Genomic DNA, 72,089 nt, shown 5'->3' on the forward strand with positions numbered 1-72,089 from the left:
ATGAACCACCACACCCAGTCTCTAGTTTTCTTCTTAATTCAATGACTTTGATGTTCCTGAAAATCAATATATCATTGTTTCAAATGTCCAGTATAGTCCTTTAGAAGCTAAAGGACTCTTGTTAGTTTAAACCTTTATTCTAAAAGTCTGTAAAGATGTGTTACTCTTGGAAAGAAAATACAGTGTACTCTCTTATGAAAATGATGATATAGCAATAGGTGAAAATTTGATTTCAGTGTGGGAGAGAGAGAAAACTCTTCTCAACTTTACCTGCTTGACTGTAATTGACTTAATTAGCATAAGGTATTTATCAGAGTTATGCCATTTCAAGGAATATCAAATCACTGCTAGACATAATGGCTAGTTTCTAGTAACAGGGTCTGGCAATTACAGTTTCATTCACAGATATTTTATTTGATTTGCTGTAGTTGTAGGGGTATCCTAGCTATAACACATACCCCAATCTAAATCACTTTTTAAAGACTGTACCATTAGCAGCTATGAGATGTTTCTTAGAAAGAAAAATAAATCCCAAATACTTAGAAGGCCACTGCCTTAAAAGGAGAGAGTTTACCATCCATTGTGGTCTATAGTTCAACAAATTATTTGAAAAGCTTTTACAAATTTAACACTTTAAAAGTATTACATGAAGTAAAGTGAAATGAGTGTCATACTTGTCATACTTGAAATCTTACAACATTTTCATTCAGAATTGAAGTGGCTGACCAGCAAGTACATAATTGTTTAGGCAAATTTCAATTATATTGTGATTAATAATAAGAAAAAATATTTGCTAAGTCCTTAGGAACTTCACAGACAAGGAAATAAACTCATAGAGAAGCTAAATAAGTAACCCATAGTTACCCATCTAATAAATGGCATAGATGATCTAAAGTCATCTCACATTTTAAAATTATATTTGGTCTGGAAAATTTTAAGATAATTCAGATGTCACCATTTTGTATTGCTAGTTCATGAAACAAACAGTAAAAATTATCTCCAATCAATTAGTATTTATGGAGTACTTCCTCTTAGTCTTCTATGTTCTAAGGTCAAGGCATCACCATACAGTCAAGGACATGAGACCTAACATGGAACAAGAAATAATACTACTAAATAATGAATCTGATTGAAATGGTATCTTAGAACTCTAGAATCGAATGATACCATAGATCAAATGGACCTGACAGATGTCTACAGAGCATTCCATTCTGCAACAACACATTATACATTCTTCTCAGAAGCTCATGGAACCTTCTACAAAACAGACTATATTATAGATCACAAAGGAAATCTTAATAAATATAAGAAAATTGAAATAACCCCCTGCATACTGTCTGACCACAATGCAATAAACTAGAATTCAACAACAAAAGAAACAGCAGAAAATACTCAAACACCTGGAGACTAAACAACACATGGCTCCATGATCAGTGTGTCATCAAAGAAATAAGGGAGGAAACAAAAAAAACTCCTGGAATTTACCAAGAATTTATCAGAACCTGTGGGACAGCAAAGGCAGTCCTTAAGGCAAAGTTTATAGCCATGAGTGCACATATTAAAAACACGGAAAGATCTCAAATAAACTAATGTTGCATCTCAAAGTCCTAAAAAAACAAGATCAAATTAAACCCCAAATTAGCAAAAGGAGAGAAATAATAAAAATTAGGGTTGAAATCAATGAAATAGAGACTAAAAACAAACAAAAAATACAAGGAATCAATGAAAGAAAAAGCTGGTTCTTTGAAAAGATAAATAAGATCGACAACCCCCTGGCAAATCTGACTAAAATGAGGAGGGAAAAGACCCAAATTAAAAAAATCTGAAATGAAAAAGGAGAGATAACAACAAACTCCAAGGAAATCCAGGGAATCAAGAAGGACTACTATGAAAACCTATATTCAGATAAATTGGAAAATCTAGAAGAAATGGACAAATTCCTAGACACATGTGACCATCTAAAATTGAACCAAGAGAATATTAGTCACCAAAACAGATCTATAACAAGCAATGAAATTAAAGCAGCAATAAAGTCTCCCAAAAAGAAAGGTCCAAGATCTGATGGATTCTCTGCTGAATTCTACCAGACCCTTAAAGATGAACTGACACCAACACTCCTCAAACCTCCGTGAAATAGAAAAGGAAGGAACACTGCCAAACTCATTCTATAAAGCCAGTATTACACTCATCCCAAAACTGGACAAGGACACAACAAAAAAAGAGAATCACAGGCCAATCTCTTTCATGAATATAGACATAAAATTCTCAATAAAATATTAACAAACCGAATTCAACAGCATATCAAAAAGATCATACACCATGATCAAGTCAGTTTCATACCAGGGATGCAGAAATGGTTCGATAAATGCAAATCATTAAATGTAATACACATATTAACAGAAGCAAAGACAAACAGCACATAATCATCTCAATAGATGTGGAGAAAACTTTCAACAAAATTCAACATCCTTTCTTGAAAAAATGTTCTGATGAAAGTAGGAATAGGAAGACTGTACCTCAACATAATAAAGGCTATGTATGACAAGTCAATAGACAATATCATACAAAAAAAAAAAACTGAAAGCTACCTCCCCTAAAGTCAGGAATGAGACAAGGACATCTACTCTCTCCACTCTTATTCAACATAATTTGTAATTCCTAGCCAGAGCAATAAGGTAGGAAGAAGAAATAAAAAGAATACAAGTTGGAAAGGAAGTAATCGAACTATTCTTATTTGCAGATGACATAATCCGATACCTAAAAGATCTGGAAAAACTAGACCAAAAAACTCCTAGATACCATAAACAGTTTCAGCAAAGTAGCAGGATACAAAATCAATTTACAAAAATCAGTAGCCTTTCTATACACCAACAATGAACAGACTGAGAAAGAATATAGGAAAATAATTTCATTTACAGTAGCTTCCAAAAAATAAAATACTTAGGAATAAACTTAACAAAGGATATAAGGAAAACTATAAACCATTGAAGAAAGAAATTGAATAAGACTACAGAAGATGCAAAGATCTCCCATGCTCATGGATTAGTACGGTCCATACTGTGAAAATGGCTATACTACCAAAAGCAATCTACATGTGCAGTGCAATTTCCATCAAAATTCCAATGACATTCTTCACAGAGATTGAAAAATCAACCCTAAAGTTCATTTGGAAGCACAAAAGACCTTGAATAGCCAGGACAATACTAAGCAAAAAGAGCAACACTGGAAGTATCACAATACCTCACTTCAAACTATACTACAGAGCCATAGCAATAGAAACAGCATGGTACTGGCACAAAAACAGACATGAAGACCAGTGGAACAGAGTAGAAGACCCAGCTACGAATCCATGCAGCTACACCCACCTAATTTTTGACAAAGGAAACAAAAACATATGATGGAGAAAAGACAGTCTCTTCAACAAATATTGCTGGGAAAACTGAATATCTGCATGTAGAAAACTGAAACTAGATCATTGTCTTTCACCCTGTACAAGTATCAACTCAAAGTGGATTAAGGACCTTAATATAAGACCTGAAACTTTGAAGCTAGCGCAGGAAAGAGCAGGAGATACATTGGAATTAATAGGCACAGGCAATGACTTCCTAGATAGAGCTCAAATGGCTCAGCAACTAACAGAAAGGATTGACAAACAAGACTACATGAAATTAAAAAGCTTCTGTACAACAAAAGAAATGGTCTCTTAATGGGAGAAAATCTTTACTAGCTATACATCAGACAAGGGACTGATAATCAGAATATACAGGAAGCTTGAAAAAATAAACTCCCCCCAAATCAATGACCCAATAAAGAAATGGGCAAATGAACTAAACAGAAATTTTTCAAAGGAAGAAGTCCAAATGGCTAAAAATCAAATGAAGAAATGCTCACCATCCCTGGTCATAAAAGAAATGCAAATCAAAACCGTGTTAAGATTCTACCTTACTCCTTTTAGAACGGCTACCATCAAGAACACAAATAACAACAGAAATTGGCAAGGATGTGGGGAAAAAGAAATCCTTGTACACTGCCAGTGGGAATGTAAAATAATACAACTATTATGAAAAACAGTATGGAGGCTTCTCAAAAAACTAAAAATAGACCTGTCATATGACCCAGCAATTCCACTCCTAGGGATTTACCTGAAGGAATGTAAGTCAGGTTACAACAATGGCACCTGCACACCCATGTTTATTCCAGCATTATTCAGACTAACCAAGCTATGGAAACAGCCAAGATGCCTCACTATTAATGAATGGATTAAGAAAATGTGGTATTTCTATACAAAGGAATTTTATTCAGCCACAGAGAAAAATAAAATTTTGTCATTTGCAGGTAAATAGATGGAACTGGAGAACATCATCTCAAGCGAAGCTAGCCAGGTTCAGAAGGTCAAAAGTCATATTTTCTCTCTCGTATGTGGAATATGTATCTAATACAAATACAGAATATTATATAAAAAAACAGCTCATGCTCAGGGAAGATCACATACAAAAAGGGGAGGGTAAAAGAAAAAGTTAAGAAGGTGAATATGGTTGATGTACTCTCTGTACAAGAAGGAACATAGAATTTTTAAACCTTTTAAACCACCACAAGAAGGGGACTAAGGAAGAAAGAAGAAAAATAGACAAGATGAACCAATTCGGGTTATAATACATGGAAATGTCATAAGGAAACTCCCTGTGTGGCTACCTTAAACAAAAAAAAAATCATTTTTTTCTTTTACAAATTGAAGAACAAAAGGGCAGAACAGGTCTTGCCTGTGTGTGGAGGGAGTAATCAGTGGGAAGGAGAAGGAGGTGGGGAAAGGGCATGGGAAGGTGAATATAGTGCAAATACTGTGTATACATGTTTGTAAATGGAAAAATGAGACCTGTTGAAACTATTCCAGGAATTGGGGCAGAAGGGGATAAAGGAAAATGGTAGAGGGCGTGAATTCAAGTATGATATATTTGATATATTTTAAGAACTTTTGTAAATGCCACAATGTACTCCCACTCAGCACAACAATAAAAAAATTGACATGGTATCTTAGATACCCAAGAAACATGCCTGCTTTTATGCAATTTTGTAATTTTTAACAATTGCTACTCACTAAATCTGTAACTGAATAAATTTAATTTTATATGATTATCACATTTTCTATATAATTAAACCCATAAATTAAAAATCAGTCTTTGTCAGATAAGGAATCTTGATATCTGGCAGACATAGCAGATACTAAATTGAAAGTACTGACCATGCTAAGTGTCAGAGGCATTGAATGAATGGAGAGATAATAGACAAGATTGAGTATCTACTTAGAAGTTGCCTCATAGAAGAAGAAAACTTTTGAGATGGACTTGAAGGATAACAAAAATTTGAAGAGAGAGAGAAAAAAGAACAGTATAAAAGAGAAAAAAACCCTGAAGAGATCCCCCAAGAGACATTTATGTTAGGAAAAGGAAGTTTAAATCCATGAGAAAGACCAAAAAGGAATGATTAAAGAGAGAGAAGGAAGAGCCAGGCATAAGCTGAGCACTTGGTAGGCTTTGGTTGGAGAATTTTGAATTTGAAGCCTAGCCTGTGCTACGTAGAGAGAACTTATCTCAAAAAATTAAATAAAAAGAGAGAGAGAGAGGTGGAAGCAGGGACAGAGGTCAAAGGAGAAAATTTCCAGGAGTAGGCAATAACCCTTTTCAAATGATGCAGAAATATAGAGGAAAGTAAGAACAAGAACAGGCCATGACTAGGTAAGTCTTGAAGTTTCTGAATGGTGGACCATAAAGTGGAACAGGTAGTAGCCAGGCTCTAGAAAGTTAATGTGGATGGTTAGGCAGAGATGAGGCAGCTGGTAAACACAGTATGTGTGGAGCTTGGCAGTGAAGAGACAAAGTGAGATGAGAAGGGAAAACCAAGTCATCTGCTTTTGGGGGCTGGGGATGTTGCTCAGTGTTTGAGTACTTGCCTAGCATACACAGGCCCTGGATTTGATTCCCAGGGCCACAGAAAAAGTCTATGTACTTTTTTTTTATGTGTCATAATTCCTTTTTTTTTTTTCTCATTTATTCACATGTGCATACATTGTTTGGGTCATTTCTCCCCCCTGCCCCCCTCCTCTACCCTCTCCCCCTCTACTCCCCTCAGTTTCAAGCAGGTCCTGTTCTGCCCTTATCACTAATTTTGTTGAAGACATAAGCATAACAAGAAAGACAAAGCGGTTTTGCTAGTTGAGTTAAGGAAAGCTATTCAGAAAGATTCCTACTATTGCTCTCATGTACCCATGTGTTACGTCCCAAGTTGATTCAACTCTAACTGATCTTTACACTGGTTCCTGATCCCTTGCTAGTGATAACCTGTCGTTTTAAGGTTTCTGTATTAGTTCCTCTGGAGTGGGGACATCAAACGCTTTCATGTTTTGGGTTTTCTACCTATTCCTATATCTCTCATATGTGCTCTTCCCTTGTCAGGTGATCCAAGTCCAACCTCATTGCTGTATTTGCCCTAGATCTAAAGTCCGCATATGAGGGAGAACATATGATTTTTGGTCTTCTGAGCCTGGTTGACCTCGTTCAGAATGATGCTCTCCAGTTCCATCCATTTACCTATGTACTTTTTTTAAAGACAAGAGGTTCAAGATTGTTTTCAAGGTTGAAAGGGATGGAGCCTGTGGTCTATACCAAAAAATAAAAATAAAATTGGAGAGATAAGAGCTCAGGAAAGGAGGGGTAGAATGTGGCCTAGAACATAGATGTACATTTTGTTCAGAATAGCCATTCCATCATTCAACAGACGTTTGTGAGGTACTGTGTTACACATGGGAGACGCAGTAGAGAAAAACCAACCAACTAAACAAAAAAATAGAAATTTTCCCTCATGAAACTTTATAATGTAGTGGTAGTAAAAGACTTAAACACAAAAATAAAAATAGAGTTACAAATGGTGGTTAGTGTCATAAAAGAATTAAGTAGTAGCATGAAACAGAGAATCATGGGAGAAGTTGCAGAAAGAAAGCCTTCCTGAAGAAGTGAGAATTTCTCCTAAGATTTGAAGAAGGAGAAGGGCCAGTGATGCAAAGACCTGGGGTTTGGGGATGGAGCTTTCCTGGCAAGGGAGGCAGCAAGTACAAGAGGTCTAAAGAAAAAAAGGTATGTTCCAGAAACTAGGAGAAGGCCAAAAATATGGCAATGGTAGCACAGCAAGCTTCCTGGCCCTCCTAACCCCCCCAAAAAAGGTCCAGTTCCATTTTCTTCTGAGCTAAGTGAGAAAGAGGTGGACAGAAACTCTCTACTTCCACACTTCTCGTCTGATTTTGTGCAATAAGGAGCAGGAGTTGCTTCTAGGAGGGGAAAACTCAGCAGAAACAAAGGAAGAAACTAAGTCTTCAGGCAGGCAGCCTAGGGTGGGCCTGGACCCACTGAAAAGATGATTGCAGGGCTTATCTGCAGGCATGTCTCTGACTTGTCCCTGAGCCCTAGGGAAAACTTCTAAGGGTCACAGAATAAGAATCTCCATGCTACCTGATTGATTGATTTACAAATTGATTTTTTTTAACCAACAATTAAAAGTCATCTGGAACCACATGCAACAAATAAAGGTGAGTGGTCAAGCTAGATTAATATCATTAAAATAATTTTTATTGAGGAATAATTTACAAATTATATGTATGTACATATATATATATATATAAAATATACAGTTTTATGAGATTTGACAAATATATACAGCCTTGTCACTACCACCCCAATGAAGCTACACAATATTTTTATCATTCCAGAAAATTCCCTCATGCCCTTTCCTGTAAATAATGCCCTTTTTCAAAGGCAACCATTGTTGTGATTTATCTCACCATAGATAGTCTTGCCTTTTTTGAAGGTCATATAAATTGAAACATGTTGTTTGTACTTTTTTTAATCTGATTTCTTTCATTTATTGCATGTTTTTGAGATTTATCCATTTAATTCCACATACTAGTAGTATATTTCTTTCTATTTCTCTCTAGTGTTACATTGTATAAAATACCATAATTTGTTTATCCACTTTCCTGATCATGGGTATTTAGACTGTGTTTAGTTTTTATCTAGTATGCATATATCTGCTATAAAATTCATCTAAAACTTTTTTTTCTGTGCATGTATTTTCTCTTGAGTAAATACCTAGGAATATAATCTCTGAGTTAGAGAGGAAGGATATGTTTAACTTTAAAAGAAAATGTCAAGCAAGTTTCAAAAATGTCTATAACATTTTACTTCCCAGACACCAATGAATGAGAGTTCCATTTGCTATTGCCAGTCACTTTCATTTTAGTCATTCTAGTGGGCATGAAGTATTATTTCATTATGGCTGAATTTATATTTCCTTAATAGCTTATGATATTGAGCACATTTTAATATGATTATTGGCAATTCCCCTGTCTTATAAATTTTCTGTTCAAGTCTTTTGTCACTTGAAGGGGTAGTTATTAATCTATTTATTACTGATTTTTAAGGAATTATTTATTCTGGTCACAAATGTTTGGCATATCAATGTGTACAACAATATATGATATATCATGTAAACATTTCTCCCTGTCTGTGGCTTGCTATTCATCAACAATGCTATGTGTTTGATAAGCAGATGTTTTTAATTTGATATATTCTATGCAGTTAATTTTCTTATGACTAATCCTTTCTGTGTTCTCTTTAAAGAAAGGTAATAAAAATATTACAAAAGCTTCTGTAAATTTTATGGAGTTAGCTTCTAAGTTTAAGTCTTTAAGCAATTTCAAATTAATTTTTGTGTTGTGTGAGTTACGGATTAAGGTGTACTTTTCCATCTGGACATCCAGTTTCTCTATCATGATTTGTTAAAATCAGACAGTGTGAATCTTCCAATATTTTTCTTGTAGTTCAAGCTTGTTTTAGCTGTTCTCAAACTCATATGGAAATGTAAGCAGTGTTCTTTTTCAAATTTGTTTTGTCTATTGTACATCCTTTGAATTTCTACATACTTTTTTAGGAATTTGAGACAGGATTTTGCTAAACTTACCGTGTAACTGCGGCTGGCCTCAAACTCACAATTCTCTTGCCTTGGTTTCCCAAGTGCTGGGATCATAGGTGTACCTCACCACTCCTAGCTTCATGTACATTTTAAAACAGCTTGTCTGCAAGTATAAATCTGACTGTAATTTTGAGTGCAATAATGTTGATCAACTTGGGGTAAAGCACTCTATTAACAATATTAGGTTTTTCAACTCATGTATACAGAATATATCTCCTACTTAAGTCTTCTTAAGATTCTCTCTGTAATGTTTTGCAGTTTTCACTGTAGTGGTCTTGCATATTTTTAAATAAAATTTGTTCTTAAGTATTTTATATTTTTGGATGCTATTGTGACTAGGACTTTTTAAGTTTTCATTTTCCTGTTGCTTATAGTTAGCATACAGAAACATGAGTGATTTTGTTTACTGGCCTTGTGTGGTAGATTGATTGTTAAGATGGCCCCAAAGATTCCCACGACCTGGTGTTCATGCCCTTGTGCGACCTCCTCCCCTTGAATATTGCTGTGATGTTACCTATGTATAACTAACAGACTATGGCAATGGTAGCACAGGACCATTGTTTTATGTACAAGATTATGTTACATAAGATTGTACCATCCATCTTGCAATAATCTCTGTCTCTATCTTGCTGCCATGAGGAAGCAAGCAGCCATGCAGGGGAACCTCATATGGCAAGAAACTGTGTGCAGACTCTACACGGTGAAGACAGTCTCCTGATCAATAGCCAGCAAAGAAACTGAACTTCTCATTCTTTCAGTCAAAAGTAACTAAATGCTACCAATAATCATGAGTGCAATTAAGTGGGTCCTAGCGTAGTTGAGACCTTTGAATGGGAACTTAGCCCTGGTCAATTCCCTGACTGCAGTCCTTTAATACCCTAAGCAGAAGACCCAGACATGCTGTGTCTGGACTTCTGACTTATAGAAAGTGAGATAATAAAGATATGTTATATTTTAGTTGCTAATGTTGAGGTAATATTGTCATATGGTAACAAAACTAATATACTTTGCATGTAGTGGCTGCCCCAAATTCACTTGTCATTTCTAATAGTTTTATTTTACATTCTTTTGGATGTTCTGTGTATGTCAATTTTCAAAATTGAAGAATGATTTCACTTTTTCCTTTCCAAGTGTTTGGCTTTGATAGTTTTTCATATTGTCTGCTTTCTATTTATTAACGTAAAGCCTTATTTTTCTTAGTTTTCTTTTATGTACTCTGGGATTATTTTTCTTTTTTAACATTTTAAGATAGAAATTACACAATTTGCTTTAGGTATTTGTTCTTTTCTGACATAGGCATTTGAAGCTACCAATTTCCCTATAAGTCCTTCTTTAGCAGCATCCCATAAATTTTGAAATATTAATTACCATTCAGCTCAAATTATTTTCTAATTTCCCTTGAATTTTTAGTTATTGGAGTGTGTCAATTTCCAACTCTTTTGGAAGACAGTATCTTTTTGTGACTGATTTCTAATTTTATTCCATGGTGTTCAGAAAACTTGCAGGGGTAGCAGGAGCAAGAAGCAATGTTGACACAATGATATAATTTGTGCTCCTAGCCTGAACTATGCTTCCACTGATGAGCAGGAATTCTGGGATTACCAGAGACTGAGCAGGAGAGGTAGTAGCAGAAGTGATGCTGTCACCTGGTTTGATGGAGCACTGTTAACTACAATATTAGTAAGGTTGTTGGTATCTAGTCCCAAAGCCCTTGAAATCACCTGGGTTTTGTAGCAGTACGATTTATTCCTAAGGAAAATCCAGTTTTTCCTGGGGCAGAGGAAAATGCAACTCGTGTTCTGAAGCTGAATCCTGTAGCCTGTGTGACTGGAGCTGTGTTATTGAAAACAGAACAGCAGAAGATGTACTTATGATTGGTTGGGAGGGAGTCCCAAAATTAAGTCCTCCTGTACCACATGTAGGGAAAATAAAGCCTAGCTGTAGCGGGAGGCATGATTGCTGTCTCCTGCTCAGTCTCCATAAAGTGGCAGGTCTTTGAGATGCCATAGCCACCCAACATGGCCAGGGCCTCCCTGGAAAGAAATGGGGTGGTAAGTAGGCAGCTTCTGGCATGTGTCTTTATAGAGGAGCAATGTAAGGCTCAAAGGGGTAAGTGACTTGCCCACAGTCAGATAGCTGGTAAGCAGCAGAGCTGGAGCACGAAACCAGATCTTCCAGGTGTAAATCCATTTTCATGAATGATGATTTTTGTATGGATTTATAATTTAGACCTGGAGACAGTTCCCAGAAGAGTTATCAAGATAGTCAGCCAGCATGTTTGAGACAAGTGTATAACTACATAGGATGGCTGTTTAGAAGGACAGCATTTATTTAGACAAGATTAAACATGTTACCCTTGTCTAAAATTAGCTTTTCGACTTTGTGTTCATATTTTACATTCTGTAGCACATCTTCCTGAGCAGGCCTGGGGATTTGTATCTTTAGACCTCCCCTTCCAGAGTTGTCCTTTTTTCCATTATCCTGGAGATTTGTGAGCTGTATCAACAGCAGCAGTAGGCACGTCACCTATTTCTTGGTGGCTTTCATCACTAACGCTTCCAAACTGAGATTATTATGTTAACACAGTCAACCCTCCATATCTCTGCCTCCATAAATTCAATCAACCATGGATTGAAAATACTCAGAAAAACTTTTGTCTGTATTGATATGTACAGAGTTTTCTCTTATGATCTTCTAGACAATGATGTGCAGCAACAATTTCCTCAGCATTTACTTCACATTAGATATTATAAGTATCTAGAGAGCATTTAAAGTATACATGGAGGGGGTGTTGCATCTGCAACAATTTCACCTAGGCCATGTCTATACAATACCACAACAGGTTTTATCTGAGTCATATTATGACTTTCATAGGTTGTAGGTACTTTTGTCTTTGTGGGCTCCTTCCTCTATAAAACAATATAAAACTTATGTCTTAATACTGCATTGAACATGCTATGTATTAAAATATTTTCCTTTTTCTGCCCCAGGAAAAGCTGGATTTTTTTTTTCTTGCAGTACTGGAGATTGAATTCAGGGTACTCTACCACCTGAACCATGCCCTCAGTCCTTTTTTTTAGGTTGTTTTTCAAATAGGGGCTCATGCTAACATTGCCAAGGTGCATCTTTATACGGTAATTCTCTTATCTTTGCCTCCTGAGTAGCTGGGGTTACAGGTGTGAACCATCACATCTGGCTTATTTTTGAGATGAGTCTTGTTGACTTTTTGCTGGGCTGGCCTCAAACCACAATTACCCTGTCTCAGCCCCACCAAGTGCTCGGTAGGATTACAGGTTTGTGCCATCTATGCCTGCCAATAACTGGATTTTTCTTAGGAATAAAAGGTACCAACATTCAACTTGGATAATCCTGCTGCTACACAACCCACAAGACATGGGGCATAGTTCACATTAGATTCATTAAAAAATTTTAATTATTAACACATTAATTGTACAAATCAATGGGATTCACTGTGATATTTTCATACATGTATATACCGTATATTGATTGTTGCCATCCTCCCTTCTTTTACCTCTCCCTCCCACCTTTGGTTCTGAAAGAGAGCCATGATCCAAAAGCAGGTTAGGAAAAAAGAAGACACCCATCTTGTCACTGGAGAATTGCACTGGAGAATCCCATGGAAGGCTGTTTTGAGATCACATCAGTTCTGCATTTCTATAAACTATAAAGACAGTTGCATAGGCTTATATGCTTCTTGGCTTAAGCATAGGTACTGTCTCTTATCCTTCACTTCACACATATAGATACAGTCAAATCTTGAACTTCATCCTAACGGCCCTGAAGGATTGGTCAGGGGAAGAGAACTTAGCACTTGGAGTTAGTGTCCAGGACTCCACAGTCAAGCCTCAAGTCCATCCCTTTCTCTACCAGTTAGGAGTTTTCTCTGGGTAAGGAGAGAAGTTACCCTGAAGCAGGAAAAAGCCAAGGGCCATGTGCTTTGGCTGTGGATAGTAGCTGATTGTTGGCAGAAATAAGAAATCTAGTGGTGTCACTTAAATGCCCTCAAGCCAGTCCTTGGCAACTTGTCCCAAATTCCTCAACAGAAGGCTCTGTCAACTGAAGGAGCCACAACACCCTTTCCGAAGCTAATAAAATGCTGCAAACATTGGCAGGGAGAGAACCCACCCACACATTGGCAAGAGAGCAGCAGTGTTGAGAAGAGGCCTGCAGTGCTGAAGAGCAGGGGTACGGAAGTAGCAGCTGCTAATCAGGGCCAGCAAGATGCTGTGAGAAAAGTGACTTGGGTGTTGACTGCAGAATAATATAAAAAGATTCTCTGTTACAAGAAAAGGGTACAGACAGGAGTGCCTGGGGCCCCAGAACTCTCCCATTATGTGAGGCCCAGAGACCCACTCCCTTCTCCAACCCAAAGGAGCAGTGCAGTGAGGAAGGCAAGAGTGGGAGCCGACAGCCTTCTGGGAAGGAGTATTTTATCACTGACATTGTTTAGAAGGACTAGCACATGATGAACATGAAAAGCAGACTGACTTTTAGTCTGTTTTATTCTTGTTTTCAAATTCGCCACAGGCACTGTCTCCCTCCCCTCCTTATTGCTTGCACCTGGAGTGAACCTCTCCCACTGCCCCCTGCCCCCCCTTGACATGCCATGGCCCCAATCACTGTGGCCTGAGAAATAATGAGGATGAAATTAGCCTCCTACTCTTGACAAACTGCAAAATAACTATGACTCTCTTGGAGGGAAGGCCCATCCATTTGTCGTTCTGCCCACGTAGGTTCTAGGAAGCAAGTGGGCACAGGCAGAAAATGCTAGGTCAAGCCCTGGCTGGACTGATGACAGCCAGCATCCACAGACAGAGAGAGCTTCTTTTTGCCCTACTCTCATGGCTCACTTCAAATACAAATACAAAGGGCATTGATCCATGTGAGCTGCAGAAAACACTTATGTATGGGCACAGCATCAGGTGACTTGGTCTTCAAGTGCTTCGAGTGGGCCTTTCATAATGCACCATTCCAATTGTCTCGTCCTTTTTTTTTGATCCAAAATTGACCTTCTTTTCACCCTAATAAAGATTCTACATAGATATTTCTACTAATCTGTAGGAAAATACCTGCCTACCTTCTTTATGTTTTTCTTCTTTGAAACCTATATTCCCTCCTGTCTTTACATTGCTTTTATACTGCAGCCTCACCTGGGAAATGCAGCTTTCCATTGGTAGCCTATTTATTTGCATGCTGTGTCTCTTTAACTCATACACCAGAAATTCAGAAATCAGGCTTTTTCATCCCAGAAGGATATATTTTGTAGGGAGGAGGATTTCACTGGCTTGCCAATCAAATGTGTATTTGCAAACATTTGATTCACATCAAACAATACAGACTTGAATGGGAAACAAATGTACTGTGCTTATTAAATTGTTATTATTTTTTTACAAAAAAAAAAAGCCAGAGAAACAAAGGCATTCATGTGTGCTAAACTACTTTTACTTTTATATGATTTACTCTTTTCTTTTTTAAAAAGTCCCTTTTCTTCAAGCATATAAAATAATAAATTATTTCTTTCTGTGTCCAAGTTGATTCCCTAGTGTTTGATTACTGTTTCACCAAAAGGAAAATAAAAACAATATGTGCCATTAAAGTAATTCAGTGCAAATTGGGCATAACACAAAATTACATTATTAACAGCTGTTAAATGACTATAAAATGTAATTAGACACACTCAATTCGCTACTCATAAACTGGACCTGATTTCTAAAATATCAATTTAGAAGTCTGATTATTCATGGCAAAAGAGAACATTCTTCGATTCTAGGTTGAAATTCCTTGAAATGGATGTATCCCCCAAGACCTTTACTAGGATTCCAAGTAGAAGAAGGAGGAGGAGGAGGACCAAGACCAGGAGGACGAGGAGGAGGAGAAGGAAAGAGTTGTTTAAAGGCACAAGGAGGGGGACTGTGAGTTATCTTGTGGATGCCGGCTGGGTTCCCACTGAATCTCTGCCAGCTGCAGTGAGGCATGAGTGCATTGGTTAAAATTTAACTCTCTGCTCACAAAGAAGCAACAAAGCCCAGCATGGCTACTTCTGCTATAGATGTTTATGGCTATTGCTTTTCTTGACTACCTCACTTTTCTTGGCTGTCTTTCAACGTATCCTGTTCATCTACTTAATAGAAATAAAATAAACTCAGGCCCCAGGTATGGGGATGTTCATATCTGCATCTTCCTCCTTTAAGGCAGGGTGGGAGCAGCATGTTCTTTGGGATCCAGAAGGGGAGCATAACTGGTTCTCATTCCAAACTCTTTCCTTCATCATCCTGGCCCTTCCTACTCTGTCCCACATCTACCTTTTCAGTCTGATTTCCAGCATTGCCTCTTCCTGGTAAGGCTGTGTGCTGTTTATCCAAATGTGCCTCGGCTACATTATGTTCCAGTTTTCACAGTCCATGGTTTCCTTCAAACTACAGTTCCACACACCCTGTCCCTTCTTGCAGTTTTGACTCAGTCCCCAATAAGAGGCCCCCTTTCCTCCTCAGGCCCCCTAGAGCCCCTCAGTCTCAGTCTCTTTTATGATAGTTGTACCCTGTCTTCTGACAAGAAACTGGTATAAGGTAGTGGTTGGGAGCAGGGACTCTACAGCCTGACAAACTGGTTTTCATTCCTGGGACTTCCAGGTCCTGGTGATGTGAGTGTGGGAAAATTGAGTCATGTCTCTAAGCCTCAATCTCATCATTTGTAAAATGGGCACAATAATACTAGAGCTTCCTTATTCCCAAATCTTGAGACTCTAAAAGTTTTGTAATTCAGAAATGTTTCAATTTTAAAAAGCAGAATGTACATTTTGTGTGTATAAAACACTCCTCAGAGGGTTTGGGGTACTGCTTTGAAAGTAAAACCTTAGTATGATTACAGGAAAACAAATGAGTAATTATAGAAAGTGGGATAAAATGACAAATAGTCTCATGTCACTTCAGGTCAGTTTTGCTGCCAAAATAGTTCTGAAAAAAAACATATGAATCAACTTTGGGTTTTTTTAAACTTTGTAGTTTAGAATTATGGATAAAGGATTGTGGACTTGCACGGGTTTTAAAACCCGTACAGCATGGTGCTGGCATATAATAAATGCTGAATGAAAGTAAAATATCATTATGATCATTTGTCTACTTGGCTTTGACCCATTATGGGCACCAAGCTCTGGGAGAGGCAGAGGTGGTATCTGAAATTACCAACCCCTCACATTGTATTGTACTTTATAGATGCTCACAGAAATTCAGAGTCTTATAAATGGTTACAATCTAAAGACAGGACCTGAATTCCTCCATCATGTAGACAAAATGACATCATGTAGACTTTTTTTACAGGGAAGGTTAGATTGTTTCATCTCATGGCAAACATGACACACAAGCACATTTGAGACAGAGTAGGGAAAGGCTGCAGCTTGGATGAAGCACACCGTCCTCTGGCAGGAGCAAAAGCAAGGGCACATGAGAAAGATTTGACCCAGAGGTCATGTGAAGCCAAACTGGGAACTGTGGAGGAGCAGCTGACTCCTGGGTGGGATGAGCACCTTGGTCGCATTGGTGGTCTGACATTTACCTTCCAAATGCAGCTGACACAATCAAGATTAATTGGTCTTTTTTGACTACCTCAATGCAGGCATATTCTGAATAGGTCTCCTTCTCTCCAACTGACACCCCAAGAGGAGGTAGCACTTGAGTCATTTGGCCAAGCCTAACTTGAAACAGTAAACCCTGTAGAACCCTTCCAAGATCTTCTTTCTACAGAGAAGAAAGATCTTCCAGGCAGGGTATAGGCCCCAGTGCACACCACTTAGAATATTCATACAGATGAAGGGAGAATAGATCTCCAAGGAGAAAAATGACCTGCCTTCTACACTGGCTGAGATATGGTTTATTGAATGGCAGGTCACTTCGCTTGGGTGATCAGCCATTTGTCATATGTGACCGGAGGCCTTGGGAATCAAGGACTGGGAACGTGAAAGGAATCAATGGGAGTTCTGGTCCCAGGGAAATGTCTTCCAGCATGAATTCATTCACTAACTTCTCTGAAGTCTGCTTTTGGCTTTTAACTGCAAGGCTACTCCTGAGTTCACGATGGTCTCGATGTGGGAAATGGTCTATGAACAGGCCAGAGGTCTGCCAGGAGCTAGCCGGAGCACAGTCGGTCATCGCTGTTCTAACACCCCACTCCGAAGCAGTCATGTTCTAAAAGGTTCTTTAAGTGCCTGGGGTGGGTGGGATTTATCCTGAAATGATGGTCTCATAAGCAAAGCATGCCCAGGAAGTAACCAGCCTGGCTACTGTTGTGGCAGTTTCAACAAATGTATGCGAACCTAGACAACACTGAAGGCATTGCCACTGCTAGAAATATTTTAGTGGCCACTTTTGGGGGACTCCTTCAGAGGGTGCACTTCATTCTTAAGAATCTCTTCCATGGTATAACTTTGGAGGGTAAATTTCACTGTTGGATAGAAGCCATAAATTACCTGAAAACAAAAAATCAAGCAGGTATCCCAGGGAATACTACTTAAAAGCCCAGTACTGAAGAAATAATGTATTCTTTAATGGTTAACACTGAAGGGAAAGGAAGGGCATTTATGGAGCTCCCACCATGTGGCAGGTACCTTCATATGACCCCAATCTCATTTTGTCTTTACAATAACCACCTTAAGGTACTCTCATGTAGAAAATAGGGCTCAGAGGAGTCAAGTAAGTTCTGCAAGGTCACACAGCTCATCAGAGGAAGAGCTGAGATAGACAGTCATTGCTTCAATTTGTTTGCAAAGCCACTGAGTGCTCTTTCCATTATACTACACTGCCTTTTTGAAAGTCATAAAAATGGGGAAAAAAGGAGTGTTCCCTCCAACCTCAACACATTTACAAATATTCTATATCATTTTTATACCAAATAAAATAAAGCAGAAACACCCATAAGTTATTTGTTTTTCAACAGAAGCATTGAAGGCAAGTTATAAATGAGTCATATAAACCAAATAATTTTAGATGCTGAAGAAGAGCTTGTTGTTTAAAGAAACCCTAAGAATTATTTGGTAAATGTGATAATTCTGATGGAAATGACTTACTTTTCCTTATTAATTTGTGTGTATTTTAACTTCCAAGTACAATGTGCAGTGGTGGTAGCCTGTAGGAAATTTACATTTTAACTGAGAAAACAGACCCTTCCATTCACACAAAACTCAAGTAAACAGATTTTTTTAAAAAGCAAATAGCTAGGTATGTTAGTGCATACCTCTAATCCCAGCATTTGGGAGGCTGAGGCAGGAGGATTTCAAGGTTGCAGCCAGCCTGGGCTACACAGCAAGCTTCAGGCCAGCATGGCAACATAGCAAGACCCTGTCTCAGTCTCTACTCTAAACAAAGCAAGTAAGCAGATTATTGCAAGTCATGATCAGGTCTGCAAGCAGGCAAGAGATTGAGATAGAGAGAATGTTAGGAACACTTACTTTTGGCCTCTCTGAGGCATTGACAGGATGGCAGGACAACCATAGGAAGTGTGGGGGCAAGAACATTCCAGATCAAGGCTTGAATGTGCTTGAATGAGTATGTTCAAGGAATAGAAACAACTAAGGCCACAGGGAGAAAAGATATGGTGAAATGGAAGATTAGAAGGAGCCCACAAAGATTTCTAAATTATGGTAAAGACTTGAATTCCACTCTGGATGAAATAGGGACTACAGTGTCCTTTGTTTTTATTGTGCTTCGTATGTTGTGCTTTGCAGCTATTGGGTTTCCTACAAATAAATAAAAGGTTTGGAGAAATTCTGTTTGGATCAGTGCCTTTCTTCCAACATGTTCTCTTTTTGTGTCTGTGTCACATTTTGGTAATTCTTGCAATACTTTAAGCTTTTTCACTATTGTTTTTCTGTTATGGAGATCTGTGATCAGTGATCTTTGATGCTATTATTGTAATTGTTTTAGAGAACCATGAACCACACTGATATAACATGGCAAACTTAATTGATAAATATTGTGTGTGTTCTTACTGCTCCACCAAACAGCTGTGGCCATTCCCTCACCTCTTTCCCTCTTCTCAAGACTCCGTGTTTTCTGGGACACAACAATATTAAAACTAGGCCAATTAATAACCTTACAACACTGTCTTAAATATTAAAGTGAAAGGAAGAGTCACACATTGCTCACTGTAGGTCAAAAGGTAGAAATGATTATGCTTAGTGAGGAAAGCATGTCAAAAGCTGAAAAAGGCTAAAAGATAGTCCTTTGAGACCAAACAGATAGCCAGGTTGTGAATGTTAAGGAAAGTTCTTGAAAGAAAGTGAAGGTTAGAGTGGCTCAAGTGGTAAGAGCTTCTTCTTAGCAAGCTTTAGTCCCTTAGTTCAAATGCCATGCTGCCCCCCAAAAATAAATCAGTAAAGTAAAGAAAGTGAGGGTTGTGCCTTAGTGAACACATGAATGGTAAGAAAGTGAAACAGCTTAGTGCTGATAATGGAGAAAGTCTCAGTGATCTGGATAGAAGATCAAACCACAATGACAATTTTTTAACACAAGGCCTAGTCCAGAGCAAGACCCTAATACTCTTCAATCCTATGAGAGCTGAGGACGCTTCAGAGGAAAAGTTTAACGTTAACAGAGGTTGATTCATGAGGTTTAAGGAAAGAAGCTGTCTCCATAACAAGTGGAAGACAAAGCAGCCAGTGGTGATGGCAAAGCTGCAGTGAGTTATCCAGAAGATGGAAGATGGCTATGATGAACAACAGATTTTCAATGTAGAGGAAACAGCCTTCTGTTGGAAGAAGATGCCACCTAGGGTCTTCACAGCTAGAGAGGAGAGTTAGTGACTGGCTTCAAAGCTTCAAAGGACAAGCTGACTCTCTAGTTAGAGGCTAATGTAGCTACTGACCTTAAGTTGAAGCCAGTGTTCATTTATCATTCCCCAAACCCTACAGCCCTAAAGAGTTACGTTAAATCTTCTCTGCCTGTGTTCTATAACTGCAACAATAAGGCCTGGATGACAGTGCAGCTGTTTACAACATGGCTTACTGACTATTTGAAGCCCACTGTTGAGACTCAGGAAGATTCTTTTCAGAATATTGCTGCTCATTGACAATGCATGTGGTCACCTATGAGCTGTAATGGAGTTTTACAATGAGATTAATGTTCTTTTCATGCCAAGAACACAAGAGTCTTTCTGCAGCCCAAGGATCAAGGAGGAATTTCAACTTTCCAGTCTTATTATTTAGCAAATATATTTCATAAGATTATAGCCTTAGAAATTTACATTAGAAACTTATATTTTGCAAGGCTATAGATAGGGATTCTTCTGATGGTCTAGGCAAAATAAATTGAAAACTTTCTGGGATGGCACTCTAGATATTACTAAGAACATGTGTGATTCATGGGAGAAGAAGGCCAAAATATCAACATTACAGGAGGTTGGAAGAAGTTGATTCAAACTCAAGATGAGTGGAGGCAGTAATTGTAGATAAGGTAGAAATAGCAAAACAAGTGGAACCTGAAGATGTGACTAAATTGTTGCAATCTCATGATGAAACTTTAATGGCTGAGTAGTTGCTTCTTGTGGAAGAGCAAAGAAAGTGGTTTCTGAAGATGGAATCTACTGCAGGTGAAGATGCTATGAACATTGTTGAAATGACAATAAGGGATTTCAAGTACTACATAGACTTAGTTGATAAAGTAAGAGCAAGGTTGGAGAGGATTAACTATAGCTTTGAAAGAAGTTATCCTGTAGGTAAAATGCTATCCAACAGCATTGCTTGCTACAGAGAAATCTTTTACGAGAGAAAGAGTCAATGAATGGGGCAAGATTCACTGTTGTCTTATTTTAATAAATTGCCACAGCCAGCCCAGCCTTCAGCAACCATTAACCCGATCATTCAGCCACCATCACCATCCAGGCAAAACCATCCACCAGCAACAAGATTGACTTGCTGAAGGCTCAGATCATCATTAGCAATGTGTACTAACAAAGTATTTTTAATTAAAATAAGTACATTGCTTTTCAGACATATTGCTATTGCATACTTAATAAACTACAACATGTGTAAACATAACTTATGTGTGCATTGGGAAACAACACAACAAAAAAATCCTGTGACTCCCTTAATTGCAAATTCACTTCATTGCAGTGATCTGGAAGTTAATTTGCAGTATCTCTGTAGATAAACTTGGAGGGTTTCAGGCAGAAGGATGACATGATATGATAGTCACTGAAGGTAGGACCATTGGTTGCAGCTGTACAGACTGGACTGGAAAGAAGAGAGAGCAGAAGTAAAGGGAGGTGATGATGGTACTTGGACTAGGGTGGTGATAGTAGAGATGGGCAAAGAAGGATGGACCTTGGGTTTATTTAGGGGTATATGCAATGGGCGTCCTAAGGAAATGGATGTGGGGACTAAGGGAAAGACAGCAGCCTAGGATAAATCATACATTCTGGACTCGAATGGCTTTGTAAATGGTTGTGCCTTTCACTGAGCCTAGGAAGACTAGAGAAGGAATACCAAATCAATAGGAAAATCAACAGTTCTTGGACTTACTAAGTTTTAAGAAGCTTTTAAATACACATGTGGAGATTGCCAGTTAGACAGTTGTAGATGTGAATCGGGGTTAAAAATATAAATTTGAGAGTCATCAGCATATGTTATCTATAGTCATAAACTTGATGAGATCACCTAAGGAGAATGTGTATATAGTAAAAAGAAAGTGGAAATAGAGTGAACTCTGAGGCTTCTCAAGGGCTAAGCAAAGAAGTCATCAAAAGAGACTGAGGTGGAAAGGCCAATTATTTATAAGGAAAAGAGGGCATTGATTGTCGACCCCTTAAATTTCATGAATTCCAGGGCTCTAGATAAGAGTCCTATCATCTGCCATTACTTAAATAGGAATTTGAAGGTTCTTTTTGAGTGTGTGGTGCTGAGGTGGAACCCAGGGCCTTACACATGCTATTCAAGCACTCTTTCACTGAGTCAACTTGATGGCTTGATGGTTCTTGAAAAGTGATAGTACCTGGTGCTTTTTATTTGTTTTGTTCTGTTTTGTTTTTGTACTTGATATTATCAACACTGGTCCATGGCTTAGTATTACTGGTCCTAAGGGTCAGCTCCTATGCCAAATACCCTGAGATGCTCTCTGGACTATAGTATGATATGTGGGTGTTGCTGATTAACTAACGTATGAACCACCTCAGCAGTAGGGGGTTAGGGTGGGTGATGACTCAGCTTATTGGAGCAAAGGCAAAGTCTGTATAATTCCTGGCTGCTCACTAACCATTACTACTGAGGTCTCTAAGTGGTAGTAGCACCAGCAGCTATGTAGGCAGCCACGCCTTTATTCACAATGTTCAGCTATAGAGCTGACTATGGAGTTGTCCTGTTACCAGTTGGCTAGTTTTGCCAGTGTTAGATCAGGGTCTACCATTTGTGTTCATTCACACTTGGCTGTAGACAACAGACTGGGATTCTCTTGATTGTCTATGGTCCTTCCCTGCCCAGCCTGGATGGGGCAGGACCTGCCAACCACCAGATGTACCAAGTGGTCAGCTAGCTATAGATGTATACCCAGTAGTCCACAGGTTAGGTTTGGTTTCCCTTTCCCTACTGAGAGTAGTTCCTCAAAGATAGGGACTGCATGAAGGCCCATTTTAAAGCTCCAACAAAGAGTGTCCAAGGTATGTTCTGTTGCCAAGCCTCTGCTTGGCAGCTGGGGCTCAGTCAATGTAAATGGGGAAGTAAGCCTCCCCATGGGGTCTGTAAAGATCATTTCAGCTCAGACATAAAACTTATACTCAGTGACACATATGAAATTAAAGGATTTATAATACACCTGGGTACTAGAGAAAGAAAGCATAACATGCCACATGACAGGCCATATGGGAGGAGCTTTCACAGAGCAGGCTCCACTAAGCAGGTGGGCAGCCAGGAAAGTGTGGACCTGTGGTCAAGTGTCTTTATTGGGGATAAGAGTGGAATACACAAGCAAAAAATGTGAGAGGGTTTTATTGATGCATTTGAATATTATGGGCTCCCAGTTGGAGTAGGGCACAAAGGGGAACTTGTGGGAGGGACCAGCCTCATCACACTAGTGCACCTGACTTCCTGGTGGGGTGGTCATAGTCTGTGGGAATGCTGAGTCCTCAGGAAAATATGAAGTTTTAAAAATTTATAATACATAAATTGAATGTTTGTGTGCCCCCAAAACTCATATAAGTTGAATTTCTGACACCCAATGTGATGAAATTAAGAGGTGGAAACATTGGGAGCTGATTAACTCACAAGGGCAGAACCCTTATGAGTAGAATTAGTGTCCTTATAAAAGAGGCACCAGAGAGCTCTGTCACCCCTTTTTCTTCCACACACAGGAGGACACAACAGGAAGTCAGTAATCTATAAGCAGGAAGAGGGTCCTCACCAGCATCCCACTGTACTGGAACCCTGATTTCTCTCTCTCTCTCTCTCTCTCTCTACTTTTCTGAGACAAATTCTCACTATGTATCCCAGGTTGGCTCCAAACTCATGATACTCCTGCCTCAGTCTCCCTAATGCTGAGATTATAGTGTACACCACTGTGCCTAGCTTGAGAAATAAATTTGAGTGGTTTATCAGCCAGTCAGCCACCCAGTCTTTGTTATAGTTGCTCAAGCTAAGACACAGTTGATCAACCCCTTCCTGGCAGAGGGAGTGTCCTGTAGGACACTCACAGTGTGACAGATATCAAGTGTCCTGTTTGGGTTTCCTGATGGAACTTCTTAGCTGCCTATGTGGACTTATCTGTCTGTACTGTCTAAAACACTTCAGAAACCTAAAACCCCATTTGTCTACTTAACATAAGAAATACTAGTTGCTGGAGGTCATGAAAATATATATATGAAGAATTTAGATGGCAATGCATACTGATTAAGAGCACAGGCTTTGTGGTAACACATTCCTCCCAGTGCTGTTGGCAACATGGTACCTGCCACTTATTAAATGCTATAAAATTAGCTATTACTTTAAGAAAAGCAGCAGTAGGCATAGTGGCCAGGAGACAGTCCGCTAGGCTGAAATCATGTCTCCTTCATATCATTGTGTGACTTTGGACAAGTCGTTTAATCTTGCTGAGCCTCAGATTTCCCCATGTTATAGAAATTCTGGACACCTTGTTTATAAGCACATCATCAATAAGCAAAACAAAACCAAAAATATCAGAACGTAAACTCTTAGAGTCTTAAGGCATCCTTTAAATAGCTCAACAGGTTTTTGTTCTGTTTTGTTTTGCCTTTATGCTTGACATTTACCCTCTTATGTTTGTTCAAATTTTCTATTTTGGGTTCCTTCTTACTCTTTCTTTTTTCTTAATAAGCCTTATGTGTTTTTCTTGCTTGTTACCTAATCCTCCCCTCTTTCCAAGGCCTCAAATTGAAAAAACAACAGACTTCATGCTGTTGCAAGGTATATCTTCTGTGTAGGTCTCACACCTGAAATTGGACTGCATTTCTTTCTCATCCTTTGAGAGCCTCACTTTCTCTGACTTTCTCCAATGTAGTGATCCTGAAACTTGAGTGTGCATCAGAATAGCCTAGAAGGCTTGGTGAACAACAGATTTCTGGGCATCACCTCAGAGTTCCTGATTCAGTACAACTGGGGTGAGGCTTAACATTTTGAATTCTTCACAAGCTCCCCCAGATTATGCTAACACTGCTGGTCCAAGGACCACTACTTTATTGAAAGGCTTCAAAACTGCCACCTTCATATCCCCACCATCACAGCTTTTTCCAATGGAAAATCAGTCACAAATGTCCTTACCTATAAAGAAACATTTAGCTCTGAATTAAGAATTTTAAATTGCCATTTATTTGGAGGAAAATCTAATCCCAAAGTGATTTGCTTAGATTGTGCTGATTGACAAGCATCAGGTTCATGGCACGTTACTAATGGGTATACTGGAGCTTCAATAATGAGTCAGTGAATAACTGCAGCTTTGTTTATTAAAGATGATATCTAAGAAAGTTTCTTGTGACATTTTTCTACTCTCAGATCAAGAATACTTTCTGTTGTTTAGTTTGTGGTTTGCATTCATATCACTTGGGAATGAGCTATCAGGAAGTGTCTATGGTGTGTGTGGAAAAGCATCTGTTCAAGGACCAGAAACATCAAATTTTAGTTTTGGCTCTGCCACTGATCAATTGAATGACTTTGGCCAGTTTCCTTTCTTCTCTGGGCCCTAGGTTAACAGCTGTAAGATGAACTTATAGAAAGTATATATTGCACATAGATTTTAAGCAATGTGACCAGTTTTGGGGAAAACAACTAGATAAAATAGTTCAATGGTAACTATTTTGTTTGAGGATCACTCCATTCTATACGCGTGCTTCAGAATGTCACAATATACCTTGGCATATGTTTTAACCTGTTTTTTGATGCTATAACAGAGTACTACAGGCTGTGTAATTAATTGATTAATTAATTAATTAATGTTCATGGTATGGGGTCTGGAACCCAGGGTCTCACACATGCTAGGAAAGCACTTTGTCACTGGACCACATTCCCAGCTTTAGACTGAGTAATTTATAATGAATAAACTCATACTGGCTCATGACTCTAGAGGCTGCAGAGTCTCATGATAGTCTGCAAGTTGGAGACCCTGGGATGCTGGAAGCAGGACTCAGTCCAAACCCAAAAGACTCAGAACTAGAAAACTGATGATGTAATTATCATTCCAAAGCTGAAGGCCTGAGACCTAGGGGACTGGCATCTAACCAGGGCCTTCTTTCTGTGTCATCCCATGACAGAAGACTGAATGACAAGAGGGAGGGAGAGTGGAAGGAGGGGAGGGGAAGGAAGGAGGGGGAGAGACAGAGAGACAGAGAGAGATGAATAGCTGTAAAACTCAACCTTTTATAAGGAACCCATTCCCATGAAAGCACCATTAATTCATTCGGAAAGGCAGTGCCCCTCTGACTCGAATCTCCCCCATTAGGGCCTACCTCCTGACACTGCCCCATTGGAGATCATTTGTAACACATGAACTTTGGAGCATATACTCGAATCATATTAGCATATTATAAAGGCTCTGAGAAGTCTTGCAGTAACAAAACCCTTTAATACACTCAACATTTCCCCAAAGTATATGACTATAGGACACATTTTCATGCTATTGAGATCTGGTAGGCCAGTGTTTCAAAGATACTAATCACCCTGCGTAATGCATGATGTCCATTCCAACTTGAAAACAACTGGGTCTAGGACTTGGCTCTCAAGAATTGTAGCTATCAGAGAAACTGGAGAATTACCTGTGACATGGGGTAAGCAGAGGCTCATACCACCAATCCAGGGTTCTCTTAGTGTCTGGAAGTCAGGCAAGTCTTCCTATAGGTATGAGCACTTCTACAGGGTAAGGACTATGCCTGCATAGGGCAGGTCCCCACATGTCCAGATGCTATAAGACCTTCCCAGTCTTCAGACTCACACATCCACCAGATGCTGAGGAAGAGCTGAGGCACTTCCTTCTTGTAGGCTACTCTTTTGGTGTAGAGTACTTTAGATCTTATCTAAAGTACCTGGGGTATTCTCATTCATTCTCCACCATTACTGTGGTGTCTTCCCATTTCCCTATACCCTTCAAACCTACGCAGTTTCAATTTCCATATATGCTTACAAGGTACCTTGGTTAGGTTCACCCCCACCGTTATTCTCCCTTATTCCCTTACCCCCCTACTTAAACAACTTCAACAGGTTTCATTGTTCTATTTTCATACAAGAATATAAACAGCATTGACCGTATTCACCCTCCTTCACCCTCTATGTTCCCCCCTCCCACTAGTACTCATCCCCTATCAAGACCTATTTTACATTTCTGTCCTTCATGTTAAAGTGTATGTTCATCGTTCAAAGGGATTTCATGATGGCATTTCACTCATGAATCTATTGTACTTTAATGAGATTAACCCCCCCATTGCTTTCTCTTACCCTTTCCCCTACACTCTATTATTCAACAGCTTTCAATGTGTTTCCTTATGCTATCTTCCTCTACAGAAGCAATGTATTTCAATATTGTTCACTATTGTTCATTTTTCCTTCCCTCCTGCTCCTATATTTGTATATACACACACACATATGTAACATATGTATAAATATGATCACGTTTACATTTGTGTATATGTTTATCTCTTGGATCTATCTTCCACATACAAGAGAAAACATGGGATCTTTGTCTTTCTGAATGTGACTTACTTCACTTAACATGATGATCTTCAGTTCCACCCACTTATCTGCTTTTCATTTCCAGAGTTTCAGTTTGGATTTTTTTCAGTTATTTTGAGATTTGCTCAAAATAGAGTTTGGGGTTTTTAGTCACCTAATGTCTTTCTTTTTTTTTTTGAGTGATACTGGCCTTTATTTAATTTATTTATTTTTTTCTTTTATTATTCATATGTGCATACAAGGCTTGGTTCATTTCTCCCCCCTGCCCCCACCCCCTCCCTTACCACCCACTCCACCCCCTCCCTCTTCCCCCTACCCCCTCAATACCCAGCAGAAACTATTTTGCCCTTATTTCTAATTTTGTTGTAGAGAGAGCACAAGCAACAATAGGAAGGAACAAGGGTTTTTGCTGGTTGAGATAAGGATAGCTATACAGGGCATTGACTCACATTGATTTCCTGTGCGAGTGTGTTACCTTCTAGGTTAATTCTTTTTGATCTAACCTTTTCTCTAGTTCCTGGTCCCCTTTTCCTATTGGCCTCAGTTGCTTTTAAGGTATCTGCTTTAGTTTCTCTGTGTTAAGGGCAACAGATGCTAGCTAGTTTTTTAGGTGTCTTACCTATCCTCACCCCTCCCTTGTGTGCTCTCGCTTTTATCATGTGCTCATAGTCCAATCCCCTTGTTGTGTTTGCCCTTGATCTAATGTCCACATATGAGGGAGAACATACGATTTTTGGTCTTTTGGGCCAGGCTAACCTCACTCAGAATGATGTTCTCCAATTCCATCCATTTACCAGCGAATGATAACATTTCGTTCTTCTTCATGGCTGCATAAAATTCCATTGTGTATAGATACCACATTTTCACCTAATGTCTTTCCATTGGATTATTTTCTGTGCTGTGTCATTACTGGTCAGTGGCTAGGTTGATGGGCCTGGGGGAGTATAACTTAGCAGTACCATATTCACCAATTCAATATTAAACTGCATATTCACATGAAGTGGAATACCATTGGCAGCATTATCTACATAGCCAATCAAATTATTTACAAAAGGAATTAGCATTCTTGTATGGTACAGTAGGTATTAAAAAAAACTTGTTTGCATAGGAGTTAAAATTTGGGGAATGGGGGAGGGAAATAAGAAGGAAAGAAGATGGGGAGGAGAGAAATGAAGTGAAGTGTGAGGGCTACAGGTAAGCAAAGCCCTAGCGTGTAGAGATATAGTTCAATCCTTGTGGAGAAGGGTGCTATTGTCAGGGATTGTAAGAGGATAGAGAAGTTGAGAGTAATATAAGAAGGAGGTAGAATAAACCACCAGTTGAATGGTTTGTAAACAACAGATAGTAAAAGCAAAGAAAAAAGATAAAAGAAGAAATGAAAAGTAAACAGAAAAAAATGGCAATATCAGAGGGATAAACAAATTAAAACTTAAAAAATTCAAAAGATAGCATTTCTTCCTTGTTGAGGAAAAGACTGGATGTTTTCTGTGCTCTGTTAGTACATTGAATGCTCCCCTCTCATCTCTGGTCTTCAGAATTTTGACTGCAGTTCTCCTGTTGTGTTTACTCATGTGTCCCCTCGGGACTCTGGATTGCCCAGGTGTAATCTGGGGTGAGGTTCTGAATTAGGGCAGCTGCTAGAGTGAGGTGGGACAGTTCCAGGCACATGAGGTAGCCATTAGGGGTCAGTGGTGGGTTCTCTGAGCATAGGTAGTGGGTCAGAAGGCACTCTGCAGCTTTCAGAGCCTGTGCTTTTCCCTGTTCAAAGAAACCAATGGCTGCTCTGGCTTGTCTATGATGGGCTTTTTTCCCCCTTTCCACCTAGGCACTTTAATGTTTCATTTGGGGAGTGAGGAGTAAATAGCTCCTGTCATTCATGTATATGCAAACACTGTTGGGTTGGGCAGTAGGTTGAGCTCTAGTTAGCAGGCCAGCTCACTTTGGTGCCCTCCTTGTCTTGGGATAAAGACCCAGAAGCTTAGCTCTAGTCAGCTAGCTTGTTTGTTTCCTGCCCCTCATTTAGATAGAGATTCTGGGCTGAGTGGCTTTACTGGGCTTCCACCTGGCTGGTCTGGGAGCCTTAATCAGTACCCTTAACCAAAGGTTTTCTTGGAGGGTCAGATTCAGTCATCTTAGACAAAAGATCAGATAAACTTGCTCCCACACATGGAATTGACCCTTGCAGTAGCCCTAAGGACTGGAACCAGCTCATTTGTCTGGTTGCTTTCCAGAGCTGGTCTTTGTTGTTTGGGTGGTGGTACACAGATGATAGTTGGCTTCTGTTCAGCAGCTTGGATGATCTGTTCTTCACCCTCCATGCAGTTGTTTTGTTTACAGGGTAGCCATTATGAGTGGTTCTTGCAAGAAGCAATTCAAACGCAGACAGAAAAAACAGGGAGGGCTACAGGATGGAGCAGGTCTGCTTTCTGTGCACCTATGGTGGATTTGTGCTTTTGGAGGTTTAGTTAGAAGTTGGTATCTCTAGCTGTCTGTCCTTATACTGGCACCCTCTTTTTTAGTGTACTAATTTTCCCACCTCTCCTTGTAATCACATACCTAAGGTTTTATTTCAGATTTGTAGAGACATGGGGAAGTAGTGCCCATTATCCTCTCTCATCTAACTGATCTTTTAAAACATCACCACCTCTACTAGTCACAGCTGTGGGTTGAAATTACAGAGGGGTGAACCTCACATATGTATAGTGTTCTATAATTACCTACCATAGTGTCTCCTAATATTCTTTTTAGGCTTTGTGCTAATAAAGTATGTTCGACAGATAAGGAAGCTAACACCCAGAACAGGCTAGTCACTTGTCTAACATAGAGTCAGTGAGTTGCAGACTAAAACCTAATCCCAAATATTTTTACTCTCAAGCTCACGTTTTCTCCTTTGAGGATTTTATGATGCATTTTGCTTATTTTCATGGATGCGTGAAGGTCTTTATTAAGGTTTGAGAAGTGAGATCTGGAACCAGCTTTAAAAAAAAAAGGTGCTAAGATCAATTGGCCCTAAGGGGCATGAGGAAGTGGGGTATACTTTTGGTCTCAGAGATGTGCAAATCCTTACTTCCTATCTTGTTGTTATGGTATCAATCACTTTTAAACCTTCTGAAATTATGACACCCAAAACTAGTAATTGATTTTTCTTGAGACTTCCATTATTAATTCCATTAGAAGTAAAAAGAATTTCTTCACAACCTAATTCAGTATCTAGAACTGTGCTGTCCAGTATGGCAGCCACTAGCCACATGTCATTATTAAGCATTTGAAATTGGGTTGGTCTGATTTGATATGTCTTATAAGGGTGAAATACATACTGTGTTTAAAGACTTAATATAAAGAAAAGAAACTAAACGATCACTAATAAATTTGCAATCAATTACATATTAAATGATTATATTTTGGGAATGTGGGGTTAAATAAAATGTACTATTAAAACTAACTCATGTTACTTTTTAGTTGTTTTTAAGTGTCTACTAGAAAATGTATACTTTTATATGTAGTTCACATTATATATTTCTCTTGGACAGTGGCATCTGACACTTGATTTTTGTGAATAAAGTTTTATTGGAAAACAATCATGGTCATTCACTTATGTATTTTCTATGATTATTTACATGCTATAATGCTAGACTTGATCAGTTGTAACAGTTCATATGACTTGCTAGGTGAGTATGACTTTTTAATTACTATGACAAATACCTGAGAGAAACAGTTTAATGGAGAAATGAAAGATTTATTTTGCTCATGGTTTCAGAGGTTTCAGTTCATGGTCAGCCCGCTTCCTTATTTCTGGACTGTGGTGAGGCAGAACATCATGGAGGGAAGGCGTGGAGGAGCAAAGTTGCTCACCTCTTGCTGGTTAGGAAGCAGAGAGAGAAACTGAGAGGAAGGGGTAAGGCATAAGATATATCCTTTCAAAGGCATGCTTCCAGTGACATACTTTCTTCAAATAGGCCCCAACTCTTAATAGCTCATGGATGAAATTAGTGTCCTCAAGATCCAATCATCTCTCAATAGTGCCACCAGCTGAGGACCAAGCCTTCAACACATGAGCCTTTTTTGGGGAACACTTCATATACAAACCACAACACCTGCAAAGCCCAAACAATTACTTGACCCTTTCTAAGATAAAGTTTACAGACCCTGACCTAAAATCACATTATTCTGCTGTGAGCTTATACTGGCCAAGTGCCATGTAAAGCTCTTCAAGTTGATGATCTCATTTAATCCATATAACCACTCTAGGAGACAGGTATAATTATTGTCCCCATTTTTGGTGAGAAAATTGACACTTTAAATAACATAACAATGTCCACAGAGAATTCCCAGAGTAAATGTTCATACTTAAGGCTGTCTGACTCCAATTCTTATGACCTTAATCACCATGCTATCTTTCCTCTATATAAGGGCGTGGCTTCTTTCTTTAATTCATGAGTAATACCTCCTTCCATTTTCTTTAGGACTCTGTTCTCTTTAAGTCTGATTGATAAAATTATATTCTGCCCTTACTTTGCATCCACATTGTGTAAAATACTGAGTTAGTGGCTTTGTATGCAATAGTATATAATTCTTCTACTATCCTTGTATGACAGGCACGAATGCTTTCTACATTTTACAGATAAGGAAACTGAATTCAGAGAAGCTGAATTCCTTTTCCATGGTCACATAGCTATTAAGTGACAGAGCTTCGATTCAAACTCCAGTCTGACTGCAAAGTCCATGTCTTAATTATCCCATACATCTTCTTGCAACCTGTACTTGTGAGCACACATAATTTTTCTTTTCTAAAACCTTTCATTTGGAAAACGAAGAAGGCTGGGCTGTGAAAAGTTTAAAACTTGCCTAAGGTCATACAGCATAGAAATTATCATTCCTGCTTCCTGAGTCCATTGATTTTTCTGTACCACACTCCATTAATTGTTCCAATAATAGGAAACTTAAGTTTTCAGACTATCTTAAGTTTTGAATTATTTTCTCAGCATTTTCTAGATGCCAGTACTTGAAAGGGTATTGTTATGGAAGTTAGACATACCCTTGTTTGTCCTTTCATCAGATGATGCTGCTGAGGAGGATTGGCCTTGAGTAGCTAGGATGGAGTAGCTGGGGGTGATGGGGGGGTCCATTGATCACACCTCACTTGGCACAGCTCTCTATGGGTTTTAATGAGCTGGCTGTGGTGGGGGTATGAGGTGGATGCAGAAACTTGTTGACTGGCTCTGCTCTGTTCATCCCTGGACTTCATTATTCTCCCTATTTCCTGAACCTTCAAACTGTAAGGGGACCATGCTGCCTCAAGCTGCACAAGGAATGCTGGCTGCAGGACTGTTCTCTACCCCAATCTAGATGCTTCCTTCCCTGAATCAGCCTGAGAAATCCTTAGGAAGCCATCCCATTCTAACCTCTCCCTCTCCCTGACAAGTACTTTTTACGGGATAAAGCCATACTCTTATTTTCCATATTCTCTGTGATGTATCCCGGATCCTTACACTGGGAACATTGTACTGACACATTCCCCGGGCCCTTCCTAGTTTTAGTGACCATCATTATGACTCTCTTACTGTATTTACTCAAGAGTTTTCTTCCTCTCCCTCTTTTCTATTGACAATTTAACCTGCCAAGACTTCACGCAGCCTCTGTGTCTGAGGACATGTACATCTTTCGATTTGCAGCTCAGATATCTCTTCTGAGCTCCACTTTTACAATTCCAATTCTCTCCTGGACAGTGGTTTCTATCTGATGGTCAAATGTCATAGCCAGGATAACATGGCACTCCATCTGGATTGGCTATGTGTGCAGAGATTAATAGCCAATGACTCCCAGTTTTCCCCATGTTTTGAGTTGATAGGGTTCAAATTGGAAATCCTGTCGATGGCCTGTTTAATGCCCTGGCATTGCCCACTCTAATCCTTTTGGAGTCATTTTGTCTGCCTCCTTCTCAGCCTCGCGTACAAGGTCTGAAACATTCTCCACCTGCATTGTCCACTTGAATCCATCTTTAAGTTTTCTTGCTACCCAAAAAATTCCTGGGTTATCAATGAACACATTGATTCATGGTCCTTTTCTGACTCTTGTCATCCAAAAGAAATATATTTTTTCACAGAACTTGCAAGCACTTGGTATATCAGTAGCATGTTCTTATGTGTATTATAGTTGTTAGTGTGCATCTTGTCATTCTTCTATCTTGTAAGTCATTTAAGGCAGGGAAATTTCTTCTTGGCCTCTCCCAGTACTCCGAGCACAGAACCTTATAGACAACCAGATTCAATGTTTCCAGAAGGAATCACAACTTGGAAGGATGGAAAGAAGGTTGTTTGGCTGGATAAAACTGCAAAAATCCTACCTCTCAATTTTGGATTATCCATACGTTGGATTTTGGCCTGGTGGTATTGAGGAGGCTGAGGGGAAAAAACAGGTTATATTGGAGGGAACCAAAGAGAGTGAGGCAACCAAGCAGGTCCAACCAAATGTGTTGTCAGGGCCAGACAATGCTAAAATATTAGAGCTGGAGAATAGCCATAAGGCTGGTAGGAGCAAGGGACAGCAGGAAGAAATGGGGAACTGGGCAAACACTAATAACTAATGTCTAGCTTTTGACAAGGTTTCCCTAGTATTTTGGTTTATCCAAAAGGAGCTGGTCTATCCAACGGAAATATTGTATAGAATGGACAAAGCTGAAATCCAGACCTTGAGCAAAAGTGATCATCTCTCTGCCATCTGGTTCAACCTGTACATACAGCTTTGTTTTTCAAGACTGAATCAATGTCCATTACTCACTTCTTTCATCTATCCTTTCATGTAGCCTAGTTTTGACTGGGCCCCATTTCTGGATGCCCCTTGAAGATAGGGTTCTAACTCCTATTTCCAAGCCTTGGTTTTTATTGTTCCCTCTACCCCAAATCTCCCTTTTCCAATCTTTTTATTATTTTTTCCAGTTAAAATGTTTTATTCTTTATAAAACACAAATACGGGTAATCATGATATGTGAGTTTCAGGATAATCAGCATAATGAAGTGAGTAATATTTTGGTGTCACACTTTTATGAACATAGTAAATAATAATACTTTTTAAATGTGATAGCATGATCAAGCATAAGAGTCCTCTGATTTACTTTTCTATAACCATTCATCCTATCTAAACCCTAATATTCTTCCAGATTCACTCAAGCCTCAGTATCTCCTAGAAGTCATTCTTTTTGTTCTTGTTTTTTTGAGACAGAGTCTCACTGCATAGTCCAGGCTGGCCTCAAACTTGCAATCCTCCTGTGTCAGCCTCTTAAGTATTACAATTACAGGCTTATGCCACCACATCTAAGCAAAGACCTTTAGATGCTCCATAGTCACATAAGGTCTTTGGATATGTTATATTGCTTCTTCCCATTTATGTCTGCATGTTGCCTCTCCTAAGTTGTGTATTTTTCCAGAGAGCAGGTCTTATGCCCTGGGGCACTAAAGAAAGGACAGTGAAATAAACCAGCTATATTTCCAAATCTTGAAAGAAAGATACCAGGCACTTGATGAGTTGCAGTCTCATAACCAAATGGCATAACCTAATTTAACTATGAGGTTCTGCTTTTTAACAATTTGAATTATTTTAGTTTTTGGACAATTTAGAGCACACGATTCATCAACTGAGCACATGAACTTGGAGGTTAGAATGTGTGGCTCACACGACCACTTTTTTAATTTTTTTTTTTGTGGTACTGGGGTTTGAACTCAGGGTATTGTGCTTGCTTGACAGGTGCTCTACCACTTAAGTCATGTTCCCAGGTCCTTGACATTCTTTAGGTAGCAAGAGTGAGTGCTCTCAGGGCACAGAAGGACTACATTATGGTCCAAGACTGTAATAGAAAATTAGAGATAGCATGCATGTTCTGTGAATTTTCAGTAAAACATTAGTAATCATCAGATTTCTCCCTGCAAATGCAGACTCTCTCTCTCTCTCTCTCTCTCTCTCTCTCTCTCTGTGTGTGGGGGGGTGGGGGAGGTGGCCCTATGTTGAGAAGGGGCAGCACTCATAAATTGGGTAGCTATTACTCTAGAAAAGATATGAATTGCATTATCCCCCAGGCCTGCTGGGCCTTCCCAGGAGAGGGGTGCAATGGGCAGGTGAAAAGGGAATCCAGGGAGCACTCTCAAGACCATTCTATGAACAGAGCTTCTTAACAAGAGCTCATCAGAGACAAAGCAGCAGGTCCCTTCACCTGCTTCAGTTCATTTGCAAGGGAAATTGATGGCAACAGGTGGTCTAGGAACTAAACAGAGGGCAAAAGGCAAGGGCACAATTTGACCACTCCTCCTCCACAACATCAGAAGGAATTTAGTATTGTTTTTACCATTAACCAGCTCTATCTCATGAATCACATTTTGGGGGTTTACAGATCTTGAGAAAACAGCATATGAAATTTCTTTGGTGACTTTTTGGAGACCAAATGATTTTGTAGGTATTTGGATGATCAAAGATTTGCCTTTTAAGGAAAATTCTTAGGACTAAATAATAAAAATGAATGTGTAAAGACATTTACACAGTATCAAAATAAACAGTTTTGCATCCCATCTAGTAAAGTTTTTTCTCTCAATATTTTCTAGAAATAAAATTCCCAGAATTCATTTTCCAAAAAGTTCCTTATCAGACCAGGAGCTTGACAGAAGCTTTTTGGATTTATGAGAGTAAGAACAGCAGCACTTCTCAAGGAGGGGTAGATATCTGCTTTAACCAAACAGGTGCTCTCTGGAGACACTTTAGTAAGTCATTGTAGTTTCAAAATGAAAAGAATATTCTTCCTGATACCTTCTTAATGAGATGGTAAAAAGGAAAATTAAAAAATCCGACCACAAACTTTAATATGTTGTATTGTATTTTAGTTTAGTTTGGTTTTTTTGAGATACCATAGGCTGGTCTGGAACTCAACATGTAGTCCAAATTGACCTCTAACTCATGATCCTCCTGCCTTAACCTCCTAAGTGCTGATATTACAGATGTGTACTACCATATAGTAATATGGTAGTATTAAAACTAATAGTTTTAATATAAAACTAATAGTTTTTTAATAACCTAGAAAAATTATGTCTACCTTTGGTATTTGAGGATGGTGACTATCTTAGTCTATTTGGGTTGCTATAAAAAATACCATAAACTAGATAGCTTATAAATAGCAGAAATTCATTGCTGACAGTTTTGCTATCTTGGAAGCCCAAGATCAAGCCACCCATAGATTCAGTATTTGGTGAGAACTTCTTTGTAGTTCATAGAAGATGGTTTTTCATTATATCCTCACATGATAGAAGGAACAAAAAGCACTCTTGGGTCTCTTTTATAAGGGTACTAATCTTTTATGAGGGTTCCACCCTCGTGACCTAATCACCTCCCAAAGGTCTTACCTCTTAAAACCATCATGTTAGGGAATAGGATTTCAAGGTACAGAATTTTGGAAGGAAATTAACATTCAAACTATAACAGGTATTTTGTCTTCCTTTTAGTAAAAGTTCACAAACTCCATCTTAATGAGTTCTTCAATTCATTTAATGTTTGAGTGACCCAGAGCTCCATCCTTGAACTTCACCTCATTTCCACTTGCTACTCTGTTCCATTGCTGTACATACCAAATCTAAGCAGCTAACTCCCACCTTTATAGTGTTTAGGACTCTGCCTCTCCTTTGACCTCCCAACTTCCATACCAACTACTTGATTAAATTAACTGGTCCCAAACTGCATGTCTGATTGCTACCACCTCAATCTAATTTTCTACTCTTTTCTCAATTTTCAGCAATGACAGCTCCATCCTCTCAGTTGCTTAGTCCAATAATTCTTTTGGCATTCCCCTTGACTCCTTTCTTTCTAACATAGTTCAAACTCACTGCATCCTTTTACCACCTCCAATGCCATCAATGTATTCAACCTCCATTGCAACCAACTTTTTGATGAATAGTATCCATTATCTTTTATCTGGAATATGGTGATAGCTTTGTAACAGTCTCTCACTTCTAATGTTGCTACCACCCCTAATCTATTCTCAATCCAGAAGCCACAGTGACTCTGTTAAAAATATAAACCAGATTGTGTACTATACTGCTTGAATACTCCAATCACTTCATTTCATTCAGAGTAAAAACTAAAATCTACAGGGCCCTACTGATTTGGCCTCTTGTCACCTCTCTGACTTCTCATGCCACTCTCCACAGAATCCTTCTGCTAACACCACATTGGCCTCCATTTTGTTTTTCAAAATGCTAGACACTCCTGCCTCAGGATCTTTGCACTTGTTTCTCCTTCCTGGAATACTTCCATGAATGCAGGTCTCTATTCTAATGCCTCTTGCTCAGTGAGATTTCACCTTATCATCTGTCTCCTTTCCCTTTATTTTTCTCCAAAGTTTGTATCACCGTCTAATATACATGTGCTCCTCTAATTATGATGGGTTATTTTCCTATAAACCCATCATAAGTTGAAAATATTGTAATCCAAAAATGCTTTGAATACACCACATCTATCAAGCATCAGAATTTAACCAAGCCTACCTTAAACATGCACACATACATTAACCTAGGATTGTGCAAAATAATCTAACACAAAGCCTGACTCATAGTAAAGTGTTGAATATATCATATGTACATACACATGGGCAGTTTGTAGACTGATAGGATGTGAAAACACAAAACATAATATCCCCCAAATGCTGGCTATACAATACACTGTAGAGTTATCAGGTGGCTTACCCTTGTGAGGCACCGATGACTGACAGGGAACTGCAGCTTGCCTCGCTGCTGCTGCTCATCATTACAGAGAGTGTTGTTCTGCCACTAGCCCAGGAAAAGATCCAAATTTCAGAATTTAAAGCACAGTTTCTACTGAATGCATATTGCTTTCACACCATTGTGAAGTTGAAGAACACAGTAAAGAACACTCAATGCCTAAAACACTGCCTGACACATAGTGGCTCTCAATACTCTCAATAAATAATTACAGAGTGAATGAATGTAGAATGATGAATTAATCCTGGCGCCCTTTGCAATTTTTCAATGAATAGTATCTCTGCCATTGAGATCATGATGCCACCATTAAATTTCAGCCAATTCATAGAGCATCTACAAGGTTCCGAACACTGAAACTCTTACTAGCCCTGGTCTTAATATTCAGTTGAAATATTTGCATTTCATCAAGTCACACTTCTGAATTCTCACATCACTTGTGAAGGATATCTTTGTCTGGCTACACTTTTCAATGCATACTCAAGTGAATAGCACTTTTGGATTTTGTATATCTTAAAAAAGATTAATGCAGTTTATAGTTTTATTACACTTAATAGGTGATTTGTACCAACCTGAGGCTTATGGCATTGAGTGTCACCAGCTGGGAGTCACCAGAGCTTTGATGACTGTATGACAGCAACAACATCCTTACTTTGGTAGCAATGCTTTGTCAGTTCCATGCAAAATGTAGTAAGAATAAAAATATGTAATTACCCTATTTCTATTAAAAGGTTATCTGTTCTTTAGAATTGAATCTATTTTTCATTTTTATGTTTTTATTGGCATACATTAAATTGTACATAGTAAGGGGTTCCATCATGACATTTCCACACATGCATATAAGGTACTTTGCTCATATTCACCCCCTTTATTTTTCTGTTTTTGATGCAGGGATGGTCTAAGGTATCACTTCTGGGGAAATATCAGTAGACTGCAATTCTCTAGCACTTTTGCCAGGAAAATATGTGTGGAATATCTGTCCACAGAGGGTCATCAGAAGAGGACACATACAATTCAAGGCAAGGCTGCAGACAGTGGGTCTCCCGGTATGGGTCAGCCTATCCCAGAGCCAAGAGCATCTCAGGTTACTTTTGACCTCCTGTCTCTCAACCATCCTTTCTTTGGGAGATGTCAACCTGCCCTACATCTCTTACAAACAGTGCTAAGCTCAGCACCAGACAAGTAGTAGACCTTAGAAAGTGTTTGTTCAAAAATAAATAAATAAAAGAACGTGCTCAGTTCATGCATTTAGACATATATCCATTCATCCACTAAATATATATTTGTTCAGGACTTACTATATACCATCCCTGCATTAGGTACTGGTACACAGCAATGACCAGTCCAGACAGTCTCTATCCTCCTCACAAATCTGTTTTGGATTTATTTATTTATTTACTTATTTACTTACTTATTTTTGGCAGTACAGGGGTTTGAACTCAGGGCCTCATGTTTGCTAAGCAGGTGCTCTACCACTTGAGCCACATTTCCAAATCTGTTTTATTTGAGAGGAAAAGGACAATAAATAAATCAGTGATAAGGTAATAAGTACTATATAAAATGGGGCAAAGGGACAGGCAGTTACAATAAAGGGGAAAGAGTTGTAACATTTAATTTTGGTGGCCAGGTAAGACCTTATGAGAAGGTGACATTTGACCCCAGAGACCTGAAGGAAGACAAGGATTAAGTCATGGGATTATTTAGGAAAAGAAAATTTCAGAGAAATGACAAGTGCAGACTCAAAGGCACTGATTCATGTGTATAACTGACATATTTGCAAAACAATATGGAGACCTGGACTTAAGTGCTCAAGGGAGAGAGAAGTAGGAGATGAAATTAAGAGACATGGAAGAACACAGAGCAAGTGGGGTTTCATAGGCCATTTATATAGAGGCTTCGTGCTCTAAATGGGATAAGAGTGATTATGGGGGTTGGGGTAGAGGGAGGACATGATCTGACTCAGATTTTAAAATATCCTTTGGGCAACTATGTTGAAAATAAATTATATATAGATGCAAAAGTAAAAGCAAGAGACCAGATAGGAGACTGTCATGGGAATACAGAAAAGAGATAATAGAGGTTGGAACTCGTCTGTTATGTTCCAAATGAAATTCCAGAACAGACTGGGGCAGACATTTTGCCTTAAGCTATAAGGACCCTATCATTTCTGTACAATTAGACCCTGCCACAAGGCCCATACTGGCTTCCTGTTATACTCTGTCTATGGGACATAGAAAATCCTGCCATCATGGGGCAACAAATGGCTAGATGAACATTCAGAACAACTAGGCTGCCTGATGACTAGTAATATCAAGAACTGAGGGTTTTTTAGCGTGTCTATGTGTGTGTGCTCATTGTTCTTTATCTTCTTTTGTGAAGTTACCGAGCAAGGCTTTGCTTATTTCTGATTGGCTTATCTTTTTTTTTTTTTTAATTTTGCAACAAGGTCTTGCTATATTGCCCAGGCTGGCTTTGAACTGGGCTTAAGTAATCCTATCCCAGTCTCCCAATTAGCTGGGCACCTGGCTTATTCTATCTTTACAATCAATTTATAGAAATGTTTATACAGTCTTGGTAAGAGCCTTCCATCAGAGATACAATATGTGAACATTTTCCGTAGTCTATGGCTTACTTTTTTATTTTCTTAATCAAGAAAAAAAGTTCTGTTGATTTTTTGAATGAAGTCTAATTTATCAATTCTTTTTCTGCCCTCTCCTAGAAATCCTTATCTACAGATACCATCCTTTGTTTTTGTCTGGAATCGTTATAAGCTTTAGTTTATACTTTTCAGTCCATGATCATCTTACTAATGTTTGTACCTGCTGTAACACAGGAGTCAAGCTTCATTTTCTTTATACATTCATCTAGCTGCTCCAGCACCATTTGCTTAAAAGTTTTTTTCTTTGCCCATTGAATTGCAGTGGAGTCTTCAATTAACCCTCTGTGTATTGGTCTGTTTTCTGTGCTTTATTTTCTGCCATTAGTTGTTACTCAATCACTCACTGTCTTGATTACTTTACCTTTATAGTAGGTCTTGAAATCAGATAGTGCAAGTCTGCTAAATTCATCCTTCCTTTTTAAAGGTTTTTCTCGGCTCTTCTATGTCTTTTTTGCATTAATAATAAATTTTAGTATCAGCTTGTCAATTTCCACAAAGAAATAATGTTTGAAGAGATGGGTATTGTTATTACCCAGATTTGATTTTTACACAGTGCAAACTGTATTGAATTACCTTAATGTACACCATAAAGATGTACAAACACTATGTCTCAGTAAGAAAAAAGAAATAAGTGTGGTGATTATAAATGAGATCACACTGAATATGTAGATCAATTTTTGGATAAGTGGTAACAATGCTGTTCCAATTCAACAAGATGGTATATCTCTCCATTTATTAACATGTTTAAGCTTTATTGAGACATGATTGACAAAAATTATATGTACTCAACATGTATAATGTGATGTTTTGACATATATATATATATATAAATATATATACACACACACACACTTTATGAAATGACCACAAACTAATTAACATATCCTCACCTCACCAATTTACCTTCTTATTTTTGTACTATAAACTTGAGATCTATTCACCTAGTGAATTTTAAATCTATCATGCATTATTGTTAATGGCAGTTAATCCTGTTGTCACCATGCTGTACGTTAGTTGTCCAGAATTTATTCATCTTATAATGGAAAGTTTGTACCTGTTGACAAACATATCCCTTTTTCCCCACTCACCAGTCCCTGGCAATCACTATTCTACTTGATGTGACCATGAGTTTGATTATTTTCCAGATTCCACATATAAGTGAGGTAATGCAGTATTTTGTGTGTGTGTGTGTGTGTGTGTGTGTGTGTGTGTGCGCATGCGGCTTATTTCACTGAATCTCCTCCATAATCCATAATCATCTATGCTGCTGCAATTATAGGATTTCTGTCTTTGTAAGACTAAATAATATTCCTCTGTGTGTGTGCATGTGCATGTCATGTGTGTATCTTGTTTTATTCATCCATTCACCTGTCAACAGACACTTAGGCTGTTTCTGTATCTTGACTATGGTGAATAAGACTAAAATGAACATGGGAGTGCAGGTATCTTTTCAACATATTGATTTCATGTTCTTTGGATATATTACTAGAAGTGGGATTACTGGATCATATGGTAGTTCTATTTTTAGTTTCTTTAAGGAACCCACATACTATTTTCCATAATGGCTGTAACAATTTACATTTCTAGCAACAGGATACTAAGGTTTTCTTTCCTTTACATCCTCACCAATACTTTTTGCCTTTTTAAAATTAGCTGTCCTAACAGGTGTGATGTGGTATCTTGCTGTGGTTTTTTTATTTGATTCCTTTAACAATTAGTGATATTGAGCATCAGTTCATGTATCATGAGCTGTTTGTATGTCTTTTTTTGGAAAAAAATATCCATTCAGGTCCTGTGTTAGTCAGTTTTCTGTCATTGTGACAAAATACCTGAGAAAACAAAGTAGGAAAGGTTTACACTCATAGTTTCAGAGGGTTCAGTTCATGGTAGGCTGATTCTGTTGTATCTGGGCCTGCAGTGAGGCAGAGCATCATGGTGGAGAATGTTTCATGGGGACTGAGAAGGAGAGGGAGGGGAAGGGGAAAGGGGAAGAGGAAGAAGAGGTGGGAAAAGGAGAAGAACAAGGGAGGATAGGAGTGGGGACAAGGTGTACCCTTCAAAGGCATGCCCCCAGTGACTGACTTCCACTAAACAGGCCCACCTTCTATTTTTTACCACTTTTCAATAATATCATCAAATTATTAATCCATCATTGGATCCATCCATTGATTAGGTCAAAGCCCTCATGATCTAATCACTTCCCAAAGCCCCCACCCCTGAACATTGCATTTCGGTTATTGTATTTTGCAGTTCCAGAATTTCTGTTGGGTTCTTTTTTTTTTAATGATGTTTATTTCTATGTTTACTTCATTTTGTTGTCCTAATTTCATTGAGTTTTCCATCTGTGTTTCCTTGTGAGGAAATATGGAAGCTTATCAAGTTTCCTTAAAACAATTATTTTCTAAGTGTATATTCATTGTTCAAAGGTTTTTCACCATGGTATTTCACCCCTGGGTGGGGGATGAGGGAGAATGAGGAGGGGATGAATCTAACCAAGGTACATTGTAAGCATATATGGAAATGTGACAGCGAAACCACCTGTACAACTAATATATGCTAATAAAATTATTAAAATTATTTTCAATTCTTTGTCAAACAATTCATAGATCTCCATTTCTTTGTTGTCAATTACTGAAAAGTTCTTGTGTTCTTTTGGTAGTGTCGTGTTTTACTGATTTTGTGTGTATGTGTTTCTAATTGCTTTGCACTGATGTCTGTGCATTTGATGAAATAGTCATCTTTTCCAGACTTTATGAATTGATTTTCTTGTGAGAAATATCTTCACCTATAAGAGGATGTGAGGGCTCCAGATGAGTGGGGTGCAATAGCTCTGGTTCCAGTTAGGTCACAGCAGCACTACTGCCTGTCATATCTCTGTTAACCGAGACCAGTGTCAATGAAGAGAGCAGGAGTGCTCAGTGGCCATGGCTATGGATATCTGAAGAAGCAACCAGGGCTGCTGAGGTCTTCAATGGTAAAGGTTACTGGGGATTTACAGGAGAAGTTATGGAATACTGTGGATGTGGCAGCACTGGTTTTTAACATGTAGCGCCTATGCAGCAGCCACAGAGCCAGTATTGAGCAGAGTCATATGTGGAGAGACTGCATCTCTGGAATATAGGGTGGTGATGGCACTGGTGTCTGAGCGCAGGTGCTCCTGCTGTAACATTTTTAATAGTGTGCAAAAACGGATGCTTGTGGAACCACAGGTGAGGCAGGTCTAGAGGATGGGGCATATATGGAGGTACAATGGCTCAGGTGTCTAGGATGTGGGCACTCTTGTTGCAGTTCTGTCTCCAGTGTTTTGGGTGGGGGGCTTATGGAGCAGCCATGGAACTGGGCGTACAATGCAGGTTTGTGCAGAATGATCACTGTTCTGGGGCCAAGGCACAAATATGCCTGCTCATTGGTGGCTCTCTTTTCTACAGGTTGAGCAGTGGCTCTGGGCTCCTAGATACAAGCTTAGCTTGTAGTGGTAGCTGCTCAAGTGTCTAATGTTGGGGCACAAGCTATTGGTGGTTCCCATATCTAGGGCACATGTGTGGAGTTAGGGGTGGCAACCCTTATCTTAGGCCATGCAACAGCAGATCCATCCTGGGGCAGGGTGCAGTAGTTCTCCCTATCTGGAGGATCTATGGTGGCCGTGGTGTTGGTTTCCCCAAAAGCTACCAATATCCTTTCTAGGGCAGATAGTTGAGGTTTGCATGGCTGAATACTAAAGTTACCTCCAATGTGAAAGCTGGAGAGTCCATGGCTACCAAAGACACTGTTGAGTTCCTCAGTAGCAACCACTGTTGGGGTTCTCTGCAGGGCTGGCCACTGAGGACCATGTTGACATCTGAATTATGTCTGATACTGATAGTCTCACTCTTCTTTCTTTGTCTCCAAATATCTTAGGTATTAGGTTTATGCTGATGTTGTGATCCTTCTGTATGATTTTTCTCTACATTTTGTTCCATTGTGTTTCTGTAGGTTCTTCACAGGACTCTTGTACACTTCTAGGACTGTTTTTATTCATAGATATTGTGAATATAAATGTGTGTGTGTGTGGACAAAGTCTAGTATCTCTTACTCTGCTATCTTGCTGGTGAAGATAGCAATGTCTCTATGAAGAGAGTCTATGTCTCTCATGACATAGACATCTGATGAAAGAACAGAAGAATTAGCTCTAGAAGTTGGGAAGTTCAAGGTCAAGGTACCAGCAGGTTTGGTTCCTGGCGAGGATCTACTTTCTGGTTCATAAATGTATCTTTTAAAAAAAATTTATTGTGCTGGATGTACATTATGAAATTTACAAAAGTTCTACAGTATATCAAACATATCATACTTGAATTCACCCCTTCCATCATTCTCCTCTATCCTCCCCTCCCCTAATTCTGGAATAGTTTCAGCAGATCTCATTTTTCCATTTACATACATATGTACACAGTATTTGGACCATATTCTCCCTCCTATACCCTTTCCCCACATCCTCCCCGCTCCCACTAGTACTAACCCCTTCCCAGACAAGAACCTTTTCACCCTCCTGCTCAACGATTTTGTAAAAGAAAGAAATTACATTTTTGTTTATTTAAGATAGCTATACACGGAGTTTCCTTGTGATATTTCCATATATATATATATATATATATATATATTCTAAACCAAATTGGTTCGTCTCTTCTATTTTTCTTCTTTCTGCCTTAGTCCCCTTCTTATGGTGATTTCAACAAGTTTAAAAAATTCTGTATTCATTCTTGTATAGGAAGTACATCAACCATATTCACCTTCTTTAATTCTTCTTTTACCTTCCCTCTCTTGTGCATGACCTCCTCTTAGTGTGACCTGTTTTTCATAATATTGCTGTATTTGTATTAGGTCTATATTTCACATATGAGAGAAAATACGCAACTTTTGGCCTTCTGAACCAGGCTAACTTCATTTAAGGTGATGTTCACCAGTTTTAAATGTATCCTTGTGCTGTGTCTTTGCATAGTAGAAGATGGGGGGGTACTTCTTTTATAAGGGCTTCCATTTTATATTTAAAAAGTATTCTCCCAGTAATATGATGAGGTTTACTTTTGGACATTTGATCATTCTTTGGTAAATTTATTCTTGGACTATTTTATGCTTTTGGTACTATGTTGAATGGCTTCAGTTTAAAAATAAATTTTCAATTTGTTGCTAGAATATAAAATACAGTGGATTTTTAAGTATTCACCTTGCATCCTACAATCTTATTTTACTTATTTGTTTCTATAGCTATTTTGGAAACTTTAGGATTTTCTGCACTCACAACCATGATATCTACAAATAAAGACAGTCTTATTTTTTTTATTTCTAATTTGTATGTCTCCTACTTACTTTTCTTGCCTTATTATATTTGTTAGAACTTCACGTACAATGTTGACTGGAAGTGATGACTGATATCTTTCATTTTTCCCAATTGGTAAGGAAATAACACTCAGTATTTCATTATCAAGAGCCATATATTCATTGTAAATTTTTGTATACAAGTCTTTTATCAAATTTAAGAAGTTTTCTTCTATTCCTAATTTGCTGAAATACTTTATCACAAATAGTAAATGGCAAATTTAATCATGAATGATGAATGGTTCTGTATTTGTTGATTATGACTATGGAACAAATTGCCACAACTTAGTGACTTAAAACAGCATACATTTATTAGCTCACAGAACTGTAGGATAGACATCTGACATGAAACCCCTCACTTTGTACAATTAATATATGCTAATAAAAATGCAATTTCAAAAAAAAAAGAGTCTGGCATGGGGTAGCTGGGTTCTTTTCTCAGGGTCTTATAGGATGTCATCTAAGTGTTAGCAACCTCATTCTCATCTGGAGCTCGGAGTTCTCTTCAAAGCTTTAGGGATGCTGGCAGGATTTAATCTCTTATGGTTGTAGGGCTGAGGTCCTCAGATCCTAGAGATCATCCACAATAGGCAGCATCTTGTACTTCTTTTAATTTTGATCATCTTTCCCTTGAAGTATTGAAATAGTGACCTATTTGGTTTCCTCGTAGGTCCCTTAGTTTTCTTTTACTCAGATTAAAATTTATATCTGATTATGTCACTTGTTAAAAAAAAATCTTTGACAAATTCTCTACACTCATAAAAAAGGTCTAAACTTTTTCATATGGTAACAAAAGCTTATCATGCTCTGGCCTTGACCTCTCTTTTCAGTCACCAGTCACAGCCATCCTATTTTTGGAGTTCTAGGATATGCCATGTACTTTGACATGCTTGTCCCAGTGCATGTTGTTTCCTCTACCTGGAATGTTAAAAGTCACTTCCTCACCCTATTCCCACCCCCAGCAGCACACATAGCTTTCCCATCTGGAGAAATCTTCTTCAAATATTCAGACTAGTCTTAGATGTTATCTTCTCTGTGATTCTTTTTAATTATTTTCTTCTCTAGGGCCTGCCTACCCAAGTGTCTGATTTGGGGTACATACTTTTATAGTAAGTTAAGTGTCTGTCTCCTAAAAATCAGTTGCAATCCTGAGGGCTGGGACCATATTTTATTAATTTTCTGAGGACAATTTATTAAAATTCTGGACAAGTTTCTACGGAAATGAAGCAAGTACAGAGATGAGGAAGGCAATAAATAGAGAATGTCTGAGGATTAAGTAGACAATTGCAGTAGTTGTGATTGGTGGCTTGGGCTAGAGAGGTATGCAAAGTACAGTTGGAGAATAGAAAAGGGAGGATTTCATTGCTTTGGGGTGAAGACAGAGGTGGCAGGAGTAAGGGGAGACGTCACAGAGGATGTTCCCCTTGTACTGGAGACAGAGAACTTCAATAGGTACAGAGAGGAAATGGTGGTACATTCTAGTAGAATCAAAGTTCCAAAGGTCTGTACTTGCATAGTGTGTAGCTAGAGGGGATCTTAGCTCACCAACAGGCGATTTTAAAAGCTAAATAGCAAAACTTCAGATTTTATGATATATACTAATTCCACTAGGGGTGGTTTCCTGGAGTGTTGTGCTAAAAAAAGGATTCTTTTCTTCTCCTTTTTTTTATTGAGATATAATTCATGAACCAGAAAATTCACCCCTTTAAAGTATACAGTTGAATGACTTCAGTACATTCATTGAGTTTTTCATGTATTACCACAATCTAATTCCAGGATATTTTCATCACTCCAAAAACTAAACCCTAGTTCACTGAGAATTCACTTTCCATTCCTCCTGTTCTTAGTCCCTGTGACCACCAGTGTCCTTTCTGTCTCAACAGATTTACCTATTCTTGGGCTGGAGATGTAGCTCAGTGGAAGAGCATTTGCCTAGCATGCACAAGGCCCTGTGTTCCATTCCCAACAACAGCAAAAAAGACTTACCTGTTCTGGACATTTCACATAGGTGGACACATACAGTATCTGACTTTTTGTGTCTTCTTTCCCTTAGCATAATTTTTAAATTATTATCATATTATTTTTGTTCTGGGAGCACATTGTGACATTTACAAAAGTAAACAATAGTTGAATTTACCCTCTTCATCATTCTCCTTTATCCTATTCTCCTTCCATTCCTGGAAGAGTTTCAACAGGTCTCATTTTTTCATTTTCATGCATGAATACATAATATTTCCACTATATTCACCCTCCTACATCCTTTCCTTATATCCTCCCTCTCACTGGTACCAATCCCCAGACAGGAACCGTTCTACCTTCCTGTTGTCCATTTTTGAAGAAAACTCATGTTTGTTTAAGATAGTTACATAGGGAGTTTCATTGTGACCTTTCCATGTATGTATGTACTATAATCTGAATTAGTTCATCTCCTCACGTTTTCAAAGTTCATCCATGTGATAGCATGTATAAACCCTTCTTCATTCCTTTTATGGAAAGTATTAGAATACTTTCTAATGTGTGAATGGACAACGTTTTGTTTATTCAATTATTACTTCGGAGAAAGATTTTGAAGCCAACTCTGAGAGCAACAAGGAAGAGTTGTGGCCATGGATGCCTGCCAGAGTGCTTAGGGAAAGATTCATGGGGCAGTGCTTCCCATGGGCCACAAATTTTTCATCCCGCTATAGAGGACGGGTTCACTCACAAACACAGCACAGTATAAAATGAGATATCAAACATATTGGTAAAACTGTTCACTTGAAGGAAAACGTTACTTAATAGATGAAATGTCTTCTAAGAGTAGTTCAGAATTATGTAGGTTCCTACATAGCCTAATGGAAAAGATTATCTGATCCTCCTCCTTTGTTTTCTTATAAAAATGAAGTCTATGCCACCAATAACCTTTCTAAAATTATATCTTTTTTTTTAAACAAAATAGCGCAGGGACCTCCACACACTGGGAGATATTTTCAGTGAGAATACTGAAAAAGCCTTGTTGCAAGTCAAGATGGAAGGAGATGTGCTGGGAGATGAAGAGGTAAGAGATCAGAGAAAGAAAGACAGAGAATGTCTGCCTTGCTTCCTGGTGGCTTTCTACTTCCTTCTCTTGAGTTTTGTGAGACTCCTAGAATCCTTATAATGCCAGCTCAAGTGGGAATCTATTATTTGCAGCAACATTCCGGAAACTCATGGGAAAGTTTCTCAAGCCCCAATTTGCTCAGGCTAAGGGAAGCCCTCCCTCCTCAGACTCAAGCATGTGTTTATCCAAATGACCCCTGGGGCCAGGGATTCATATGCTTATTCAGAGATGCTTGTTTATCAGTGGTATGTAGGGAATGTTGTTCCCCACTTACTAGGAACCCAGAAATCTTGCTGAAATATCCATGTAGCTATTGCTGGCTAGTCCTTAACTGCCCTTGGAGAGCTTCTGATGAATAGAAATTTTATAGTCAGATAGAGGAAAGTAAATATATTGCAATTTACTGTTTGAGCAGTAAACTACACGCTAATCCAAAGGTAAAAAAAAAAAAGATACTCTGATTTGGAAATGCAAATCATTAAATAACTGGGAGTATATTAAGAAATGTCATCTCCAGGCAAAAAAACTCCAGTCTAACTGGCCTCAAAGCAAGTCTTCTTAAAATAATCTTGGTGGTGTGCCTCTGATCAAATAAAAAGTAAAGAAAGACAAAGAAACACATGCAGAGATCTCTTAAAATCCAGACTGAAACTGGTGAAAAGAAACAAAACTAGAGAAAAAAGAAATAATCTTTATTTTGGTGCTAATAAACGTTTTTTCTTTTGCCTTCAGCATTTTTAAATGAGGGCGGGAGTGGGGCAAAATCTAGGCAAACTTTCTCAAAAACAAAACATGCATAGGCCTTCCTCTCTTCTTTGAGAAAAGAATCTGGGCTGTCTCTATGCAGACACCTGCTACCTGGAACTCAGCCAATTTGCTAACCAACCCTGGGTTTCAGCCCAATTAGCTAAGCACGCGTCATCCAGAGCACGTTAATTATTCTTAGTGATTTCCCAAGGTATCTGATGGGATTATACAAGGAAAGGTGGACATAGCCTTCTTTTACAAGGGCCTTTCCTAAGGAAACACCGTTGCATGCATTCTTAAAATCCCTGAGACATCCCCACAAATACATCATGTCAGAGCTGGCAGGCACCTTTCAGAGTCTCATTAGCCAAACCTTTCATCAAAGAAGGAAACAGACATTCTCCAAAGCTTCCAACAACTATGAGTAAGAGAGGAGATAAATATAAAAGTGAAAAACATTTAAATGAAATCAACTACTTCAGATACACTTGCAAGAACATAAAATATCTGGCAATGGAGTTGGAATTAAGTGATTAAGAATTCACTTTGTACATTGGTTCACTGGGAACAAAGAGGCAGGATTGGAGGGGACAGGAATTGATAGTCTTATTTTCTTTCGATATTACTCTGTCTCAGTGTCTCCAATGGCAAGCAGGAGACTTTTCCAGTCAGGTGGAAGGACATCATGACTGCAAGCATAGACAGCTCAAAGTCTGTTTTTTGCCTGGACACCAGGTGCATTTGGTGGGGGGAGAGAGAATGTGGCTGTTTTTCCAGATCTCAAGTCCCAAAGATTAGTAACAAGCTTCAAAACAGCCTAGTTTTCCTTCTGAATATAAAAGGGGTCTACTATTAGATAAGGACAGCCACAATGCTAGAAAGGATAAACACTTAATGTTTTGTCATGACTTTCTTTTATCAATACCAGCTATCATTTGTTGAGCACCTAGTAAGTGGGAGACATTGGGTGAAGCACATTTCCTATACCATCCTGTCATGGTTAACCTTGACTGTCAACTTGATTGGATTGAGAAATGCCTAGCAAAGCACACCTCTGCGTGTGTCTGTGAGGGCATTTCCAGAGACAGTTAGATCATGAGGGCCTTGACCTAATTGATGATTTAATACCTTGATGGATTCAAATTTTAAATAGAGTTTTTTTGGGAGGTGATGGAACTGTAGAAATGGGGTCTGGTTGGAGGAAGTAGGTCCTTGAGGGTGTATGTTTGGCCTTGAACCTTCCCATTACTTTTTTTCTGTTTCCTGGCTGCCATAAGGTGAATATCTCTGCTCCACCATGCCCTTCTGCAATGATGCTCTGTTATACCATAGGCCCAGAAAAAATCATGCCCATATATCAAGGAGTGAAGCCTCTGAAACTGTGGGTCAAAATAAATCTTTTCTCCTGTAAACCGTTTCTCTCATCTGTAAGATGAGAAAAGTGTTGCAGGGAGAGGTAAAGTGACTTTCCCAAGGTCACACAAATTCCAAGTAGCAGAGTTGACTGAACTTTTTCACAATTTAAAATTTACTGTTGGGATGCAATGTAAGACTTTTTGAGACCTTTAAAATATAAATTTTTAAGAATGCATTCAACCCAGAATAATGGTTCAGCAATCTTCCAAACTTCTAGAATATTAGTTACTCTACAAATTGAACTGAAGCTTGACTGAGATTCATAGCTTTTGCCTAATGAGGAAGAAAAAAAAAGAGTTTCACATTTATTCATCCCTTATTTACTAGGATACAGGGGTGTCCCCTGTAGATTGTGGTGCTCTCCTATGCATTGTCTTATTTAATGACCAGTAGGACCACATAAATTGTCATCATTCCCATGCTGCAAATGAAGAAACAGAATCAGAGAGTTCAGGTAATCTGCCTGAGCCCACACAGCAAGTAAAAGGCAGAGTAGTAACTTGAACCCACATACTTTTCACTATACCATAATGTCTTTCATACACTCATATAAACTCCATGTCATGTACCGTGTACCACACAGGACTGTCTACATATGCTATGCATTCAATTCAGTGACTGCTTGAATGAAGACTGTACAATTACTGTGACAATAGGCAGTGTTTTATGTCCTTTACAGGTTTCAAGGTACTTTTAGTTTCATAGACCTAGTGATGTTGGCTCTATTCTCCAAATTTTACAAATAAAGGAATGAAGTATACAGAGGTTGAGTAACTTGCCCAGTGTCCTTCTACCAGGAAGTGGTTTATCTTCTGCCACATTCTGACTTTTTGTATTTTATGGAGGTAATGATGAGAGCTCTCTTTTCCTTTTTCAGCCAGTCAGAAGAAAGACAAACAGCGAGGGGGGGGTGGGGGGGGCAGTTCTGCTCTTAAGAGAACGGAGGAGGGGGAGAGACAGGGTGGGCAGAGGGAGCACAGCACCCAGAAGCTAAGTCAATCACGCCCACAGTGCCACAGAGAGCACCTCAAAGGCAGAACAGAGACTGTAACCTTCCCTCACAACAGATAGTGGTCTTATCCAACTGAATCTGATTTTGTGGTCTTCATTGCTAACTTACAGCACAGAGAACTTAGGGGAGCAGAGGCTCTGTTTCTTCAAGTCATCACTGAGTTCATTAAAAGGCATATGGGACATCCTTTCCCAAGGACAGAGTGCCTGTGATTCAGAAACTCCCTCGGGGGAGCAAATTCCCCATGGCAGTCCTCGCACTTCTTTCATTTTAATTTTATTTTTGAATTATCATACAAGGGAATTTTATTATGATAATTCCACATATGCATACAGTATACCTTGAATAAGTTCGCCCCTTCTGTTATATTCCCATTCCCCCTCTTCCTCTTTCCCCTCTTTCAAATAGTGTTTGGTGGGTTTCATTGTGCTGTCTTCATAGGTATATATGCAGCGTACTTCCACCCTCTTCACCCCTCAGTATCCTTTCCTTTTCCTATCCCACCAATTCCCTCAGAGAGTCCTCATATACATTTATGTCCCGTTATAATTATTACTATCACCACCATTGTCATTTTAGGTCTAGGTCCCACAAATGAGTGAGGACATGTGATATTTGGCCTTTTACTTACCTTGCTCAGCATGATGATCTCCAGTTCCATCTATTTTCCTGCAAATAACACAATTTCATTCTTTTGTGCCTAAGTAGTATTCCATGGTGTGTGTGTGTGTATGTGTGTGTGTGTGTGTGTGTGTGTGTGTGTGTGTGTGTATTTTCTTAATCCATCCATCACTTTTTGTGCCCCTTGGCTGATTCCATAGTCTGACTATTGTAAAATAGGGCTGCAACAAACATGGGTGTCCTTCTTATGTATTGATTTACACTCCTTTAGCTATATGCCCAAAAGTGGTATGGAGGGTCATAAGGTAAGTCTCACTTCCTTCAATGCTATTCTTGTAATTTCTGATTTCTGTGGACGATTCTGTGGGTATGAAAGCAAGACATGAACATGCCTCCAGTCTTACTAGTGACCATCAGCTCAAGTCAGTACAGCCGGAGAAGTGGGAGCTGGTTTAAAGACCTCAAAGGCAACAGAAAACACAATCTTTATGAAATTGATCAAAGTGTTAGATTTAATTATACAAACATAACAATTCCATGGCTTTTCATAATACTTCCCCAAGGACTGTTGGGTGGGAAAGCCAATTCATTCTGCTGCTTGATTGCTTTAGACAATTACAAACGGCTCCCTGGAGATAGCAGGAAATCAGTTATGATCTTTTGTCTCTCCTCTGAGGTACAGAAATAGCTGCTTGTAGTGAATGAGCCACAGATTTCCCCCTGATTTCACTCTCAATTCCCCAATTAGGTGACTATTACATGAAAGCTGGTGAGATTTAACAGATGGAGGCTGCCCTCAGAAGAGGCCAGGGGACTACAGAGGCTCATAAATGTACTGTTGGGCAGTTAGCTCCTAATTCTTTTCATGGTCCCTCTTCCTTTGGCGGTCTGGCCAGGAACCAACACAAGAGTATGCCTTCTGGAAAGCAGAGGAGTTCACTGAACTCTAATAACTCTCTTCCAGTGGCTGATCATAGAACTTCTGTTCTCCCATCTACAAATATGACAGCTCTTCATGAGGTAACTAGCCAGTCGCATTGTGTGCCCAATTCATAGCTCAGCAGGTCTGGCCTGCTTTTGCACACTCATGGAATCAGCAGATTTCTTCAACAGCCCTTGGGGTGGTTTAAGCTGCATGACAAGAAGGGTTCTTTCTTCCTATTTCGCATGTTCCTTCCATGGGAGAGCAGAAAACTCATTTCTTTTTTGTTTTTCATTTTTGACTTTCACTTAATTTTTTAAGTGTACATTTCAATGATGTTAAATAAATCTACAGAGTTGTACAGTTATAACCATAATTAAATTTTAGAATTGAATTCATCAGCCCCAATGTATCTCTTATACCCGTTTTCTGTCATTCTCTATCCGATCCTTTCCCAGGCAACTAATCTGCTTTGCCATTTCTAGACATATTGTACGAATGGAATCAAATAATATGTGTTTTTTTCTGACTGGTTTCCTTCACTTAGTATAGCGTTTTTAAGATTCACCCATGTCAGAACACGTATCAGTACTTTACATTTTTCCCTTTTCCATTTCTGCTCAACAGCATTTGAAAGTGATTCCTTAGTTTCTCCTCCCTCAAAATAAAAAAGGATCTTCGCACCCAGCTGCCATTCATGTCTGCATCCTTCCACTCCCAGTACTGCAAGCCTATTGGCTTTCTTTCAGATCCCCTAATGTGTCAGGATCTCGTTTTCTGCAGTGCTGTTGAACACGATGTACCTTGCCCTAAACACTGCTCCTTCCAGTAGGCATACATGTATTTCCTCTAGGTAATTCCTGCTCAAGCTTTGGATCTGTTTTAAAAGGCTTTCCTGCACGAGGGGTGTACCTCAGCAATAAAGCACTTGCTTTGCATGCACTAGACCTTGGGATTAATTCCCAGGACCCAAACTAAAAACAAAAAGTACTCCCTCAGAAAAGTCTTCCTTGACCCTTTAGATTGAGTCTGACTTTTGTCTTACTTGCTCTTATCACATTTAAAATAAGTTCATGATTTCTGCAATTGCTTTTTAAATGCCAGTCTCTGTTCTGTTCCTTCTCTGCTTCCACCTGGACCCCTCAGAGCTCTAAGTTCTGTCTGCTTTCATTACCACTAGGCCAGGCCCAGGCATACAGTGGGCATACAGCAAGTATTCGCATGGTACATAACTGATTGGCCTCTTGCCTCTGGCAGTGAGCATACTAGGTCTTCTCTGTCCAAGAAAAATTCTTTCAGCACAGAAGTAGAATCTGCTCATTATATGCTATGCAGTTTCTTAAATGTGTCAGTTTATAAAGATGTGCTGCTTTCAACTGATAGCATCAACAGGATGGAGACAAACGCAACCTGATAGCTAAAATGCAGGCACTACAAAGTGTCCAGGAGGCCAGCTACATAGTGTGGAATGGAGGGAATGTGGTTATGTGATGAGAACCCCCCGCCACATGTCTCAACTTTTCAAGTAGCTCCCGGGGAAGACCTAGGGCCAACCTTGTTCACTAAGGTGCTCACTAACACTTTCATGTAATGCCAATTCCAGCGTGCTGAGCAGCACTTTGACTGGCTGTTTGTTTGACTCTGCTTTCAACACCTCTCTTGAAAATATGACATATATCAGAATACATCCAAGTAGTCTCTGAGCCAACTTTTACGGCCACACAAAGCTCTCCACCCACTGGGCACACTGAAAGACACTTGATGCTGTTTGAGAACAGTCCTCTTACTCTGCTGATAACCTCTTCTGTCTGACTGGTAAGGCCTAAGAAAACATTTATTTTCATTGGGCCTGTTTTCAATAAAATCTCAAAACCATCAACTGTTAAAAAGCTGTCTTTTTGTACTTCTGCATCTTTACTTTTGAGTCTTGGCAAGAGATTCTTAGGGGGCAAATAGATGAAATGAATGAACGCCAATCACAACAACAGTGGCGGGCAAATAATAATTCAATTCAACAAGCAGTTATTGAGTGCTTATGATGTGCGGGGCCCTGCGTGCAGTCCATTGGGGGTTGAGATGAATAAACTGCAGTTTCAGCCCTCCAGGAGCTTATGATCTGGAAGAGGAGACAGACGCGTACATAAATAACACTAATAAGGATGACACTGGGACATACTAGAAGAGAAGTGCAAGCAAAGGGCTATGGGAGTGTGAGGAGGCGGAAATTAATTTCAACTGAGAACATCAGGAGAGCTTTCTTGGCAGAGGGAGGGATAAATATGAAACACTGTTTCATTTTAACAACTTGCAAAAAAAAAGAATGCCACAAAGACCTTAGACTATCTTGGCTATATCTAGATGGGACTGCTGGATTGCCTTGGAAGTCAAATTCCAACTGCAATCAATCCGTCTTGTTGGAAGAACATTTAGAAGCAAACTCTTTGGGGCTCAAGAAACCCTAGAATGTACAGATCTACTTTACCTATCAGGACACAGACCCTGCTCCAATTTCCTGCTGCCCAACCACCAGCCAGTCACACAATCTGTAAAATGTGTCCCCATGTTGCTAAATTGAAGTCATCTCTCCTTTTTAAACTCTCTTAGATCCATCTGCTGGGGGGATGTGTACAAAGAAAGAGCATGCTCTCCCTTGTGCAAACATGACTTCATCCTGATCCATATCTGACCTTTGGAAAGCTCAGATATTCATATACTCTAGGACTGCTGAGACCAGACTGCCAGTTACTTCTTCCAGAGGCATTTGCATTTTAACAGGAATCCAAACCTTTACCACTGGGAGAATGGTGGGCCAGATTGGGTCTTTGGATAGGCTTTACCTAAAACTGAGATGACTGCTTATTTGACCTGAGGGTAGAAAATAGTTTGCAACTTGGTAGGAAATGGTGGCTGCCCCATTTAGTAAAAAAGCCTTTAAAGGTTTAAGGATGAAAGCACTTGGCAAGCTGGGAACAACAGCTAATTAGCATTTCAAAGAGGTGAGTAACAGGTAGTAAATACTGTGAATCCCAGAGCCCCAGGATGTGGCCTGTGATTAACACTCTCCTGCACCATTCTACCAAGTTCTCTCTCCCTCGTGGAGCCATAGGCTAGCACTGGAGGCATCGGATGTGGAGTCTTGGGCGTTCTGGCCTGGATTACTGGCTATGTCTCTTACTAATTAGATACACAAATTTGTGGAAGTGATAAACTCTGAGCTTCACCTTCCTCATCTGGTTCCAATTATTGCTACCTCATAGAATTATTGTGAGATTAATTATTGGCTGAATGTGTACACACGGCCTAACATAGCATGTGGCGTGTGACTCCCCCTGCCCTTTCTTTTGTGTTCAGTGTGAAAGGGGTGTTCCAGTTCCCTCTTTCCCTACTTTTCCTCCAAAACTAGTCATTGTATGAGAATGAAGCATAATTTTGATACGTTCTGTGGTTAACCACCCACATTCCCTCAATTTCAAAAGCTGAAAGTGCTTTTTGTGTGGAGTGGCTTGCAAAGTTTCCCCTCTAGAGGTCATGAGTTCTCAATGACAAGTCCCTATTTCCATCTTAACTAAAGGAATGACTGGGAGACTCTGCCAGAAGCTAAGGGAGCTACTATGAATTAAGGGTAACAGATTTTCTCAGAAGCTCAGAACTTATTCTGTGAGAGTGGTTGCTTGTTTTGCCTGTATTTAATACCTGCTCTCTATTCCTGCCACACCCGCTTTGGGTTTGTTGTTGCTATTGTCACATGAAGGGAAAAGGAGTAGAGATACTTTATTTTCTAGGCCAGAGGTTTCCAAACAGAACATTATTGAAATGGTATATAAGATATATACAAACGATATGTTATTCATTTGGTTCAGGAATATGGAATGCAGTGAAAAGAAATGATGGTGGTGATAGTAAGAAAAGTATAATTAGCTTTTATGTCCACCTTTTCCTCTAGTCTCTTAACTTTAAATACTATGTATGTGCTGAGAACTCCTAAATTTACATTTCCAGCCGAGACTCCTTTCTAAAATTCTACACTCATGTATATATGTCCAATTCAACATTGCTATTGGAATAGCTAAGACTTAGTATCTCCAAACATCAACCTAGATTCCCAACCCCCAAGACTTGGTCCTCCCTCAATTGTTCCCAACTTAATAAATGGAATCATCACTTATCTGGTTCCTTGGGCCAAACATCTTAGAGTTATTCTTGATTTTTTTTTCTTTTTTTAGCATCTTATATCTACCCCATCAGAACTCTTAAAGACTCTGCCTTCAGTATAGATCCACAATTATCTCTGCTCCCCAGCTAATCCCTAAACATCTCTTACCTATGTCACTGGAGTAACCTCTTAAATGGCCCTATTGCTCACATTCTTATCCCCATATTGAATATTCAGAAGAGCAGCCAGAGTGATCCTGATAATTCATAAGTCAAATCATGCCAATCCTCTGTTCCAAAAACTCTCAGTGATGACATCTTCCAGAAAAAAATTCAAAGTTCTCCTCAGAGCCTACAAGGCCCCATGTGATCTCGCTCCCCTCTAACTCTGTGGGTTCCTCCAACCACTCTCCCAGCACTCTCATCTAACATCACTCTCTTCCTTGCTGTTTTCTAAAGATGTTAAGACTATTCCCACAACAAAGCTTTTCCATTTCCTAAACACTTTTCCTGGAACGTTCTTTACCAAAATACTTGCAGGGTCTGCTCTCTCACTTCATTCAGGACACTTGCCAATTTCTCATTGGAGAGGCAATGCTTGTCTTCATAACAGAAAGAGTTACGGAGTACATACAGATACTCGCTTCTGTTGGTCACACTCTGTACCCTTACTCTGCTTGGGTTTCCTTTCTTATCAATTATCCCCATCCAACATATTTCTTTGGTTTCTGTCTGTCCCCTTCCAATATATAAGTTTCTTTTCATTTATAAAAAATTGTGTTTAAAAATCTGTGCTTCTCCCTAGTTCAAAAAGTCAAAGTCTGCACGTTTTCCCTCATATGTGAAAGCTAGACCTCTAAGTTAAATGTACACATAAATACATATTTGACCATAGATGGACAGATAGATAGAGTGAGAGAGAGAACAAGATTGTCTTAGTGGATCTGTCTGAGGGGGACTCTAAGGAAGGAGAAAGAAAGAAAATGTTAGAGAATGAAAAATATTGAAACATCCCATCTACATATGAATATAATATAATGTAATGCACTGTAAGCTGTTGAATAATAGGGGGATCCTGCTGGGAGAGAATGGTGATAGAGAAAGAGTAAGTAATGGGGGAATGTAATCTGATTAAAGCATGATATATACATGTCTGAAATGCCAAGGTGAAACCCCCTTGGAATATCAGTATACACTTAAAAAAAGGGCAGGAGGGTAAAACAGGTCTTTTCTGGGAGTGGATTCTAGTGGGGGGCATAAGGAATGGGCGAAGGAGGGTGAATATGGTGGATGCAATTTGTATTCATATATGAAAATAGAATGAAACCTGTTGCAATTGTTCTAGGAAGGGGAGAGGAAGAGGAGGGAGAATGATGGAGGGGGCAAATCTAAGATATATTGTAAGCACATATGTAAATATCAAAATGTATCCCCTTCTACAACTATTATATGCTAATAATAAAAAATAACTAAAAAAATAAAAATCTGTGCTTCTCTGAGACTATCCTAGACAAATTCTTTGACTTCTTTACAAGTCTTCCTACATTTTCTGCTAAGTCACTTATATTTGTAGTTGGAGTGACATTTCACAGTACATCCCACCCCTCTTGAATTTTCTTCCCTGTAGAGTCTCATGCAAAGAACTTGGACACCAGATTTTCTTTAGCCAACTCCCTTCTGGGTTCAAAGTCTTTGTGGTCCTTTACTCATTATCTTGTTATATTTTTATCACATCTGCTTCCCTAACAATTCCCTATTAGTCCGAATTAGGTCTAGAGTCACAATTCCTATAGTTGTTTTCTCTAGATTTGAGAAATTGTCATCACAATTTTAATATCAGCTGCTCTTTAGTCAGGTGACTTGAACATCTCACATATAATACCTACTTTCAGATTCAAGGATTTTCAAGCTTATGTGTGCTACCAAAAGAAAATATGCACATGATAATCAACCAGTGTAAAAGCAAATTCATGAAAAGTGAGTACCCTTCCTTCTTTACTCCAGGTACTCTCCAGAGGTAACCACTTTTCCCAGTTCCTCTCAAACCCTTTCAAAAACAACTTCATTGTGTGTGTGTGTGTGTGTGTGTGTATGTGTGTTGGGGTGATCCACAGCATTATTTTAAAAGAAAATCAAACAGCTCTGAAACAAAAAGAATTTTTAAAAAAATCTAAAGTAGAGCTGGGCATTGTGGCCCATACCTGTGATCCCAGTACTCTGGTAGGCTGAGGCAGGAGGATCATGAGTTTGAGGCCAGCCTGGGCTACACATCTTGTACACATCTTGACTCTGTCTCAAAAACAATCTAAAAAAACAGTACTATCCAAACATAACCACATTAATATTTTAAAGACACCTATCTATCTAGAGATGCAAGTTACCTATGTATGTTTATTCAGAAGCATATAAATGAAACATACTATACAAGTTGTCCCATTTCCTGCCTTTTAAATAGACAGAGTAGACTTCTTTTCATGTCAATACCATACCTATAGATCCAAATGAATCTTAATTTAATATATAGAATGACTTTGCCTCCTAACCTAGCAGATACATTCCTTTTAGATAAAGCAGCCTCTTCTGGCTTCAGTCTTAAGATTTTTCCCATTCAGTTCCAGCTGAGTACTGCAATCTCTCATGTACTGCCCTGCATAAGACCTTCAGGTTGGCTTTGCATGTGACTTGGTCAATCCATAGAAATTTCAAGTTGTAGGTTGTATTTACAGTCACTTTCCAATTGATATTCTTATAACAGTATTATTTGTTGTTGGGGCCTTCAAAGTCACCTTAAGTGTGGATGTAGGTCTCATGAAACAATATTCTGGTATATCTGTGAGATATACTTAGCTATCCTTAACTGTTAATATGTTTATCAAGCACCTGGTGTGTTATAAGCACTGTCTCAACAATAAGCAAAATGGACAAAGATTCTTGTCCTTGTATAATTTATTTTCTAGCAGGAGGGGACAAACCAAAGAAATACATCAGAGAGTGATGATTGCTAAGAAGAAAATCAAAGCAGTGTAAGGTGCAGAGAGTGACAAGAGTGGTGGGGATACGTGTGTGATGTTTCAGCTGCAGTGCCATTGATGGTCTCTGATGAGGAAACAATTGGGAAGAGACCTAAATGAAGTGAGGAGCAAGCCTTGCAAATTTCTGGATCAAGAACATTTCAGGCCAAGGTTTCAGCCAGTGAAAAAACCCTGATTTGGGAATATGCTTAGTGCCTTTAAGGAAGAGCAAGGAGGTTTCTGTGGCTGAAACAGAGCCGGGGAGAATGCTAGAAAATGAGATGAAAAGCATGAAACCCTGAGTTCAAGCCCCATTCACACCAAAAAAAAAAAAAAAAACCGAAAAGGATAAACTCAAAGATCACCAGCTGATATGAACGATAACAGGAAGTTGAGTCTTCAATGAGCTGAGAGTAGGAAGCAATGTCTAAGACAAAAATCATGGGGTTTCACTTGTTAAGCTCTGAGTAAGAATGAAGTTAGGAGAAAGATACACTGCTTGGGGCTGAGGGAATAATGTTGGAGACAGAGGAAAAGCAGAACTTCACAACTTTACATTAGTTGTATTCTCTGCAAAAGACAATAAACTTCACACTGAAAAGTTTAAAGAAGAAACTTAGTGAGAAGCAGAAGAATCCCAAATAGAGATGAGAAAGTAAAAGAGCACAGAGGTGATACAAAATGCACTTTAAACTCATTACTCATGTACTGTGCCCTCAATGGAGAGAGCTGTCTCCTGTAACAGTGATCTCCACGTCACTGGAGAGATTGACTCTGAGCTGAGATACCTCTCCACTTGTTGGGAGGTGAGAGGTGGAGGTTGGGAGACTTGGAAGGGATATTCAAAGTTAGCTAGATGACCTTTAAGGACTGAAATCCTAGTAATCTAAACTTGGGTCCCGACATAGCACTCTCTTAATACTAATTCTGGTCAAGGTAAATAACCCAAGATTACACACAATGCTCAAATTGAATTTAATAATCAAGACACTATCAAAATGTCAAAATGTGGGGGCTGGTGGAATGGCTGAAGTGATAGAGTGCTTCCCTAGCAAGTGCAAGATCCAGAGTTCAAACCCCAGTACTACCAAAAAAAAAAAAAGTCAGAAAGTATCTCGTTTTTTTTTCCATGCAATATATGAATGAAAAGGATCTAAGAGGCACTAGAGTCCTGAGGTTGATACTTACACGGTGTTTAGCTCAACATATCCCTAAATCTGTGTTACTAGGGGTACTAAAGATAAGATAGTCTCTTGAGCCCATGACTTTTTCTTCTAATAATTGAACTATCACTTAGGAGAAATAGAACTGAATTAAATTATTATCAATCCTGACAGTTAATCAGTTTGGGCTGACTTCTCAGTTACTCAACAATTAGTATGTTATTCATGTAAAGGAAAACTGGAAACAGGACAGTTGAAATCCAGCCATGGTCAATCTGGACTTTGAACTGGTCATTCCCAGTTCCAGGCACAGGGGTAGTCAAGCCACCCCAGCTAAGATGCCCTTGATGGCAGCATTGCAAATATTATAGACTATTTGCTTTCTGTTTCAAAACATATGCTGCTCATGGTTCAAAAATTCATTATTACTCTAATGCTGAGCCCAATTATGAGGTCATTCTGAAATAATTCTGAAAAAAAAAACACATCTGCCTCTCTCTGACTGGTTAGAATGGGTTGTCAGATGGGCCTGAATATATCAAATAACTGTACAGCCTTCCACTTCATTCTGGACTGACTTCAACGATGACTTTGAAGAAAACTATGAAACTATTGAGTTAAATTTTAAAATTTAAGATTTCAGCAAATTAAATCAATGTATTAGAGTTCCATGATGACCAAATAGCATCTTGCAGTTGTGAAGGGCCAAGAAATAAAAGAAGGATGATTTTCATATTCAGTCAAAAAAAGCGGAATTAAGCAATTAAAATTGTTTTCTGTTCTCCTCAGCCCCAAAATAACTCATACCAAAACATATATTTAAATTTCTCCTTTTGGATTGAGTAACTGCTTTCTTTTGCTAATATGTTTGATCAGGAATGGATTATGAGGCTATTTAATGAATTCAAACATCTATCTCTTCTTAAGTACAGAGAAGTATAAATAAATAAGAAAATCACTCATAGAAAAGGATTTGAGCAAGCAATTCACAGAAAAGGAAATGCAAATGACCGATATACATATGAAAAGATATTCAGCCTCAATAATGATCAGAGATATGCAAATGATAAACCCAATGAGATACCATATTGCCTAAGAGGTAGGGAAAAAATTAAGGTTAATAATACCCAAGTGGATGAAGCTCTAGGGAAAATGGCATTCTTATATATTGATTATAGTAATTTCTATAATCCTTTGGAGGGAAAATTGGAAGTATCTGTTGATATTGTAAATGCATATATCCTTTGACCCAACAATTTTACTTCTAGGCATCTGTCCTATAAAAATATTCATGTAACTGTGTAAAGCATATGTATAATCAGAATCCTTGAGGTATTATTTATAATACTGATACATTTGAGAATAAGCTAGATATCTTTAATAAAGAAATGGCTAAATAAAATATAACACATAACCTGGAACACTAATGCTGGCATTAAAAAATAGATATGTATTATGGACATACAAGGATGATATATTGCTAAGTTATTGACTAGTATTCATTGTATGATCCTATTTCCTTACATGTATACACATGTATATACATAAGTATGTACACATAGTGCATGTGTTTGCATTACAAGACTAGATGGCATTTTTACTTGTAAATATATTGTACTTTAATCAAGCTATTATTTTTCCTTACCTTTTTCACTTATCCCATATTGTTTAGCAGTTTTCAGTGTGTTTTGTTGTGTATTGTTCCCACACAGCTGCAGTGTATTTCAACATTATTCACTCTCTATCATTCTTTTCTTCTTTCCCTCCTCCACTAGTCTACTTTAACAGTCCCACTATTGGAAACATGCTCTGTATATATGTGTATATATGATTAAGCTTGTATTTGGATCTGTCTTCCACGTTTAAAATATGCAACCTTTGTATTTCTGAACCTGGCTAACTTAACTTAACATGATGTCTTCCAATTGTATCCATTTACCTGTGAATGACAAAGTTTTTTCTTTTTTTACAAGGCAAAAACCCACTGAACCATAAACAGACACTTAAACAACGAAGGACAAGAATGTAAAACAGGTCATGTTACGGGGAGGATATCAGGGGGAGGATAAATGAAGAAGGTAAAGGAGAGTGAATATGGTTGATGTATTTTCTACACATGTATGAATATGGAACACTGAAATGTCAAAGTCATTTTAAAAAGGGGGAGGGAGAATAATGGAAGAAATGAACCTAACTGGGTACATTGTTAACATATATGGAAATATCACAACTATTATGTACTAATGGGAATGTTAACATAAAATAAAATAAACATTAGAACATAAAAAAGACTAGATGGATACTCATCAAACTATTAGTGGTGATTATCCCTAAAAGTGGAAATGTAAAGAATGCAAAAGAAATAAATTTTTTTCTAAAACAGGATATATAGCAATAATAATTATCTATTTTTTATACATGATATAACCAGAGGGACAGAGAAGCTAGGGAACTTGCCCAAGTTCAATGCACCTAGTCAGTCTGGCTCCAGAGACTGTATTACTGTGGATTTTTACTATTTTTTTAAACAATTCGCATGTCCTTTTGCACATTTAAATCTCCTGCAATTTCTATATCCAGAAGTAATCAGGAGAATATTTTGGCAATTTTTCTTCTAGTCCATTTGCATATACATTTAATGAGATCACATAGTACATATAATTTTGTATTCCTATTTTTTCAATTCATATTATTTCACAATTTTTATGAAACAATTTTAAAGGATGCATAATATATCAGTTGCATGTGATGAACATCTATTTAGACATTACCCCATATGTTGGTTCTAAACTTTAACTGTTTTAAATGCTATAAAGATAAACAAGTTTTTGTGATACTCAGGTGCACATGCTAGGCAAGCATTCTACCAGTAAGTCACATCCCCAGTCTCATGGTAGACAATTCTGTGTATAATTCTTAGATTACTTCCTTTAAGACAAGCTCTCGGAAGTTGAATTATTTGGCCGATGAGAACACATATTTTTAAGGTTACTGCTGCACATTGCTGATTTTCTTTCCTTTTTCTAAAACAAGGCCTTTTCTGGAAACTTCCCTTATGCCAACCTCAATGGTCCTTTCTCCTACAGTTTCCTAGTTCCTTTACTCACTGTATCAACTTTTCCATGTATATATATATTTCTTTACAAGATGCAAGAGTGTCAGTTCTTAACCTGTAGGACTTAATTTCTGATGGTGCCATTTAAAAATCTTTTTATTTAGTTCTAAGAATTGGCACACATTAATGACATGAGGGGGTTTTGTTGTGATAATTCTATACACGTGTACAGTGTACTTGAACAAGTTCACCCCTGCATCATATTTATATTCTGTCCTCCTCCCAGCTTTTCAAATAGTGTTTGATGGGTTTCATTATGCTGTTTTCATATGTGTACATGTAGTGTATATTAATCCTCTTCATCTCTCACTATCCTTTCCTTTCCCTGTCCCACTGATTCCCCCCAGCACAATCTCCCTTTTACATTCACGTCCCATTATTGTTAATATCATACTCATCATTTTATCTAAGTTCCACAAGTGAGAACATGTGATATTTGGCTTTTTGAGCTTGGCTTATCCTGTTCAGTACAATGATCTCCACTTCCATCCATATTCTTGCAAATGACATAATTTCATTTTTCTTTATGGCTGAGTAATATTCCTTGGTGTACAGCCTCTCCCCCCCCCACACACATTTTCTTTATCCATTCATCAGTTGTTGGGCACCTTGGCTAATTCCACAGTTTAGCTGTTGTGAACAGAGTTGCAGTAAACATGGGTATGCTGGTATCTCTCTTGTATATTGATTTATACTTCTTCAGATATATGCCCAAGAGTGGTATGGTGGAATCATATGGTAGATCTAGTTTTAGTTTTTTGAGGAATCTGCATACGGATTTCCATAGTGTTTGTACTAGTTGACATTCTCACCAACAGTGTATGAGGGTTCTTTTCCCCCCTGCATCCTCACCAGCATTTGTTGTTGTTTGTTCTATTGATGATTGCCAATCTGACTGGGATGAGATGGAATCTTAGTGTAATTTTGATTTGTATTTCTTTTATGGGTAAGGATGTGGAACATTTCTTTATGAACTTATTAGCCATTTATAATTCTTCTCCTGAGAACTCTCTGTTCAGTCTGTTTGCCCATTTATTAATTGGATTGTTTGTTCTTTTGTTATTTGATTTTTGAGCTCTTTGTATATTCTGGATATTAATTCTTTATCTGTTCAATAGCTGATAAAGATTTTTCTCCTATTCTATGGGTTGCCTTTTGATTTTGGCAATTGTTTCTTTTGATGTGCAGAAACTTTTTAATTTGATGCAGTTCCATTTGTCAATTCTTGCTCTTATTTCCTGGGCAACTAGAGTTTTAGTCAGAAAATAACTACCTATGCTGCCTATGCCTGTATTTTCCACAGTTTTTCTTGTTTTCCTATAGTAGTGTCAAAATTCCAGGTCTTACATTAAGGTCTGATTCATTTAGAGTTGATTTTTGTATAGGGTCAAAGATAGATTTTGTATAGGGTCTAGTTTTGGTCTTCTGCATGTAGATAACCAGTTTTCCAGCACCACTTGCCTTTTCTCCAATGTATGTTTTTGGCTCCTTTGTCAAAGATCAGATGGCTATGGCTGTATGGCCTATTTTTAGGCCTACTATTTTGTTCTATTGGTCTTCATGCCTGTTTTTGTGCTAGAACCATGCTAGTTTTGTTACTATGACTCTATAGTATAATTGAAAGTCCAGTATTGTGTACTTCTAGTGCTACTCTTTTTGCTCAGGATTACTTTTGCTAATTGGGGTCTTTTATGCTTCCATGTGAATTTTAGGATTGATTTTTCTATTTCTGGGATGAATGACATTGGAATTTTGATGGCTATTGCATTGCATCTATAGATTGCTTGTGGTAGTGCAGCCATTTTCATGATATTTCTGTCAATCCATGAACATGGAGGGGGAGTATTTTCATATTCTGGTGCGTTCTTCAATTTTTTTCTTCAATGTTTTATAGTTTTCATTGTAGAGGTCTTTCACCTCTTTCATTAAGTTTATACATAAGTATTATTTTTTATTTATTTCTCAGCCTGTTCCTAATGATGCCATTTTAAGGAATGATGGCAACAAAGGCACAAAGGTTTGATACTGTCAGACCATCCAGGAACCTCTCCTCAAATCCCTTAAGCATCCAGTTGTTGGTTTTGTTACATTAAAAAGTCACTGATAAAAAAAACTCTCATATTTATTTGAGAATTCTAGATTTTCCTGCTGAAAAAGAGTTCCAAAAGCCTTCAATTGTGCAAGGCTCTCAGTTCAACACCTAGTACTGCCAAGATGAAAAGAAAAACATGAAACCAAAAGCCTTCAACAACAAGATACCTCCACTTCACTATGGTCACTCACTTCCAAGGTCAAGCCCTAGATCTATTCATTATTACTAAATACAGGCAGCCTTCACTATTTACAGTAGTGTGGAGGTGTGAAAATGACTGCAAGCTGAAACAGTGCAAAGCAATATTAATCAGTGGAGAAAATTATGATAGATCTGTAAACTTTAGAATTTTTTGTCAAAGTGTTAAAATCTCCCATATTTTCCATTTCATTGTAAATACACAGGGAAATGAAAACAAAATAGCAAAAATTATTATTTATTTACTGGCAATCCCTACTTAGTCAACTTAGGACTTTTTGACTTCACAATGATGTGGAAGTGATATGCCATCAGTAGAGACTGTACTTCACTTTTTTAAAAAAAATTTATTCATTTATTCACATGTGCATACATTGTTGGGCCATTTCTTCCGCCATGTCCCCCCCACCCCCCTAGTTTCCAGGCAGAACCTGTTCTGCCCTTTTCTCCAATTTTGTTGAAGAGTGTACTTCACTTTTGAATTGGGATATTCTCCTAGACTACCAATATGTGGTAGGATACTCTGTCCTGATGTTGGTAGCAGCAATGGAGCACAGCTCCCAGGCAGCCTGTGATCACAGTACTCTACAAGGTATTGTGTTGCTAAACAAGATGTATCAAATGAATAGGTTAGATGTATCAAATGAATTTTTGATTTAAGATATTTTAAACTTATGTTTATTAGGATGTAAACCTGTAGTAAGTTGAGGGACATCTGCAATATACTGTAATTAAACATATTAGAAACACTAAGAAACATTTTATTCTTTCACAAATATCTTATGAAGGGTAGTTTGAGTAGTGATTGCCTTCATTTTCTCCTCTTATAACTTTGTATAACTAATTAGGTATCCTTTCTATGCTTGAATGAATTGTTCTACTATTTTTGAAGTTTGGATCAACTTCCAACACTTTATCCTTTGTTTTTCCAATATTTTCTGTTAGCTTTTTGTCACTGTAACAAAATACCTGATACAATAAATTTATAAAGAGAGGTTTATTTTGGCATATAGTTTTGGAGGTTTCTGTTCATGTTGATTGACCCTGTTGTTTTAGGCCTGTGGTGGGGCAGTATATCCTAGTAGGAGTGTGTTGTGGAGCAAAACTGCTTACTTCCAACCAGGAAGAAAAACAGAAGAGGAAGAAAGTACTGGGGCATAACAACCCCTTTTAAGGGCACGGCCCCAATAACCTAAGGACTTTCCAATAGGTCCCACCTTTTAAAGTTTCCACTACTTCCCAATAAGGTTATCTTGGGGACCAAGCCTTTTATACATGGCCTTTGGGGACATTCCAGATCCAAACTACAGAGACTGTGAAATATCTCCAAGAGTTCCTTCAATGTGAACTTTCTTGTTGGCATCACTTCCTCTGGGACATCTTTATCTTTTTTTGTCACAACAGTTTTCCCCATTTATGTCAATTAAGTTCCTCTAGCTACATTTCTAGATTCCTTAAATGGTGACAGTGTTAACATTCCCACAGTCCCATGGTCATTTCTTTTTTCTATGACTTCTTATGTTTGATTTGAACGTCATTTTCAGCATTATAATTTGTTGCTTCTGGAAGGGGGGAAAGGAAAAGGTGATGGGGGTGAAAATGATAGAAATACATTATATATTGTGCAAATAGTTTAAGGAAATTGTTAAAAGGGGAGGAGGAGGGGAGGGATGGGGAGGTGAATTTACTCAAAGAACATTATATGCATGTATGGAATATCACAATGAAACCCCTTTGTACAATTAATTTACAGTAATAAAAAAGAAAAGCATTGTGGCTCTTTCAGTGCAATACAAGGAGTTGACACAAGTACATGCTTTGCTGTCTGTGCATGACCTGAATAACATGAATACTGACCAATCACCAACATACGAAATGACTTTGACAGAAATGATATGATTCATCATTGAAAATGGTGTGCATCTGTTCTTTATGCCATTTTTTTCGTGGATTGAAAAGAGCAATCAGCAAATCTGTACTTGATGCAATTAGTTAATATTTGATGGCAACTGAGATCTGAAGTGTGTTGTTGGGGGACTAGTGTTATTTAGATAAGCTGTGGTAAATGAATTCATGGGCATCAGAACCATGTATGCCACTTGCTTTCAGTTGATTCTGAGTATACTACCAGAATAATCTTTTTAAAACAGAAATCAGATTTGGCATTCTTCTGCTTAAAATATATCTATAACACCCATTGATCTACATAGTCCTTGTGATCTGCTACTACTCTTTATCTCTCCCTCCTCTCTAACCACCCTGGTCTGCTTGCTGTCCTTAGAACACAGCAGGCATTCTCCCAGTTAAGACCTATCCATTGGCTGTCCCCTCTGCCTGAGACACTCTTCCCTCTACAAATCCTCCTGGCTAATTCCCTCATTTCTTTAAAATCTTTATTGAAACTCACTTTCTTATAGAGACCTACACTAAACACTGTGCTTAATTCTGCAACTTGCTCCTTCTCCCACCCCAGTACACTTCATCTACCTTACTTGGCTTTGCCAATTCTTTTTCCAGTAACACTCATTAACTTCTAACATACTATTTAATTCAGTTACTTAAAAAATATCATTTGCAAGATATCCATGGATAGATGAATGAATAAAGAAAATGTAGTATGTAGATACTGGAATATAATTCATCCACAGCAGTGAAATCCTACCATAGCAAAATGGATGGAATTGGAGGACATTTTAAAGTTAAATAAGCCAGAGACAGAATTACAAGTACCACATGTTCTCTTTCATATGTAGAAGCTAAAAAAGTTCATCTGAATGTAGAATAATGATTACTAGAGACTAGGGAGTGGAGGAGGAAGGAATAATAAAGGGAGGTTGGATAATGGGTACCAAACACAATTGGCCAGAAAGAATAAATCGTGGCCCTCTACAGCATAGTGGGTTGAATACAGTTCATACTAACATATTATGTATTTCATGAAGGTCTAGAAGAGAGGCACTAAACCTAAAGAAATAATAAGAAGTATATATCAACTACATGGATTTGATCAGTGCATGCTGTATGTCGAAATATCCCACTATATGCACATAAAATATATAATTATTACCTTGAAATAAATATAAGTTCCAAAAAGGCAGGGATTTTTGTATGTTTGCTTTACTACTGTTTTCCAAGTAGATAGAATACTGCCTGGCACATAGATACAGAGAGAGTGAATATTTGTTGAATGAATAAATAGAAATATCCATACCACTATCCCAAGCATGTTCTTTTCAAACCATGTGTTTCAATTGTGATTCAGAAAACAAGGCCATTCTATGTATATGGCACAGAGGTTGATTTTAGGGACAAAACCCAAATAGGCAAAATGTCACATAGTGTGTCTTATAGATACAATTTGATAAGGTCCACATGATTCATCACTTAAGTAAGAATATAAACTTGGCACAGTTGGTTTTAAGAATAGACAAAACAATAGAATTCATCACTCCTCTCCTAAAGGGTCCAGCTATTTTCCTAAGTGAACATGCCTGTAATTTAAATGTGTTTAGTTAAGAAATTGATGGACAAGATTGGAACTTAAGTTCTGTCTACAGATTCAAATCCTCAAAGGTACCCATAGTTTATTTCTAGTTTATATCAATCCTTAACAATAGCCATAGATAGACACTACCACTATACCTAAAAGTGGTGCTTCAATATTCTTTGATTTATCACATGAAAAACAGATGGCTACTTTTTATATTTAGGCAAAGGGACTCTTAATCTTTTCCCATTGCTCAATGTTCTAATTGTCAGACAATATTTCCTCATTTGCAACCTACCTAAAAGGGAAGGTGGCTTATTTTCCCTTCCTCCTCACATATTCCCCTCTTTCCAATTCATTCTTTTCATCCCCAAACTAAATAGCACCAATTCGTTTCATTTTTTTCATATATACTTATTTTCCAGCTTCTTCAAATGTTTTGTTCTCTACCCACTGGATGGGATGAACTTTTTGATGCAAAACAGGCCAACTGCCCCACTCATTAAGCAGATTTTTTGGGGGAGCAGGGGATCAAATTCTGCCCTTTTCCTAGGCAAGTCTTCTCATTTTTAAGTAACACCTATTTTTATCTTGGATCAAGTTCTCTCTTTCCCTGTAATCAAATCCCCTACTTTTGCACCTAAAATATTCCTGGAAACATACACTTGAGTCCAGTGTTTGCTCAACTGGGGCTTTCAGAAATAAACCTGGGAGAATATGAGCTCTCATAAGAATATTTTAATTTTGTGTTCTTATTTTGATGCATTTTCTAAAACAGATCTTTAGATATGCATGTTATGAATGATCTGGGTGGCCACCTAATAACTGAGGATTCCTTGGCTTCAGACTGTTTTGATTAATGATCAATGAGGTTCCAAACAGTGATATTAGTATTATACTGTGCTAATGGATAAAGAAGAGAACAAAGGCTGATGTGTGCTACAAAACAAAGATTTTATATAAGTTTTGGAGAAAAAGAAGGAAGACTGATTTTTCCACTCAGTAGTATAAGCACACCAACTAATTCCTTTTCCTTTTTTTTGGCAGAACTGGGGTTTGAACTCAGGGCTTTGTTCTTACTAGGAAGGCACTCTACCACTTGAAACAGACCTCCAGCCCTTATACCAA

The sequence above is a fragment of the Castor canadensis genome, chromosome X (genome assembly GCF_047511655.1).
Source record: "Castor canadensis chromosome X, mCasCan1.hap1v2, whole genome shotgun sequence".
NCBI classification, from domain to species: domain Eukaryota; kingdom Metazoa; phylum Chordata; class Mammalia; order Rodentia; family Castoridae; genus Castor; species Castor canadensis.